General features: G+C 42.5%; 2 protein-coding genes across 2 annotated transcripts; one reads left to right on the forward strand and one right to left on the reverse strand.

Moving 5' to 3' along the window:
• Nucleotides 1-899: 899 nt before the first annotated feature.
• On the forward strand, nucleotides 900-7,308 carry LOC111073815. The gene is made up of 2 exons (XM_022366321.2): nucleotides 900-969; nucleotides 6,407-7,308. The coding sequence occupies exon 2, from the start codon at nucleotides 6,438-6,440 to the stop codon at nucleotides 7,146-7,148; it is 711 nt and encodes a 236-aa protein (XP_022222013.2). The 5' UTR covers nucleotides 900-969; nucleotides 6,407-6,437; the 3' UTR covers nucleotides 7,149-7,308.
• A 25,926-nt stretch (nucleotides 7,309-33,234) lies between these two features.
• LOC121404267 lies at nucleotides 33,235-35,963 on the reverse strand. The gene is made up of 4 exons (XM_041593608.1): nucleotides 35,883-35,963; nucleotides 34,906-35,723; nucleotides 34,246-34,818; nucleotides 33,235-34,084 (listed from the first exon to the last, which is right to left on the reverse strand). The coding sequence occupies exons 1-4, from the start codon at nucleotides 35,961-35,963 to the stop codon at nucleotides 33,235-33,237; spliced, it is 2,322 nt and encodes a 773-aa protein (XP_041449542.1).
• Nucleotides 35,964-72,089: the final 36,126 nt, after the last annotated feature.

The raw sequence follows: 72,089 nt of genomic DNA on the forward strand, positions 1-72,089 counted from the left end.
ATTTCTTCATTCTGGCTATAATTATGATCCGATCTGATTCAGATCCGGAAATCTGGTAGATATGGTCATTCTCTATGATACTGCGTTTTTAGTTTTATCGTATCGTTAAAATTGTGGATGCCACAGATTTTCGTCCTTTGTGGGGGCGGAAGGGGGCGGGGCGAAATTTTGAAATACACTTGTAGCAGTGTGATATCACATGAGTCTGGAAACAAAATTTGGTTCCTCTAGCTTTTATAGTCTCTGAGATCCAGGCGTCAAACAAGACGGACAGACGGACAGACAGACATGGCTCTATCGACTCGGCTATTAATGCTGATCAAGAATATATATACTTTATGGGGTCGGAAACGTTTCCTTCTCTGCGTTACACACATCCACTTTTACCACAAATCTAATATACCCCTTAACTCTTTTTGAGTACGGGTATAAAAATGATCATGGCCCTTGTCGTTACACAATAGAATAAGAGTAAATAAGTAGAAAACCAATGAAGTTATGTATGGAATGTAATGTAGTTCGTAAGGTTACGACATGAAGTCCCGCCACTGTAAATCATAGCAACATGCAACTACACGCCCGCAGCATAGCCGACAAGCGATGCGTGGGAATAAAGCAATCGTAAATTGAACTTCGTCTCGCACGGTTTATTTCTTGATCGCCTTTTATCTCCGCCCACAGCTCTGGTCTCTACTACTAATTCCCGCGTCTCAAGCCTAAGTAAAGGCATCAAAACATAGTTTCGAATTTTCTACATGGCGCCCGAGCAGGGACTTTGGGATTAGTTTTCGTTTTAAATCGTTGTTCGACCAGAACGCTTTTCGCGAGTTAAAGCCGCGAAAAAACCGCCAATCGACAATCCAGAAGGAAGATCACGGAATTGGAGACCGCCATCCACACCTACAACCGAAGCAGAACATGGACATTGAGTTGCCAACGCCCAGGGAAGTGGATTCATCCGACGACCAGGTAACAATGCCAAAGCAATAGTGGCTAAAATAATAGCGTTTAATACCTATTGGCTTGGCATTGAACAGTATTGTACATACATTCACCTACCGTTTAACTATTCGTGAGAGCTGGGTAGTTCGGGAAGAGTATTAGAAGGCGCCAACGACATAGTTTACCGCTCATTTCGCATTTGGTAGCATTATTTCGCATTTCGTTTCGTTCGCTGAGAAAACATTGACCCTTGCAGCGGTAAACTAATTTTCGCGCTCTTTAATGTACAGCATACGGTTCTCTTAAGTTTACGTTCGTGCAGTACCCTCGTCGTAACTTTGCTCCCGCAGCTTCGTGGTTATCCAACTCTCTAACTGGTGTCGCCCAGCTTGTCGTTTGTGACGAGAGCTGATCATCCGCTCTTATATTGTGCCAATCAATTGAAACATCGTTCGCCACTTCGTTTTGGGTCGAACGCTGTTCTAATTTAGGTATTTGTGTGCGCTTTGACATCTAATTTTCTAGCTGGTGTCGCCGAGCTTGTCGTATGCGCGAGAGAGCTGATCATCCGCTCTTATATTGCGCCACTCAATTAAACATCGTTCGCCACTTAGTTTTCGGGTCGAACGCTGTTCTAATTGGGAGTCGAGTGCGTTGCGCGCATTAGAATTGCGTTTGCTTATTGGTTCGAACTTGGTTCGAGCTCAGTGTGTCGAGCCAAACTTGATGTTGGTTGCGTACGCTTAGCTTAGCGTTGCGCGCATTGGAACTCCAGACGTCCGTTTCGTAGGGGATCGAACGTGGGTCGAGTTTGGTTCGCCGTGACAGAGCTCGGTTGCGTTTGTTGCGTTTTTGTCTGTTCTAACTGTTGCAGTCGTTGTCGCATCGAACCTAATACGTTTATACGTGGGTACTTGAATACTTTTGCCGTACTGTCAAACATTGTTCTCATTGAACGCAGTGCATTTCCTCAGGTTATCGTCGCCTTCGCTTAGCAAGTTTGAAGTTTAGAAGTTAGGAACAGCCAACGTTGGTAATTTAATCAACATGTCTAAAGATCATGATGAAGAGAAGGCAACTGGGAGCGGAATGTGTGGAAGCACGAAGCTCACAAAATTGTATGTGAGGTTGGAGAAGATAAGCGAAGATATAAATCGAATGAGGATAGCATTTGAGGAGGGTTCAATTTCGCTGGATCCATTACAAATCCAATGTCGTTTGGAAATATTGAACTCCTATATTGAAAAAGCAATGGCACTGCAGTCCGAGATCGATGTACTAGACCCAGATAATTCAGATAGGGCGGCGTTGGAAGAAACGTGTGTGATCACAAAGGCTCTGTACATGTCGGCAGCGACCAACAGATCCCCTCAACCATACATGAATTCAGCACCCACACACCACCACTCCAATTTGCCAAAATTGAAGTTGCCGAAGTTCAGCGGCAAGCATGCGGATTACAAACAGTTTATTAGTCTGTTTGAAAGTTTGGTAGATTCCGACCCGTCGTTGTCCAATATAGAGAAGTTCAACCATCTCATATCGTGCTTGTCCGATGAAGCCTTGGGAACCGTTAAGGCGTTCCAAATGTCAGATGCCAACTATCCAAAGGCGTTAGAAAGTTTGAAGAGGGTGTACGACAACAAGTGCTTAATATTCTTTGAGACACTTGCCCAGTTGTTTGACATTCCTGCCGTAACCAAGCCGTCAGCGTCTGCATTGCGATCAACTATAGATACAGTGTCAGCCATTCTTGAGTCGCTTTTATCGTTGGGAGACGAGCGAGAGGTTGCTAACGCCATGATAATACATCTGGTGTTATCCAAGGTGGACCCATACACAAAAACAAAGTATGAGGAGCAGCTTAACTACGATGAGCTCCCTTGCTGGTCGGATTGTGCGAAAATGTTGAACCGCCGGTACCAGCACCTTTCAGCAGAGGAGTCATCCAAAGCGAGAGGCAAACCAAAGTTTGACATGCCGTCGACCAGCAAGAAAACCAGCAGATCGTCATTTTCTTGCGCGAGGGCCGAAAAGTCGATCGACCCCAAGTGTTTATATTGCGGCGCCAACCATTCGATCGGAAACTGCCAGGGATTTGGGGCAATACCCGTCTTGGAGCGTTTCGAGTTCGCAAAAGGCAAGCAATTATGCATTAATTGCCTCCAATCTGGACATAGGGTATCTCAGTGCACATCCTCTAAGTGCAGAGTTTGTTCACAGAGGCATCACACCCTCTTGCATAGATACGCAGCTCAGAGCGCAGATTCAGAAAGTCAGGCAATAGGAGTACAAGCATCGTCCCATCCTGCGCAGGTGAAGCAGGCATCCAGTGAGCCCGAGCATGTCATCCTTGCCACAGCAGTGGTAAGAGTTCGGGACAGATTTGGCCAAGTTCACTTAGCAAGAGTGTTGTTGGATTCGGGTTCACAGGTCAATTTCATGACAGAAAGTCTAGCGCAATCGCTAAGGTTGGCAAGGGTCAACCGTTGCCTGACAGTGACATCTGTAGGCAAGTCAAGCTCGGTGTCGAGGAGTGAAGTCTCGACGACAATATACTCCAGGTTAAATAACCATAGTTTCGTAGCAGATTTCTGGGTTCTTAGCAGCATTACCAATCAGCAGCCTGACAGAAGTCTGCCCATTAAGCAGTGGAAAATTCCTGCGAATGTGGAGTTGGCAGATCCAGCATTCCATCGACCTCAAAGGGTAGATATGCTGATTGGAGCAGACTCGTTCTTCGATCTGTTGTGCACAGGCCAAATAAAACTGGGTGAAGGGGCACCATTGTTGCAAAAGACCCTTTTAGGTTGGGTAGCTTCAGGTCGGTGTAGCAAGCTTCTGACTGGAGAAGCCGCTTGCTGCGTCGCAACCTACTCACCGGAAGAAGACTCTCTATCTCAAATGGTCGAAAGACTGTGGGAGATAGATGCAACGCCAGAAGAAAAACATGCTCAAACAAATTCGGCAGAGCAGCTGGCATGCGAAGAGTTTTTCAAAGCCAATGTCTGCAATTTACCGACCGGAAGGTTTCAAATACCGTTGCCTTTCAAGACAGACCCAGTATCGTTGGGGTCGTCCTTCGAGGTCGCAAAACGTCGTTTCTTATCGTTAGAGCGACGAACGTTAAGAGAGAGTGAGCTGAGAGACATGTATCTCAGTTTCATGAAAGAATATATCGAGCTATGTCTCCGACAGACAACGCGATTCCGCCAGGACCACATTATTTTATACCACACCAGTGCGTCCTGAGGCCTGATAGCAGTTCCACCAAGCTTCGAGTCGTTTTTGACGCGTCGAGCAAGACCACAACTGGGTGGTCATTAAACGATTTACTTATGGTGGGACCTACTATTCAGAGGGAATTATTTTTATCACTCGTTCGATTTCGGGTGAATCGGTATGCTTTAACGGCAGACGTTTCGAAAATGTATAGGCAAGTGGATGTGGCCGTAAAAGACCGGAATTTCCAACTCATCGTGTGGCGAGAACATCCCACCGATCAATTGCAAATTTTTCGGTTGAACACAGTTACCTATGGTACTTCCGCAGCACCTTTCCTTGCCATTCGTTGTTTGCACGAGCTCGGTGTACGCCACAGAGACACCCACAAGAAGGGTTCTGAGGTGATCTGCAGTGATTTTTATGTAGACGACATGCTGACAGGAGCCGATGACGTAGACACGCTGAAGTCGATTTGCGATCAGGTGTCTGAGATTCTTGGCTGCGGAGGGTTTCAGCTTTCGAAATGGTTTTCGAACCATCCAGAACTAATGGATGGAAACAATGAGGAGAAATCCCTATCATTCAATGATGCCGATTCGACCAAAACATTGGGGATGAGGTGGAGTCCAAGAACAGATACGTTCCGGTATCACTTGGAAGATAGCTTCACAAACTTGAATCCGACTAAGCGCACCATTCTGTCAATTAGTGCTCGACTGTTTGATCCGCTTGGGCTACTTAGTCCAATCAGCATAACAGCGAAAATTTTCCTCCAGAAGCTGTGGCAGCTTCAACTGGATTGGGATGAAGCCATCCCAATGTCACTGCATACAAGCTGGGAGAGGCTAAAGCTAAACTTGTGTGGTCTTGAAAAAATAGCCGTGCCTCGGTACGTTATGGCTAGTGGGTGCTCGTCGATTCAAGTGCATGGCTTCGCGGACGCGTCTAGTCAAGCGTATGGGTGCTGCATTTATGTGCGAGCGCTTTTCGAAGGTCAAACGTACGTTCGATTGATCGCTGGGAAAGCAAGAGTAGCTCCCCTAAAAACAAAGACCATCCCGAGGCTCGAATTGTGCGCCGCAGCGTTATTGGCGCAATTTTGGGCCTACGTAAAGCAAGTTTTGGAAAAGTGTCGAATCGAGAGCGTATTTTTCTGGACGGATTCAGAAATAACGCTACATTGGATTAAAACCCAACCGTCGTCACTTGCAGTATTTGTCTCAAATAGAGTAGCCATGATTCAGGAGCTATGTCAGGGCATTACGTGGCGTCATGTCCCATCGCTGTCGAATCCAGCGGACTTGGCGTCTCGCGGATGCGAAGTGCCTGAGCTCCTGGAGTCCATATGGCTAGAAGGTCCGAAATTTTTATGTGAGCCTGAGCATTGTTGGCCAGAGAACCCGCATTTTAACATCCCAGATGATGTGAAGAACTCCGAGGCGAAACGGTCCGCCCAGGTTCTAATTGGCGTTGCGAACTCATTTTCAAATGAAATATTTTCTCGTTTTTCGTCGTACCCCAAATTAGTTCGAGTTTTTGCGTATGTATACCGATTTGCTAATATCGGCAAGAACAAGGAACATTACAGGGAGCTAACTGCAAAGGAGTTGCAGCAATCGTCTCTAAAATTGATGGAGCTGGTTCAGCGAAGCGTCTTCTCTGAAGAGTTTAAGAAGCTGAAGAAAGGGAATACGCTGCAACCGAGCCTGCAGATGATGGCCCCTTTTATCCAAAAAAGATCAGAGGAGGGGCGATCGTTTACACTGATCAGGGTCGGAGGAAGGCTGTTGCATGCTCCAGTGCCAATAGAGGCTAAGTTTCCGGTTCTACTTCCCGCCAAGAGTCAATTCGTCGAACTCTATTTAAGGAACCTGCATTTTAAAAATTGTCACGCCAATGCAAAGACATTAGTAAGTTTGCTGAGACAAGAGATTTGGCTAGTAAATGCACGGCGAGAATGCACTCGCATAGTGAGGAGATGCATCCACTGTTTTCGATACAAACCTAAATTGATGGGTCAGATTATGGGGAATCTTCCAGCAGACAGGTTTAGGGAAGGTCGTCCGTTCCTGATTTGCGGGGTAGACTTTTGTGGTCCCATCAACGTCTCGCTTCGGATTCGAGGTCGTCAGCCGCTCAAAATGTACATCGCGGTATTTGTGTGTTTCGCTTCGAAGGCCGTCCATTTAGAGCTTGTCCCAGACCTGTCGACTAATTGTTTTCTTTTATCTCTAAAAAGCTTCATCGCAAGACGTGGCGTTCCGCTGAGGATGTATTCCGACAACGGGACAAATTTCGTCGGAGCCCGGAACGAGCTGCAGAGGCTTCAGGAAGCGTTCGAGGAGCAGCAGTCCAGCCTGAGGACGTTCGCAGCGGAGCAAGGGATGGAGTGGAAATTCATCCCCCCGCGAGCACCGCACTTCGGCGGTTTATGGGAGGCGGCAGTCAAGTCGGCAAAGCTCCTGATCGTGCGGCAGGTCGCGGACGCCGCGCTCACCGAGAGCGAGGTGAGGACCGTGTTGGCCGAGGCCGAGGCCATCATGAACTCCAGGCCGCTCACTCCAGCCAGTACGGATCCGAACGACGGAGAGGTGCTGACGCCAGGCCATTTTTTAATCGGCCAGCCCCTTCGTTCGCTGCCGCAAGAGTGCGAGCCAGACGGACGGAGCAGCGGTACCACCTTTACCAAGAGGTGGCAACTACTCTCAGAGCTCAAACGACGGTTCTGGCAGGCTTGGTCGAAGGACTACGTCCACAACCTGCAAGCACGCAGCAAATGGCAAACCCCAGAGGCCAACATCGAGGTCGGCGCCATGGTGGTGGTCCACAACGACCATACGCCGCCGCAGCGGTGGATCACCGGCAGGGTCACCAGCGTCGTCGTGGGAGCAGACGGCAAGGTCAGGGTGGCAGAGGTGCGAACAGGAGGGGGCGTGATTAGACGCCCGATCCATAAGCTGGCACTTTTGCCGATATGTTGAAGCCCGACGTGCGGTCGTTCAAGGCGGCCGGAATGTCGTTACACAATAGAATAAGAGTAAATAAGTAGAAAACCAATGAAGTTATGTATGGAATGTAATGTAGTTCGTAAGGTTACGACATGAAGTCCCGCCACTGTAAATCATAGCAACATGCAACTACACGCCCGCAGCATAGCCGACAAGCGATGCGTGGGAATAAAGCAATCGTAAATTGAACTTCGTCTCGCACGGTTTATTTCTTGATCGCCTTTTATCTCCGCCCACAGCTCTGGTCTCTACTACTAATTCCCGCGTCTCAAGCCTAAGTAAAGGCATCAAAACATAGTTTCGAATTTTCTACAGCCCTAATCTACCATATATTTTAATAAAACTTTGCCAATCCAAAGAACCACTTCGATTTTTAATAGATACTGGCGCATCTATTTCATTTATTGACCCATCATTAATACCGAACCATGATCATATAGAACTCAATATTCCAGTAACCATAAAAACAATTCTCATCACACATTATATACGTAAGAAAACTTACATTCCACTTTTTAACGAATTTAATGACAGACAACAATTCCAATTAATGCTATTCCACTTTCATGAATATTTTCATGGATTAATTGGAATGGATATTTTAAAACAAGTGGGAGCCATCGTTAATATTCCAAAACAAACTTTACGAACAAAAAATTTCGAAATCACTTCACATCAACAATTTAATTCAGCTACTGAACTACATATAATCGATGAAGAATCAAAGGCTCTTGTTCGATTGTCAGTTAGTATTCCCAATGGTGTGTTTATCTGCGACAGCATAAAAATTAACGAAAATTTAATCATCTGCGGAGGGTTGTATAGAGCACAGAATGGACATAGTCTAATGGAAGTAGTAAACTATTCAGAACAGAAGCAGAAATTATTTCTAGATTCACAATTAAAAGTAGACGAATTCTTTGAATCTGATTACTTTGAATCAAATCCCCTACCAAATATAATAGCACCAAGCAATGGTGACACAAATGATAACTTTAAACTATTAAGGACAGAACACCTTAATGACGAAGAAAGATCAACCTTAAAAAATCTTTGCAAACAATTCCCAAAGTTGTTTTATGAAGAAAACGCTCATCTCTCATTCACAAATCTAGTCAAACATAAGATTAAAACCACAGACGAAATTCCAATATATACAAAACCTTTTAGATATAGTCGAATTGAATCCCAATAAATACAAAATCATATAAATAAACTGTTAGACCAAAATATTATCAAGCATAATCACAGTCATTGGAGCGCTCCCGTGTTTCTAGTATCAAAAAGATGGATGCATCAAACAAAAAGAAGTGGAGATTAGTCGTAGATTATAGAAAATTAAACGAAAAAACTGTTAAAGACAAATACCCAATGCTTAACATTAACGAAGTTTAAGATAAGATCGGTAGAGAAAAATATTTAACGGCACTAGATCTAGCTAGCAGGTACCATCAAGTGGAAATGGAACCTACAGATACGATAAAAACCGCTTTCTCAGCAGAAGGCGGACATTTCGAATTCATTTGTATGCCATTCGGCTTGACTAACGCCCCAGCCACGTTCCAAAGAGTAATGGATAATGTCCTAGCAGATCTAAACGGAAAATGCTGTCTGGTTTATCTAGACGATATAATAGTTTTTTCACCTTCGTTACAGGAACATAATACACACTTAGTGCAGATATTCGAAAAATTATCCAAAGCCGGGTTTAAACTCCAACCAAATGAGTCCGAGTTCTTTACAAAATATATAGAATATCTGGGACACATTGTTTCGAAAGAAGGTGTTAAACCCAATCCAAAAAAAATTGAAACCATAAAAGCATTTCCAATGCCAAAAACAAGAAAGGAAATAAAGTCATTTCTTGGCCTACTGGGTTATTACAGAAAATTTATTCAGGACTTTGCAAAGATAACAAAACCACTGACCCAAAAATTAAAAGGAAAAGCAGCAGTAAAAATCGATGAGGAATATGAAAGAGCTTTCAAAAAATGTAAGACCTTGCTATGCAATGAACCTATCCTGCGTTACCCAGATTTCACTAAACCATTTATTTTGACTACGGATGCTATTAACGTAGCCATTGGTGCCGTATTGTCACAGGGTGGCATAGGATCAGATAGACCGGTGTCATTTGCTAGCAGGACCTTGTCAGATACTGAACTAAATTATTCCACGGTAGAAAAGGAAATGCTAGCTATAATATGGGCTAATAAATACTTCAGACCATATCTTTTTGGGCAAAAGTTTACTATAAGGACGGATCATAGACCATTAACATGGTTAATGAATTTTAAAGAACCAAACTCGAAATTAGTTCGTTGGAAACTAAAACTTCTAGAATATGATTATAAATAGAATATACGAAAGGGTCACAAAACACAGTCGCCGACGCATTAAGTCGTGTATCAATAGACATTAATATGCATAGATCAGATACAGCAAAAAAATTAAACGAAATAAAAGTATCTGATAGCCCATTGAACGAGTTCAACATCCAAATAATTTTTAAGACTGATAAAAATTCAAAAGTAGAATTGGTGACACCTTTTAAAAACAAATACGAAGAATATTTACAGAACAAAATTATACCATAGAAAAATTTGTAAAGATATTAAAAGACATTCTAAAAGCTAACAGAATTTACGCAATATTAGTTTCTGATATGGAATTGAGTAAATTAAAGAAGCATATACAAAATATTTCGCAAGTACAGAGTTGTATAAATTAGTTCGATATAAATATATGCTGAAAGATATAAGTTCAACTGAGGAACAGGAATTAGAAATAAATAAATATCACACAAATTCTAATCACAGAGGCATTGAAGAAACATATAATCATCTTTAAAGAACAATTTATTTCCCCAAATGAAACAAAAAATCTCACAAGTAACACTAGTCAACACTAGAATTAGGCTGTGGCCCAAAATATAGATTCTTATAGATTTCAGGGTTTAAATTTTTTTAACGAATAATGTTTTTTTTTTCGTGTAGTTTTTTTTTTAAGAATTTTTTAAAATCTGGTATTTTTTGTTTGTTTTTTTTCAGAGGTAGTGCCCCTGTTTTCACATAACTTAAGTAGCTTATATCTGCTTGCATAGATTTTTGCAGTTCCGAAAAGCTGACAACTGCAGCTATAAATTGTATCTTTGTATCTGCAGCTTACCGCCTGGAAAATATTAAGCTTTCAAATTCAAATTTCATAATTTTTTTCGGCGTCGTTTAAGGTATTGCTTATAGGAAACTATGGATAAACGGTCAATTTGGAGCCGTTTGACCAAAACAACTCAAAAATAATTTTGTCTGAAATTAATGTTTCTTTTCACATAACTTAAGTATCTTACATCTGGTTGCATAGAACTTTTCAGTTCGTTAACCAAACGTCAAAAGTGAAAAAATAAACAAAAAATACTTTTTGGAAGGTTGCGGGCCCAACTGCCAATTGGAAACAAAGCAAACGAAAAGGGGTTGCAATTTTGGTAAAAAGTATTTTTTGTCTATTTTTTCACTTTTGAGGTTTGGTTAACGAATTTTAGCTCCACCGTTTATCCATAGATTCTAATGAGCAAAACAATAAAACCAGAAATGTTGGCCGAGAATTATTTTTTGTTTGACTTTTCCCGAGTTTTTAAAGTCAAAATTAAAAAAAAAAAAATACCGCAAAAAATGATGAAATTTGAATTTGAAAGCTTAATATCTTCCAGGCGTTAAGCTGCAGATACAAAAGGTCTGGGTCGGATTTATAGCTGCGCCTGTCAGCTTTTCAGAACTGCAAAGTTTAATGCAACAAGATATAAGATACTAAAGTTATGTGAAAAATAGAAGCACTACCTCTGAAAAAAAACAAGAAAAAAAATACCAGATTTTAAAAATTCTTTAAAAAATAATGACACCATAAAAAAAAAACTAAAGTACTACAACAAATTTTAAATCCCGAAATCTATCAGAAAAAGTCATTTTGGTTCACAGCTTAAATCAAAAGTTCAATTTTGTCGAGTAGTGTAATTAATAATTGTGAGCTTTGTCAAACACTCAAATACGACAGAAGACATCAAAAAATCAAATATCAGGAAACTGAATCGCCTCCATACCCGTTAGCAATAGTTCACATTGACCTTTATTTTATTAACGGAAAAATTCTGTTAACAGTAATAGATAAATTTTCAAAGTTTGCTACTGGATACACTATCCCTTCCAGGGACTGTCCAAATGTAACAAGAGCACTTAGGAATTTTCTTACTACACACGGAATTCCAGAAAAACTTGTCTGTGACCAAGGCGCAGAATTTTCTGGAAAAATCTTTAGGGATTTCTGTGACCAATATAATATACAGCTTCATGTTACTTCATTTCAACAATCATCGAGTAATTCTCCAGTAGAGAGACTACATTCCTCATTAACAGAAATTTATAGGATTATTTTAGCCAACAAGAAAAACAAGAAGCTAACTATACTCAGCAACAAAAATGACACCATACGAATTATTTACAGGACGGACACATACATTCAACAGGGAATTAAATTAAATTCAATAACGAACACGAATTCCTTAGCGAACTAAATGAATTTAGGGAAAAACTTTACAACAAGGTCCAGCAGGATAATCAGAAACAAAAAAATATTAGAACATAGTGTTGAGCTAGCGAGCTTTTTCACTAGCGTAGTTTTGCGATATGTTTATTAACGAGACAATGGTTGTTTAGGTTAAATATGGTTTATTGTTGTAAACAGTATGAAGGCGATACAGAATCAAAGAGATAGCGAAAGGTTCGAGTTAGATTGATGACGAGTCGGTTGGAGAGTTAGCTGGATTCAAGACGGGGTCAGATTGTAGAAGCGGGGGTCGGTACAAGACGGTGTCGGATTGAATAGCTCGATTCCAAGACGATGTGCAGTGGTTGCTAGATCCAGACTAATTCAAAGGGCAGGCGGGCCGAATTGCCCGTGCCCTAATGCGAGCGAGAGAGCGACAGATCGAGAGAGTGATAGCGAAAGGCGATAGAAAGAAGAGTGTGAGTTGAAGACGCGAGAGAATGGCGGCATAGGCTGCTGCCGTGCGGGAGCATGAATATGTACATATGTATGCAGATGACAAAGTTAAGCAGTGGGCAGTAGAAATGCTGAACAATAATAGATATTTACTCTACTGCTGCACCACTGACTATGATCTACTGATATTTGGCTGCGTAACCAAACACACAGAAACTAAATAATGAAAGGAATGAACCGATACCGACACAAGAAAATGACATAATTTTCAGGAAAGAAAACCGAAGAAACAAATTGACTCCCAGGTTTACCAAACGCTTAGTATTAGAAGACAAAGGACCGACATTAATAACGAATAACAAACAAAAATTACACAAATAAAAAGTTAAACGATTGAACAAAAAAAAATAATACATAATCATATAAACATACAATACATATACAGAATTATTACACAGAAGATCGATGTAAACATACACTTACTAACCCATATCATATTAGGTTTCCTGAACATTAATGAATTCTTACATTTACCGAAATACACATACATATCTTATATAAACTAACCAAATAAATATTATTAATTAAAAATATATATTTATCTATTTATATATTCATATTGGTCTCGACACTATCACATTGGGAGAATTTCTAATCATAATCTTCAAAAGAAACAACATCGTATTGGAACTAAAGGAAAGTTCATCAAGTTTTCGTTCCGACCAATCGTTCCCTCTGGCCATCTCTTCAATCCAGGGGGGGAGGAGTTACATGCTACACTCTTCCCGAGATGTCTCCAGCCAATACCTTCTAAGCTAATGTCCAACGAGGACACTATAAGAAGACCCCACTGTAAAGTTGTTGGCTAGAGTTGCCTAAACAATTGGTTAGAGTTGCCTAAACAATAGACATACATAAAGCCAAAACGGAGACACCGATGACATAAGAAGGAATGGTGGAAAAGAGAGAGAGAAGAAGAGAAAGGAAGAAGCCCAGGTGTTCAACTTCTGACATTCATTCGATTGTCGACAGCAGAACGGACCAGAGACTAATAAAAGAGTCTCCACAAAAAGTCAAAAATTTAAAATAAAAAAGAAAACCAATTTACAAATTGCTGCTGCTTCTTTGGGAAAAACCATCCAATTACATAACTCAGGCACTTGTTGTTTTATTGCCTGTGTGACAACATCAGTAAGAAGGGTAATCAACTCCTCGCGCTCGGCCATGTTTCTATTCTGTTGATGCTGTTCTTGTCCCTGCATCTGTATCTGTTGCTGTCTTAATTGTCGGTCAGCTTCCTGTTCCTGTTCTAAACTTAGTACTGGTATTTTAATAAGTCCGTTTTGCCAAGCTATTAGCCTTGTTATTTAATACGGAAACAAATGAATACTTATTTTCTTTGGAATAGTTTTATGAAGTTATTAATATAAAGTAATGAGATGGTATAACGTAGTAGAATTATCTTATTATCTTATTCTTATTATCTTATCTTATTATCTTATTATCTTATTCTAGATTTTATTGAATGTGAATGAGTTATGCCAGTTTTGCAAATTTTAGTTAATGGTACAAAGATTTTGAATTTTGTTTTTTTGCAGTTATTATAATGGATTTAAATTTGTATGATACGTCGTTATAACGACATTAATTCTTGTGTTTCTCTTTGTTTCAACAATGTTTCTTCGCGGCGTCTCGTTTTGAATTTGTACGAGCTTAACTTATTGTTTGTTCAGGTGTTAGTATAGCTAGCTTAGGGAAAGTTTGTTGCGATGGCCACTCTTATTGACGATCCGGATGCTCTCCCGTGTATCCTCAGATGATTCTTACTAGGGATCCTGTGATTCGTACGTTTTGCCAAGATTTCCTGCGGACGAACCTTGCAGGATGTGGACAGTTCTTCTAGAACAATTAAGTTCTGGATTGAACAACTTAGTACTTCAGTTTAGGCTGACCGCAACAGTTGGCGGGAGTCGGCACAAAATGGCTCAACTATTTTTGGACCGACGAAAGATCACTACGTATAGGCGTTTTGTTATGTTGTGTAATCGCGCGCTTAGAAAACTTTTTGTTCTTTCGGGCGTCGCCAGGTCCCTGTTCGGGCGCCACTTAAACCTTTTTTGTTTTATTTAACAGTTCTTTTATTATCTCTTTGAGGGATAGCTTAAGACTAAACTCGTGGCCCTAAGCTCGGCTCTTTTATAGAAATGCGAATGGACAACGTGTTCAGGTCGTACGAAATGCACAGCGCACATTTATTTTCGTTTATCCTATATATATATGCGAATTCCCAATATGACCGATAAAATACCGGCCAGGAGAAAAATTCCGTCTGTTCTTAATTCACCGATTTTTCGTTTTGTTTTGGTATAATAAAACATACCTCTGTTATCTACATATACATATACAATGTATATTCTACATCTAACATGTAGATTGTACATGTATTATTTAAATTCTACATCTCCTTCGCTAGGGGTTGCTCGCGCACTGAACGCGGCAGAGTGTGCGAGCGAGAAAGAGAATCAGTAGCGTGTTTCATGCTGGGAGAGACGGGGGAAGCATCTGAAAATAAATTTCTTCATTCTGGCTATAATTATGATCCGATCTGATTCAGATTCGGCAATCTGGTAGATATGGTCATTCTCTATGATACTGCGTTTTCAGTTTTATCGTATCTTTAAAAATGTTCCTGCCACAGATTTTCGTCCTTTGTGTGGGCGGAAGGGGGCGGGGCGAAATTTTGAAATACACTTGTAGCAGTGGGATATCACATGAGTCTGGAAACCAAATTTGGTTGCTCTTATAGTCTCTGATATCTAGGCGCTCAACAAGACGGACAGACAGACAGACGGACAGACAGACATGGCTATATCGACTCGGCTATTGATGCTGATCAAGAATATATACACTTTATGGGGTCGGAAACGTTTCCGTAATTGTAAACTATTATCTGTTTAAAGATTAAACAAATCATAAGCTCACTTATACACTGACTGAGTCCGCATATAAAAGATGAGTCGCGGACACTGCGACTCACAACGTTCCCTCTCGCTTATAAATATCTGACGCTAACATCTAACATCTGACGCAGCCCGATTTGGTTATCGATACATCGGAATAAAATCTGTTACACATAACAGAGGCAACACAACACTAAATTGTGCGCTTACAGGGATATGAGATAATAAAACATATCGAAAAACATTTTTGAAAACGGCAGTACCTTAAAACGAAAACAAACCGTTTTAGTTGAAAACGCAAACATAGGTGAACGCCGCCGGATTTATATGGTATTTAAATTGATGTACAACTTACGCGGAATTTTTTATCGCTTCACATAGGGAAGAAGGCATCGTGAATTCTGAAATATATAAATGAAAATGTTAAAAATTTTCAGAGTTTTAAAATAAATTTGGCATGAGATATATTTGAACTTATGATTAATGTACATGGTTAGGTAAGGTAGAGGCTGTGTCAGGCTTACAAGGAACCTGACCAGTTTCGTCCCGTTGTGGTACCGCTTGGATCTTTTTCAATTCTCCCTTGTGAAACGCGGTGTAAACAGTTATCCAATCTGGATGCTGGATTCAACCGTCCCTCCTCTTCCTCTTCTCTACAGAAACTATGTTGCCTTCAAACCCCTCCTGTCTAATAACAAATTGCTAAACTATCTCAGGAAGAGATTTGCGGCAGTTTTCCACGGTGGCAGAATTGCATGAAATCTCATTTAATGATTTCATCGCATCTTGGGTGTCGCTAAAAATGTTTAATTGAGTTGCTGAAACGGCAACTGCTTGAGTCTGGGATTAGGGCCCCTTCCGAGCCTGATAGTCCTACGTGCCAGTCTTCTCTATGAGAGATCACTATCTGTGTAATCCTTTGGAACGCAGCAATTAGCCAAACACTTGGTTAAGAAAGCGTCACAGCATGAGCTCTTCTTTTGAATGGATGTCCGATGTCTCTTTACTTTACTCTTACCATGTCCGTGTTAAAGTTCATAATATTCTTTGCATCCCTATTACACATAACACTATGAAACAGTGAAAACTCTGGCATCGAACGTGAGGCACGTATCCAACATCAGTACCAAGGTTCTTATTTTATCGAACTTGATAGCCGATAAATTTTTGTATTGAAGTAAATACTTGGATCTCCCGCGCTTAAGCTTGTAGTAGAAGCTTATGCATTTTCTTATGTGGACTTTGATTTTCAATCAAATCCACTTTGTTTATCAACAGCCACTTTAAATTAAATTAATGTTATTAATTAACCTTGCCCGTATTCATATTACTGCATCCTACCACTACCACTGAAATCTCTCCAAATAAAAGGGACTTCAATTAAATTTTATCATGTCAATCCTGGTGGTAAGATTCCTTGAATATTTTTTCAATAACAGACCTGCAGTCTTCGGCTTCGACTACGCTTTGAGTGATAAGGTCACATTACACTGGTCAACACGATTTTTCCTCAAGGAACAAAACCAACTTTTTATTAAAGATTTGGGGCTTAGAAATGGTTTGATGATATTTTTTTTTTCTATGGCAGAACTTTTTTTTGAAAAATTTTTGAAAACTGGTATTTTTTTTAAAGTAGTAGTAGGATGCAGTAATATGAATACGTGCAATTATGGAGCTCGAAGGAACAATACTAAATGCGATCGGTTAGAACGATTGATAACACTACTCGACAAAACCGAACTTTTTTGTTCCTCAAGGATCCAAACCGACTTTTTCTGATAGATATGGGGCTTTAAAATTTTTTAAAGAATTATGGTTTTTTTTCTATGGCAGAACTTTTTTTTGAAGAATTTTTGAAGTCTGGTATTTTTTTTTTAAGCTTTTTTCAGAGGTAGCGATAGTTTTTTTCACATAACTTTAATATCTTACGTCTGGTTGTACAGAACTTTGCTATTTTGAAAAGGTAATTAAAACAGCTAGCAGCTGAGCCCAAATACTTTGTGATTTCAGCTTACCGTCTGGGAAATATAAAGCATTGAAATGCAAAAATGATGATTTTTGTGGGGTATTTTTAACGAAATTTTGACATTAAAAACTCAGGAAAAGTCGAAAAAAAATTATATCTTGTGTCCTCTATTTTTTTGTGTATAGGTGCGTTAATTTGGCGTCGTTTAAGGTATCGCTCATTAAAATCTATGGAGAGACTTTGGAGCTAAAATTCGTTAACCAAACCTAAAATATGGAAAAAATGAACAAAAAATACCTTTTTGAAGGCGGCGGGCCCAACTGCCAATTGGGAACAAAGCAAACGAACAAGGCTTGTACATTTGGTACCTGATCGCGTTCCTTTGTTCTCAATTGGCAGTTGGGCCCGCCGCCTTCAAAAAGGTATTTTTTGTTCATTTTTCCCATATTTTAGGTTTGGTTAACGAATTTTAGCTCGCCCATAGATTTTAATGAGCGATACCTTAAACGACGCCAAATTAACGCACCTATACACAAACAAATAGAGGACACAAGATATAATTTTTTTTCGACTTTTCCTGAGTTTTTAATGTCAAAATTTCGTAAAAAATACCCCACAAAAATCATCATTTTTGCATTTCAATGCTTTATATTTCCCAGACGGTAAGCTGTAATCACAAAGTGTTTGGGCTTAACTTCTAGCTGTTTTAATTATCTTTCCAAAATAGTTCTTTACAACCAGACGTAAGATACTAGAGTTATGTGAAAAAAACAAGCGCTACCTCTGAAAAAAGCTTAAAAAAAAATACCAGTTTTCAAAAATTCTTTAAAAAAAAGTTCTGCCATAGAAAAAAAAAAAAATATCATCAAACCATTTCTAAGCCCCAAATCTTTAAGAAAAAGTTCGTTTTGTTCCTTGAGGAAAAATCGTGTTGACTAGTGTTATCAACCGTTCTAAGCGATCGCATTTAGTATTGTTCCTTAGAGCTCCATATTTTATATTTAGACTTATAGAACCACATGACAATCGACCAAATCGACCTTATTTTTTCCTTAAGTTACCAAACCAACTTTTTCTGATAGATTTGGGGGTTTAAAATTTTTTAAAGACTTAGGTGTTTGGAATCAGAACATGTTGGGCGACTATGTGTGGAATCTCATAATTAAATCTGATTCGAATGACATAGGAAGACAGCCAGAAAACTTAAATTATTTTAAAAATAGTAACAAGCAATAGCAAACAAAATGTATCCTTAATTTTTAAGGACGGTGATGCCTCCCCATGAGTGCAGGACAGTTGCAGAGAAGGTGCTGGATGCTCTCTATTTCCTCCTCGTCCCTGCAGCTGCGGCAGAAGTCATGGTGGGGCAGTCTGTACCTTGTGGCCATGCGGCCGATGACACAGTGCCCCGTTATAACTCCCGTCAGTGTTCGCACCCGACTCTTCCTGAAGCTTAGGAGAGTCTTGGTGCGTTTAAGGTCATAGTGGGGCCAGAGCGAGCGAGAGATCTCACAGTTGGGTGTGGTGTTCCACCTCCTGTCCGATCTCGTTCTGGCTCGGCCCATCATCTGCGAGATGATGTCTCGTAGTGGTCTCCTTATGTCGCTGACTGCGTCCGCCATTGGCTTGGCCGATCCAGTTCTGGCACACTCGTCCGCACTCTCGTTGCCCGCTATGTCGGTGTGACCCGGAACCCACGTGAGTGTGATTGAGTGCGCGCTGATCTGGTTTAGTGCGTCCACCGTATCACGTACGAGTCTGCTTGTGGTGTTGCAGGATACCAGGGCTTTGATGGCAGCTTGACTGTCAACGCAGATTGCTATGTTCCTCGGAGGTATCTCCAAGGTGTATACCAACTTTGCCGCTTGCCATACTGCATATATCTCCGCCTGGAATACACTGCACCAGTCTGGTAGTCTTAGGGATATGTTGGTTGCTAGTACTTCGGAGAAGATTCCAGCTCCTGTCCCTTCGGCCGTCTTTGACCAGTCGGTGAAAATGGAGAGCTCGTTCTGCCCCAGGACAGTGCTACTCTTCCATTTCTCCCTATCCGGTTTGTGTCCTTTAAAGTTTCTTTTCCATGAGAACTCTGAGACACAGTAGTCACTCCACCTGGCTGTTCCACTATCTTCCATACGGAGTATAGTGGCGTGGCCATAAGGCGATGGCTTGAAGAACTGCGCGGCTAATAGCCTAACGGCACTTGTCTCAGCCTTGCACTTAAGATGAAGGTCTATCGGTTCCAGGCCTAACATGGTGTCCAGAGCTGCCTGTGGGGTGGATTTGAGAGATCCGGTGACCCCAAGGCATGCTGTCCGTTGGACTCTACGGAGGTTCTCCAGGTGGGATTTGGTGTTAACCGCTTCCCACCATACCATGCCTCCGTATGTCAGGATGGGTCTTATTACCGCTGTATACATCCAATGGATGATGTGCGGCTGTAAGCCCCATGTTCGTCCAAAAGTCTTCCTACAGATGTAGAAAGCTGCCATTGCCTTTTTCTTCCTATCCTCCTTGTTTCTCTTCCAGGAGAGTTTGGAGTCAAGGATGACACCAAGATACTTGGCTTCGCTCGATAGCTCGAGTGTCGTTCCACCGATTGCTGGTAGTTTGAAACTCGGTATCTTATATCTTCGTGAGAACAGCACCAGTTCTGTTTTTTGAGGATTGACCCCCAAACCGTTCTGGCGTGCCCAGCTGGCGGTAGTGCCCAGTGCAGATTCTAGAAGGTCACTGATTGTGGGCAGAAATTTACCCGTTACCAGTATTACTAGATCGTCTGCATAGGCCGTAACCTTATATCCGCTCCTCCCCAGCTGAAGAAGGAGGTCGTTGGGGACCAGGTTCCACAGGAGAGGGGATATAACTCCCCCTTGCGGAGTACCTCGTGTGACCGTCTTTCTTGACGAGGAGGAGCCTAGATTGGCGCTTATCGTTCTGCTCCTGAGAACGCTGTCTAGCCATCCGGTTACCGTCGGGTGTGTACCAATCTTGGCCAGTGCGGCCGTTATTGACTCGATCCTGACGTTGTTGAAGGCCCCTTCTATATCTAGAAAGGCCGCCAAGGCATATTCCTTATAGCTTAGATTCTTTTCGATATGCCCAACAACTTCGTGTAGTGCGGTCTCAACTGATCTACCTTTGAGGTAGGCGTGCTGAGCTCCACTGAACACTTGTTTGTCTAGCTTGGTTCTTATATATAGATCCATTAGTCGCTCCATCGTTTTAAGCAAAAATGACGACAGACTGATGGGTCTGTAGTCCTTTGGGGAGATGTGGTTATCTTCCCGGCCTTGGGGATGAAGACCACTCTCACCTCCCTCCACCCATGGGGGACGTACCCAGTTAGGAGGCATCCTTCGAATATTTTCTTCAGCCATGGTAGTAGGTGCAGGCAAGTTGCTTGCAGCATGGCTGGTCGGATATCATCCGGTCCCGGTGACTTGTAGGGACTGAATGATTTAATGGCCCAGATAATCTTATCTGGTGCCATTATATTTCGTATGAGATCCTCGATTTCCTCTCCTGGATGATCCTCAGTGTCGTTGGTGGCGTTGGATTCGTCACCGGTGACATCTGAGCAACCCGGGAAGTGAGTACTCATGAGGAGCTCCAGGGATTCTTGGCTGCTCTCTGCGAAGGTACCGTCCTGGCTGCGGAGCAGGCCTGGTGTGGTGGGTGCCTTCGACAGTACGCGTCGAAGCCTTGAGGCCTCAGTGGTACCATCTATGGCATCGCAGAAGGCTGCCCATGATTCCCTTTTCGCCCTCCTACAGGTGTTTTTGTAGGTATTGAAGCTGCGGCGATACTCGTCCCAACTTTCCTATGTGTTTGTCACTTTTGCTTTATTGAAGAGTTTCCTCGACTCCTTTCTGACTTCGCTCAACTCCCGTGTCCACCACGGGTTGTGATTGGACTTTGGGGGTCGGCTGATCGGGCAGGATTTGAGAAACGCCATCTGTAGAGCATTAGTGACGGTCTGCGTAGCTTTCTCTAGTGCTTCCTTTTGAATTATGTCCCCTTCCGGTGGGTTAGGCAGCACCTTCTGTACGGTTGCGGAGAAGCGGTTCCAGTCTGTCCGCTTGGGATTGCGGTAGGCCTTGGGCCTCTCCTTGTTCCATTTGATGCTGTACACTATCCTGTAGTGGTCCGAAAAGGAACACTCACTGGACACGTGCCAGTCATCGATGGTAAGGGAGTCGCTATTCGAGGCCAGTGTTATATCTATAACCTCTGCACGGTTCCTGTTGCGGAAGGTGGGGTGGTCTCCCCGGTTGCACACAACAAGATTTGTGGACAGAATGTACTCGAACAGCGACTCTCCTCTAGAATTTGTGCCCGTACTTCCCCAGAGGGAGTGATGGGCATTCGCGTCACAGCCTAAGACAATATCAAGTCCCTCCCTCCGCGCTTGGTGGATCAGGGCCCTGACATCCTCCGAGGGTGGGTCTTCCTCTTCGTACGGCAGGTATGCAGAGGCTAGGTATAGGTTTTTCCCGTCCTCCCTCTCACATAGTGCCACCGTTAGGTCCGGAGTGCTGTACCTGGAAGAAAACAGAACATTAAGCTCGTTCCTTACCACGATACAGGTTCTTGGCTTACTCGCGGGGTGTGGCGTGAGAAGGCGGTATCCGCGACCGTTCAGTCCCCGAACCCTTTCATTTACGATCCAGGGCTCTTGGATGAAGGCCACGTCCACCGCCTTCTCCTCCATAAACCGCAGCAGGTCCGCCGATGGTACACTTGAGTGATGCAGATAAATCTGCACCACCTTCATGCTATTCCGGACCTGTCTCCAGGATCCGGTTCTGTGCCTTGATCAGAACGAGTGTGTCCTCATCCGCCTTAATCGGGGGAGGAATCCATACCTTCATGATCGTTCTCCTGGGAATCTGATCCGTCGGGACCACGCGGAGTGCCGCTCCTGGCCAAAGTTCACCAAAACCTTTGACCGTGGTTTTGAGAAACTCAAGAGTTTCTGCATTGCCACAGGCCACTGCTTTGGCTCCCTTATACCACTTGATACCCTTGAACTCGCAGACAAACGGGTTATCTGCGCGCACAATGGCATCCTTCATGGCGGTCAGGATCTCCGATTCTGCCTTCAGCCAATTGACGTCCGATATCTTCCCCTCTGGGTGACTTTGGTCGATGATGGCTACCTGCAGCTCGGCCGGCGATCCTAGGCTGGCCAGAATGTCATCTGGTTTCGCCTTCTTCGACTCGGAAGCTTTTGTGGAGTCGTCCGTTCTCTGTCGCTTGAACCTTGGCTCTCGACCAGTCGGTTCCACCGGTGCCTTCTGTACAGAGGGCGTTGGTGGTGCCTTGGCACTCGCCGTGTTCTGCGTCAGAGGTGTGGTCTTCCCCCTCTGCTTCCCGGACAACTTTTTCCCCTTTCTCCATCGCGCGTTCGCAGACGATGACTTTGAGGGTTGGTCCACCTTCGTCTTCGTGCCAGCTGATGCTGACGCTGAAGTCGACGGTTTGGGGTCCTCAGTCACCGCCGCGTGTGCGCTTGGGGGGGCTTTGTAGGTAGGAGCGACTCCGTTAAGCCGCTCGTACCTCCGCACGTTTTGCTCGTGCTTCTTCTTGAGGCTCCTTTCCCTCGCCGTCAGCGTATCGGGGGGTCTTTGGCTAATACCACGGTAGTATTTTGCCGATGCCCTGTATCCCGACAGCCGTTTGCGTAGGGTCTCAGCCTCCGTCTTCTCATCCGTCACAGGTAGTGGACCCGAGTCGACCTGGATGTTGGGAGCCGTGACTTGTGGCTCCGCCTTCTGCGGCTCCTCGTTGTATCCGAGTCGAGAGAAGGCGGTAGCCAACTCTGCCTCCGACACTGAGGGACCAGTGAAGACGAAGCTTCCGTCTGTGGTTCCCGGTTCCAGATCCTCTATCGTCCCTTTCTGTCTGCGGATCCTTCTGTTGCTTGTGGCATTACGCGATTTGGCAGCCAAGCACTCCACTGCCATCTCGGGTTTCCTGCAGTCACAGGATATCGACGCCGGGGGGCCTGCGCTCGCACCCCCAATCACCGCCGGTACTGGGTCTCCGACTCCCTGCACCTTAACTGTTTTTTCGTTATCGGACATTCCCCCATAACGGATGCGTTTTATCCCTACCGCCAGGGTGAACTACTTTTAGCTTCGGCGCTCCCCCATGACCTGCCCGGCTTGGGTGGCCCTTCTGGCAGCATTACGCTACCGCCGGTAAAGCTCTTGGGTTTCTTACGTTTACTAAGCCCCCTCATCGCGGCAAGATGGTAGTTCTCCGAGGGGGATATCCTACTCGATACACATTTTCCAGGGTGCACAACCATCGAGCCGGCAGACCCCCCCAGTGATGGCCCGGCAACATCAATGGCGCACATCCTCACAAAAAGGAACATCAGCTGGGCAATAAATAGCTTTAGTTCCTTCAAATCACCTGGTCCCGACCAGGTCATTCCGGCTCAATTACAATAAGCCGGAGACACAGCCATTAACTGGTTGCAATGCATCTTCAGAAAGATACTGGTAGTGGGAAAAATTCCTCACGCCTGGCTTAAGGCTAAAGTAGTCTTTAATCCCAAAGCTGGGAAAGCCTCACACTCAACCCCAAAGGACTGCAGGCCAATCAGTCTATCGTCCTTTCTTCTCAAAACCTTTGAGAGACTAGTCGGGCTACATCTGAGAACAACCATAAATCCTCAGTGGCTGTCAGGCGCACAACATGCATACCGAAAAGAAAAATCAACGAAAACGGCACGGAAAAGTGTTGGCATACGCGGACGATGTTGCCATCATCTTCTTGGGAAAATTCCCTCAAACACTTTGCGATCTAATGACTGCAAAGCTCACGCGACTGTCTGAATGGACAAAGTCACGAGGACTGGGAGTCAATCCCTCGAAAATGGAACTTGTATTGTTCACAACCAAATACAAAGTTCCTCCTCTCAACCCCCCAATACTAAACGGATGCATGCTCTCCTTCAGCGTCAATGCCATATACTTTGGGTTGGTAATTGACAAGAAGCTGTGTTGGAACCTGTATATCAAAGACAGAGTGAAGCAGGCCACGATAGCCCTCTACACTTGCAAAAAGGCCATTGGCTTGAATTGATGCATGAACCCAAGCATAGTCCAATGGATATACCTAGCAATAGTTAGGCCAATAATACTCTACGGAGTCGCTGTGTGGTGGCCTGCCCTATCAAAAAAGACCATTACTAAACAACTGGCCAAGGTACAACGAACTGCCGCCCTATGCATCAGTGGAGCCCTACGCACCACACCAAATGATGCGCTAAGTGCCATCCTATGCCTCCAGAGCCTAGACCTTGCAGGCAGGGAGCAGGCAGAAATGGCAGCAATTCGTCTGAGAGACTCCGACCAATGGGTGTCAGAGCACACCGGTCACGCATCTATCCTAAACGGAATCGAGATCGTCCCAACAAAAACGGACTACTGTGTTCCGAGGGAGTACATATATACTCCTTTTGAAATAATTATCCCCCACAGAGACAACTGGCTCGAGGGACCACCTGGCCCAAACGGAGCCATGCAAATCTTCACAGATGGCTCAAAACTGGACAATAAGGTCGGAGGGGGAATCTACTCTGAACAGCTAAGCATAAGACACGCTTTCAGGCTCCCAGATCACTGCAGTGTCTTCCAAACGGAAGTCATAGAGATCAATGAAGCTTTGAGTTGGCTTTGTGAAATTGCCAATACGGCAACTCATTTAAACATCCACAGTGACAGCCAAGCTGCGAACAAATCGCTAAATGCGATAACATCGAGCTCGGCTACCGTGGCAAACTGTCGCAAATCTCTCCACGAGATGGCTCACCAGTTTGTTATTAGCCTAATATGGGTACCTGGCCACGAGGACATTGAAGGCAACTGCATAGCAGATGAGCTGGCCAGAACTGGTACTACAATCCCCCTTCTGCAAGATAAGGAGGACATTCGTATGCCAATAGCCACTTGTAAGCACATTATAAAAGAGCACTTCAAGCTACTAACAGACAATAGGTGGCAAACTATACCGCAATGTCGCATAACTCGGCAAACATGGCCTAGTATCACAAAGAAGCGTACCACTGAGCTCTGCAAGCTCAGTAGAAAAAGGTGCAGCTCAGTCATACGCTCCCTCAACGCACACTGGCTAATAGGCACCCATGCTAACACCCATTTTTTTTATGTTGTAGTTTTTTTTAAAAGAATTTTTTTAAATCTTTTATTTTTTTGTTTGTTTTTTTTCAGACGTAGTGCTTCTATTTTTCACATAACTTAAGTATCTTATATCTGGTTGCATAGAACTTTGAAGTTCTGAAAAGCTGACAAACGCAGCTATAAATCCGACCCAAGCCCAAATATCTGCAGCTTAACTCCTGGAAGATATTAAGCTTTCAAATTCAAATTTCATTTTTAGTTTTAGATAGACGCATTAATTAGGAGTCGTTTAAGGTATTGTTCATTTAAATAATGAAATTTGAATTTGAAAGCTTATGGTGCCCCCAGTACAAAGTACACCAGGCCCGTATAGAATCAGTCCAGAAAAACTTTTTACTTTTTGCTCTGCGGGGCCTTAACTGGGATGCAGGTGTGAGACTGCCATCTTACCCTCGTAGATTGCTTTTAATAAACCTTCCAACCTAAGTTAGTCATAGAAAAATGTTTGGGGTGATTTTTATGCACAACCTGATCAAGGCTGAAGGAGATAGCTTTGCCTTGTTGAGCCGCATAAACTTCACGATGCCTATTAGATCTACTAGGAACTTTATTCTTTTGTTCCTTCCGCTTTGTAGATCAAATTATTCCTTGCATGACCCGCTTAGGGTCTTATGGTCGGACTGTAATTCCCTCTACCATAATGCCCTCTACCTCAAACGAAATGGGCCCGTCCCATGCACAAATTGCCAGGAATATGGACATACGAAAACTTATTGCACTCTACGGGCAGTCTGCGTTGCCTGTCGGGATGTCCATCTCACTGAGGCCTGCCCCGTAATTAAGGAGGACCCATCTGCAAATATATCAACTGTGGGGAAAACCATACTGCCAACTATAGAGGTTGTCCTGTCTATAAAGAATTGAAAAATCGCCCAAAACAACAAATAACTGCAACTCGAAACCCGGTCGTCCGACAAAACTTAGCATATATACCATAAACAACGACTCCAGGAGTTTCTTTTGGGACGTACGCCTTAGTCTCTAAGCCGAAATTTTAAATTTAGCTCCTAATCAAGCAGAAATCTATTTAAATGGCTTGTCTAAATATATGTTTCTGGAATGCAAATGGCATTTTACAGCACGCCATGCTCATATCAGAGACTCACCTAGCAAATAAAAACTATTTTTACCTCGATGGCTATAACTTCTATGTGACAAATCATCCCGATAGTAGGGCACATGGAGGTACTGGCGTTCTAATCAAGCATCGCATCAGGCATTATCCATTGCCATGATTATCTACAGTCAACATAAATTTATTTTGAAATTCAGAGCGGCTACCTAACACTACCCACCGCGCTTCTGCATTTCCGACAGAGAATTTTTAAAATTCTTCGACCTACTAGGTGACCGATTTATAGCAGCTGGTGACTACAATGCCAAGCCCACCCATTGGGGATCTCGACTTACCAAGCCGAAAGAAAGACAACTATATAACGCTAGACTTTATCTTTCCGGGTAAGCCTACATATTGGCCCACCGATCCAAACAAGCCACCCGCCTTGATTGATTTTGCAGTAACACGAAGAGTGCTACAAGCTCAGATTCATGTAGATCACTTACAAGATCTATCATCGGATCTCATTCCCATTCTACTTCACCTTTACAAATACAGAAGGCACAAAAGTTCCCATATTGATAGCTGCCCAAACATTTATTGTAAAGATGACATTGATAGGTCAGTCGAAGCATTAGTGTCCTCAATGTCACTGGCGGCAAAACACTCAACACCAATATTATCAGGTAATGAACTTTCCAACAGCAGGCACATTGAAGTGCGGCTACGCGATAAAAGAAGGCTTCGCCGAGAGTGGTAAACACACAGATCACTTGCCTCGAAAGAGCGGCTAAAAATAGCCAGCCACCTACTACGCAGAGCCCTAGAAGATGAAAAAAACCGAGATCAAATATCATATATGGAGCAACTCTCCCCAACTAGCAAACGATTCCCACTGTGGCAAGCTTAATCAGGTGTCCACCTATCGAGAGTGAATCACCTTTGCGTACACAAATAGGAGAGTGGGCTCGCAGCAACAAAGAGAAGGCATATAAAACGTCTTCAAACCACAGCCAGCAACAAATAGCTTTGTGCTCCGATCATAATAATCCAATCGGGAAAAGTCACAAGGGTCATTAAAGACCAAATATCAAAGCAAACAAAAATGTTCCGGGCCACGATTTCATCTCCCCTAAACTGAGCATAGAATTGCCGAGCTGTGCAGTACATTTCCTTACTGTTATATTCAACAGCATGATGAAATGGGGTTATTATCCTCAAGAATGGAGGAAATCAGTCATCACAATGATCCATAAAGCCGGAAAAGACAAGTCCAAGCAAGACAAGTCCACGGAACCATTGAACTAGTAAACCGTATAGCCTCTGAGATACGAAATGCATTTGAAAGACACAACTTCGACATTTGCTGATGATACTGCCACACTAAGTCGCTCGTGGCCTTAGAAAAAGGGCTAGCAGACTGGCCTATGCACGTAAACGAGCAAAGGTGCAAGCATATCACTTTTACCCTAAAGCATAGTATCCAGCACTGCGGAATCGAAAAATTCCTGTCAAACTCCATATAAAAAAAACTGTGACAGGAATGTTTCGTTTAGGTATTCCTGGAGTGTGTATCCAGCAACACGAGCGGAATCCACAGATTTATATCGATAGTTGCCTATCGGGACCGTGTGTGGACTGAGAGAACAGCTGATACCCAGCTCAGGAATATATACTTTACAATTCTTCCTGAAGTGAATGGTGCAAGATGTAGGCAAAAACTGTCCGCGAAACCAAAAAGAGAGATGAAAATAATTTTTTTGTGTATTGCAAAAATATATGCCGTCACCAACACAATCACTTCATCATCAGAGTTTTCCTTTTTTAATTTTAGCAGAATTTTACAGTTGCCTCTGCTTACAAAACACAGCTAATTCATCAACCCTGTTTTAGCTATGTTACACACACTCACGGAATAACTAGCAAATTTCTTGCATCAATTTTCCGCGGTGCTGGAGACAGGCCTTAAACAGACAAACTTGCCCTCCATTATATCTGAACAACATCAACATTCCACAAACAACCGAAGTAACATACCTTGGTGTTCATCTGGATAGAAGGCTTTCTTGGCGTAAACACATCGAAGCGATGAGAAATCTACTTACATTTAAAGCTAGTAATCTACATTGGCTAATAAACACCCGTTCACCACTAAAACTGGAGTACAAAGTACTTTTTTACAATGCAGTTCTCAAACCATCTGGACATACGGCTCCAAGCTAATGGGAAATGCTTGCGTTAGTAATTTAGAAATAATCCAGAGAGCTCAATCGAAGATACTGGGGCACCATGGTACATACGGAATGAAAATATCCTTAGACATAGACATAGATGAAAGCAAAGTATCAGGCAAAGCTTCATGCCCGTCCTAATAGACTTTTGCAGTCTTTAACTTGGCAGACTAGCCATAGACGACTCCGGCGAAGAGACCTCCCCACCCAGCAATAATACTTAGCCAGGGACGTACTCTATATAATTAAGTTTAATTAATTAAGTAAATATGTTAAGTTAAGATTTGCATACTTGTTGCCAGTCTCTAATAGGGAAGATTCAATAAATAAAATGAGTAAAAAAAAAAGTATATATATATAATATAATATAATATCCACCACTAATTACACTACTCGACAAAATTGAACTTTTGATTTAGGCTGTGAACCAAAATGACTTTTTCTGATAGATTTCGGGATTTTAAATGTTTTGTAGAACTATATTATTTTTTTTATGGTGTCATTTTTTTTTAATGAATTTTTAAAATCTGGTATTTTTTATACCCGTACTCAAAAAAGAGTTAAGGGGTATATTAGATTTGTGGTAAAAGTGGATGTGTGCAACGCAGAGAAGGAAGCGTTTCCGACCCCATAAAGTATATATATTCTTGATCAGCATCAATAGCCGAGTCTATATAGCCATGTCCGTCTGTCCGTCCGTCTGTCCATCCGTCCGTCTTGATGAGCGCCTGGATCTCAGAGACTATAAGAGCTAGAGAAACCAAATTTGGTTTCCAGACTCATGTGATATCACACTGCTACAAGTGTATTTCAAAATTTCGCCCCGCCCCCTTCTGCCCACACAAAGGACGAAAATCTGTGGCAGGCACAGTTTTAAAGATACGATAAAACTAAAAACGCAGTATCGTAGAAAATGCCCATATCTACCAGATTGCCGAATCTGAATCAGATCAGATCATAATCATAGCCAGAATGATGAAATTAATTTTCTGTTGCTTTCCCCGCCCCCTCCGGCAAGAAAACTAACAACTGATTCTCTTTCTCGCTCGCACACTCTGCCGCGTTCAGTGCGCGAGCAACCCCTAGCGGAGGAGATGTAGAATCTAAATGGTACATGTATAATATACCTGTTAGATGTAGAATATACATAGTATATGTAGATAACAGATGTAGCAAAAAAATGTAATTTTTTTTTTTTTCTAAAATTCAAAAAAATTATAATCTCAAAAATGTATATACTGACTGAGTACGGGTATAAGTAGAGTCGCGTCCCCAGAAGCGACTCACACGTTCCTTCTCGTTTTCACATAACTTTAGTATCTTATATCTTGTTGCATAGAACTTTGCAGTTCTGAAAAACTGACAAACGCAGCTATAAATCCGACCGGAAGATATTAAGCTTTCAAAAAAAAAAAATTCCATGTTTAGCTCTTTTAGTTGTGTTTTGCTCTAATTTTCCTCTAATATTAGTCTAACCCCTAGTCATTGCATATCAACCTCCAGACATGGACAGTATCAATGGTATCAAATTTTTCTATTCCCTAAGCAATTCGTATTTTATCCTACATTTCAGTATCAATGCAAAATTATGATGTGTAAATAAGTAGCGGTGATCAGAAGAATGTTTGTGTGGGTTGTGTGAGCGAGCCATTCGGTGTTTGGCGGTTGACGACGCGAGTGGATAAAAATCATTTATCTATACTATAAATTTGTAGAAAAATAATGTTTGTGTAAGGGGCTATCTCCGCAACGCTTCACCAAATTGCACGATAGAACGATAAATGAAAACAAGAGTATGGGGAATGGTTTTTAATTTTCTATAAATAGCTTCCTCAAAAATTAAAAATTAGTCAAAAAAATCTCCAATTTGGGCCTGTAAGAACCTATCTCAGGCTGGCTCCTTCAAAATAAGATAATTTATAATTCACGAGGACTTTATTGGGAAAAAGGGGACTTTGACAGCAACTGAAATGAAATGATTAGCGAAATCACAAAACTTTGATTGATTTTTAATGTGTATCTTTATTATCCGTCTTATCCCGCTACAGGGTTATTTTATGTATTAGGTTATTTTTATTTGTTCTACGACGTGTATGGTGGTTCGTGTATGACCGACTGCCGACTTGCGTGTTTTTAATATGCCTGACTGCTATGGCTATGGCTATGGCTATGACACAACATAACGAGCCGTGGATCTCATGGTTCGTCACAAGCACACGATGCAACGCTACTCCCAGGTGAAGATATCCACTCCAACGAATTAGAAGACGCATTACAGTCCGAAAGACAGAAAGACGTCGACCGAACAAAGAAAGAAAAATTATTGATTATTTTATTTATTATTTTCTGAAAAAATTGCAATTCGTGTAAGTAAATTTGTTGCTTTTGAAAATGTGTGCGTGACGCCGATCGACGATGACCGCATAGGAATTGCCTTCAACACTTCAGTATATCGACACCGAAACATGATATAAGCACGTGACGCACTATATGATGTGTGTGATGTGTTTTATTCTGTAGCTACCCCTACATGTAGGGGTGAAATACATTGACTTAGGTCAAATCTCAACTGTTTAGTCGCTACATACCGCAGTCTTTCTTCCTAGTCTCTTGATCTCGCCAATCTGAATAAATCCGAAGCGGGAAGCATGGCTTGTCTTCCTAACTTTAGTGTGACCAAATAGCTAGTCTCTTTTTTTTTTTTTTAATTCATTTATTATCTTAATAGTATGTATGTCCAGAGTTAATAATGGATCTGGCTTGGTGAGTCGTTCATGTGCGGTACGGCCGTGAAGCATTGCTTCGCACATGCGGGGTCCTCGCCTAGGCTATCCGCTCCCTTCTCTCGCGCTCAACAGTTTAGTCATGACAGACGCCGCGAAGTTGCTGGCCGCTTCCCAGTGCTCCGGAGACTGGAGCATCAGCGGCACCAGGTTCTGAGCGGTAATGGCACCACCCAGGGCGACTCCAAGAATGCTTCTAGTTTCGGCAAATCTGCCGCACGAGAAAATTACATGTTCGGCATCCTCCTCAACTCCTCGCCCGCACCATGAGCACTCCGCAGACTGTTCATGCCCAAAACGATGCAAGTATCTGCGAAAGCAACCATGGCCGCTGAGGAGCTGCGCCAGGTGGAAATTTACCTGCCCGTGCCTTCGTTCCACCCACTGCTCAATGGCCGGGATGAGCTGGTGAGTCCACCGTCCCTTGGTGGACGTATCCCAGCGATGTTGCCACTTGGACAAGCTCTGCTGCTTGCATGCCGTGCGCACATATCTCTTCTCCGCGTCGGTGATGCCTCTGCCGTGAGTCTCCCTGTAGTACGTAGCCCGCTCGTCCGCCAGCAGCTCGATGGGAGCCACTCCAGCGATCACGTGGGCTGCCTCGTCGGAGACCGTTCTAAAAGCGCAGATGATCCGTAGCGAGGAGAGGCGGTGCGTGGATACTAATCCTCGGGCGTAGCTCGCCGTTTTGAGGGCGTTGGACCAGACCGGCGCCGCATAGAGCATCACCGATCTCGTCACGCTAGTTAAAAGGAGTCTCCGCCAGTGTTTTGGTCCACGGGTGTTCAGCATTAGTCTTGTCAGTGCCGCATTACTGGACGCTGCCTTCGCACTCGTGTAGGCTAGGTGCTCTCGGAAGCAGAGCCGTGTGTCGATCATGACCACCAGATATTTCACCGCTCTCTTGGACGTCACTGTGGTGTCTGCGACCCTGATGCAGGCCGTCTCCACCCTCTTGCGGCTGGACACCAGCACTGCCTCGGTCTTTTGAGGCGCGAGCTCAAGTCCGACTTGATCCAGCCACTGCACTATGGGGCATTTGACCACTTTTTGTGGCATTAATTAATAACTTCCAAACGAAACAATATTTTTTGATTTAGTTTTTTGATATGAGTTTATAATAGTGAAAGGAAGGTTTGTTGGAAAAATGGGCGTGGCACCGCCTTTTTTTCGTAGAAAAATTTAATTTTTACGCTTTTTCTTCAACATTTAATAAACAAAAATTATGGGAGCATATTAAGCTTGGCACACACTAAAAATAATTAACAACAAGCAAAAATTATTTTTACATGTAGTTTTCTTCAAAATTGTTACTAGGCGACCTGTAATATACTTTCAAAATACTCATAATTGCGCCCTCTTTTGCTCTTTTCTGAGTCTCTCCGCACCACGCGGCAAACAGCTGTGAATTTGCAATTGTTCTTTTGTGACCTAAAAATGAAGATTACGCCGAAGACGCAGAAAAGCGCAAAAAAAAATAACATAAATTGGATTAAGAATTGAATACTCTACAATAACTATGCAGTTTAATGCTTCCGGCGGGAACCGAACACTTTGTAAGTCTATTCAAAGACAAATTTTCGTCACAAAAATGGACTTGTTAAAAAACTAGCCATTAAACATAATATGACGTCAATTTTTTCATTTCAAACTCACAAACACATTTTACATACCTGTTCCAATCGAGCCCATTATAAAAGATTCACTTAAATTGATCAATTCGGCAATTGTTGCACTTTAAACTTCAGGAAAAAAGCAAGATTGCCGATAACTTTCTGTTGATCGTAGCAAACAGCTGACTTTAACAGCTGTTATCTTAACAGTGGTGCGCACTGTTAATTTTTTGGGTACGTTACATTACGGACTGGTGTTATTTCTACGTATACCGGTTAAAAAAATATGACTTTTCCGACTTTTGAAAAATGAGTTTCGGCCAGAGAAAGTGGTCAAATGCCCCATAGTGCACTGCTGGATGAGCAAAATCGTCTGGTTGCAGGTCGACTCCGCCAGGGTCAGCTCTTTCGCAACCACCAGTATGGCCACGTCGTCTGCGAAGCCCACCACGTGCACTCCTCGGGGGAGCCTGAGTCGCAAGATGCCGTCGTACATCACATTCCAGAATAGAGGGCCCAGCACCGAACCCTGGGGGACGCCACCAGTCACCTCGTATTGCTCTGTACCGGTCTGCGTATCGTACAGTAGCAGCCTCCCTTCGAAGTAGGGAGTACGCACCATCCGTAGCAGATAAGCTGGGGTATTGAAGCTCTCGAGGGCCCTTAGAATGCAGCTCCACCTTGCTGTGTTGAACGCATTTCTGATGTCAAGCGTGACCATCAGACAGTACTCCTTCCCTCCCCCTTTCCACCGCGTGCCGGCGATTGCGGTGGAAGCTATGTCCACCACTCGGTTTATGGCGTCGATGGTCGATTTGGCCTTGCGGAATCCATACTGGTGCGGTGAGAGATCGCCCGCCTCCGTAATGGCACGTGTTAAGCGGGAGCACAACACCCTCTCGAGCAGCTTTCCTGCTGTGTCAATCAGGCAGATTGGCCTGTAGGACGATGCTGGTCCTGGTGGTTTGCCCGGCTTGGGAATAAGCACAAGTTTCTGCTTCTTCCACCTCTCAGGAAAGACTCCTTCTCGAAGGCACTGGTTCAGCAGCGCAGCGAAAATTTTTGGGCGCAAGGAGAGGGCGAGAATCAGGGCTCTATTTGGAATAGAGTCAGGCCCTGGTGCCTTGTTCGGGTTTATGCTGCTGGCTGCGATTCTAACCTCCTCCAGCGTCACTTCTTCAAAGGCGGGCTGGTTTGAGGTTTCCTGTGGGCTGGGGGTGTCTGCTTTTTGCCGCCCATTTTGTCTGCCACTAACCGGTATGCCCTTCCCCAGGGGTCGTGCTCAGCAGTGTCGCAGAGCGCCAGGAAGCACTTGCGCTTGCTCTCCTTTATGGCCGTCTTGAGCGCGCGTCTGCAGTCCCTAAAAGCCACCTGCAGTGGCCCGCCTAAAGGGTTTCCGCGTGATCGCTGGCAACGTCGACGTGCATGGTTGCATTCCCGGAGTAGCTGGGCAATATTCTCGCTCCACCAGAACACGGGTCGGTGGTGGCGACCATATTGCCTCCTCTTGGACATAGAGGCGTCGCATGCTGACTCCAGGCCCTCCATGACGTGGTTTGCCATACATTCCGCATTTCCACCCGCCGTAAGGTTCGCCGCCCGCTCTGCGAACAGCGCCGTGTTCATGCTGTCGGCGCGGTAGCATTTCCATCTGGGCTCCGCCGGTACTGTGCTACCTCTCCGCTGTCCGATATGGCATATGATTGCCACATGATCGCTCGCCGTGTATGCGCTGCTGATGCTCCAGCTATTTAGATTGTAGAGCGAGCTGCTGACCAGGGTGAGATCAACTACCGAACCGACTCCTGCTCTAGAGAAGGTGTGCTCCCTTCACTGGTTAAGAAGAGCGATGTCCAATGGAGCGAAAGTCTCCAGCACCGCCCTGCCTCTTGCATTTGTCGCAACGCTTCCCCACTCCTCAGCCCATGCGTTGAAGTCGCCTCCAATAGCCACTGGGTGTCGACCTCTGACATCCGCCGCAAGGTTATCGAGGATACCTGCAAACTCGTAGAGGGATAGGCTTGGGGCAAGGTAGACGCTATAGACCCACGTAGCTCCAACCTTTGCACGAACATACCCACTCGCACGGCTAATGTCGGTGAACTGGTAATCGCCGCACATCCACAGCGCCGCCTTTTTGGTAAAATCTAGAATAAAGTCAGCCGACTCCCTGACCTTGTATGGCTCGCTAAGGACAGCGAGGTCTATCTTTAACTCCGCTACAGTTTGGCTCAAGAGGTCTTGAGCCGCAGCACAGTGGTTTAGGTTTAGCTGCAATAGCTTCATCTTTGGGGCGGCATGCTGGATCCTCCCTTGGCTGCTGGACATCTTGAGCTGCCCGCGTAATGTTGCGTCTCCTTGGCTTTGTTGGCGATGCAGATGAAGCAGCTTGGGTCGCTCTGGCAGGTAGCTGCTTTGTGCCCATCTGCGCCACACCTGAGGCAGCATCCGGTGCGATCCACCGTGCTTTTGCACACGGCTGCAAGATGTCCAAACTCTAGACATCGGTAGCATCGCCTCTGAGATATCCGCTGCCGGAGCTGACAGATCGACCACCCGACTTTGATCTTCCCCGGTGCCAGCAGGGCTTTTGCCTGAGTGGGGGGCAAGCACACAAACGCTATTTGCGTTCCAGCATAAGACGGCCTCAGGCTTTTGACCGCTGCAATGTCCACGCAGGGTACGCCGACATTTGCCGCCACCGCTGCTGCGACATCCTCCTTTGTGACCAGGCTGTCAAGGTCTCATCTAGAGTTTCGGTCACCCGATCAGCCAGTGCCTCGGTACCCCTGCTTCGCCGTGGTGCTCTTGCTCCTTTCAGCCGCCCTTGCCGCGCTGGTTTGTCGCGTCCGGCCTCGGCTCGCGGGGACGAGGTTCCTTTTTCTTTCTCACCTTGGGGCCCACCTGTTGCCATTTGAGCTGCTTTCTCGCGGCTGGGGTGGCAGCATGGTCCACTGCGCCGGAGGGTGTCATCCCGACCTCATCCAGCGCTGGCAGCTCAAGCTGAGTCGTCGGTTGCTTCTGCTTGGTGCCTCTTTGTAGGCCCAAGGGCCGGCTGGGGAGACTCTCGTAGCCTCTTCGTTCCTGCTGGTGGCGGATTCATGGATGTTTGGGTGCTCTTGGTGGCGGTCGCAATCTCCCTTAGGTGCAGCTTGTCGCAGTTTTTGAGAACTAGCGCCTGCAATGCAACGATTCTCAGCGCTAGATCCTTCATGGGGACATCAACGTGGCGCTGGTCGTTCATCCTCTTGACCAAATCGTTCGCGCGCGTGCAGCGAACGTTCAGCCTCCTTGCCATCGGTACCAAGGTGGAACATGCTCGATCCAGTTGCTTTCGCAGGTGCCGAAGGTGGTGGGGATCTGGCAAGTGCGCTGCGCTTACCAAAGACTGCCTCTTCAGTCATGTTGTCAATCGGGGTGTGTGGTGTGGAAGTCATAGTGTGAGGGTCTCAACTCGGGTTCGTTGTTCCTGATCGCAGTGCGTAGTCACCATCGCGATCCCATGGGTGCCTTTCCGTGGAGTGAGGTCCATGCGATGGTTGACTCGGGCCTTATGAGCACCAGGGTTCAGAGCCAGATCGGTGCTAATTGGGATATAAATCAACCAATCCTACGCATCCACCTAAATGGAACGACCAGCAAGCGTTTCCCGAGGCCTGCCAAGGTTTTAACGAGACGGGGGCAGTGAGGACATTAGCCTACGAGCCATTTCAGCAGCGGTTCAGACTGCCTAGTCAGGTCGCAGAATGCCCTCACCGTCAGCCCAGAGTCCAATGCACGTAGGCGGGGTTCCAGTGGGTCGTACGTAACACCTTACTGGTCTCGGTTTTACGGGTAGGATGTGTCTACCGTTGCGCTATCGTCCATCAGCGACTGCGGCCATAATTGGTCCGCCATACTAGGCTCATTTGGGGCGTCCCACGTCGGCTGTGCATTTCTTCCCGGCTTCTGAAGATGGGGGTAATACCGCCCCTTCTCGGTCGCCAGGGCCCCGTTTGCTGGTACGCCGCCAAAGCGGTGGGGTTGGCATGAGGTCAGGTCCGCGACCCGTTTAGTAGCCGCTGACCCCAATGCGCCTTTGTGGATAGTTACGTCCATAGTATCTCCTAGTATAGTATCTCCTAGTCCTAAAAGCAGCACTCGGAGATTAAGGGGTCGTTGCCTACTTTTAGGGTGGATAAGGATAAGGCGCCCTCTGTCGGAGGCTGAGTGCTGTACTCTGTCGGTGGTTAGCGTCCAGTACCTTTCAGTGCTACCTGTCAGCGCCATCTGCCGGTGTACAAATCGCTGTGTAGATACTAAACTTAGTATCGCAGAGAGTGCTGGAGCCCTGGCTAGCAGCTGGTATTCCGCATTTGCTAGGAAGAAAAAGAAAGCGAACGTGGAACGTGCCAGCGTGCTCACCTTGACATAATAGCCACGTTTACAATACCCCAATCGAGTTGGCTTTCAAGGGGCTGTTTTGCGCATACGCACCGTGCTGGCAACACCTCTGCCAGGCACGGCAACTCCGTCGCCCTCCATATTGAGTCGGAGAGAGGAGAAAAACTCACTCTCCCCGGGAGCTTCGTGCGTGCGGCCAAAAGTGTGCGCTTGAGTGTGATTTCGCGCTGCGTTCTCCAAGACCGAATTCCCTGCGAATCCTGCTCAGCGGTCTCCTTGGCCTGCAATCTGAGTTACGTGGATCAGGCAGGGAACTGGGGAGCGCCATCATTGGGTACGTATGTGTGCTTTAACTCTGCCCTTCCATGGGTCCGATTTCTGTCTCTGAGTTGCAGCCATCGACTTCACTCAATGACTGCCGCCGTGGCCGTGGCGACAAACGGCAATAAAAACGCCCAGAACGCGAAATGGAGGCGGCTTCGGCGTGGGAGTCGACCGTCCACGCAGCCAGAGCGGCATCGCGACCGACCAGTCCGCAATGCACCCTTGGTTGACTCCGATGAGCCCCGAGACGCGGTGCAAAAACAGGAGCGACGGGGCGCGCGACCGTTCTGAATAAGCCACTCAAACACTCTCTCTCTCAAACACTCTCTCTCTCAAACACTCTCTCTAGTCTCTTGAGAAATACTTTATGCGAATACAATCGATCATTAGAGCTAATCCGTTCCAGCCCTGTTAAGCAGCTGCATTCACCACATCCAGTACAGCTAACTTGGAGACGGGACGCATCATCACCTTGGATCGATCGTCGCTGGCGACACCACCGCTCGTCGTAGCACACCATCCACTCCAGCGTACACTTCCTCCACGATGCCTCTCCTCCATTTTCTCCGTGGTATGGCCATATCGCGTATGTACACGACATCGCCACGGCGCATAGGTTCGATATGCTCGCACCACTTCTCCCTGCGTACAAGCGCAGGTAGTACAATACGCCACAGTTTCCTTGTGGCGAATTTTTCAGGCGGTTGACCATCGTCTCCTGGAAGATCCGGTACACCAGCTGCTAGTTTCAGCTGGTCGTTCGGTGTCAATAGGGCTTCTTGATGAGCCGTGACTGGCAAGTGGGTTAACGGACGCGAATTGAAAATATTTTCCGCCTCAATCAGGAAGCTTCCCAGCACGTGCTCCACCTCCTTCACCGTATCCGCCAGCACCTTCTTGACGCACATCTCCTTCGCGAACGGCTCACTTTGCGCCCGCCTGATCAGCATGCGCTCTGCTTGGCGCACTCAGTATCTACTCAGTATAAACCTGCGGACCCAAGCAGTGGCCCTGACCAGTCGGTTGTAGCTCGAGAACCTCTGCAAAGATATATAGGTGTTTGCTGTAATCAGCGCAAACTCATATGGCATCTCTTCTTCATCCGCGGTTCGCGGGCAGCCGTGATGGTGGCAGGAAGAAGAAGATTTCGGTCACATCTCAACGGGTTCCCGTAGAAAGGGAGGCCACCTTAGCCAACGTGATCCTTGATCAAGATCAACATGGATTTGCGGCCGCGTTGGATCGTCTGTCACGATTTTGTCAGACGGTATCCATTTCCGTTTTGATACTTCCGTTGACTCCGAAATCTCCGCCACCCGGCTTGCAACGAGCTGCTTGTACCGCCGGTGGGTGCTGCTACCTAGCGCAGAACCGTTTTGGAGTCAGTCCAGAGTACGCAGCTGCTGATCGATAAACCGTGCTCCCTGGCCGGCACGCGTCCTACGCCAAAGTAGTGGCGCGGACTTCGGAACCGTATCACGTGGCTCATCTCTAGCCTTCAGCTCTAAAACGCTGTGGCCAATTCATCTGGCAACGGCTCGTCCCAGTCCACTACTCTCCGCCAAATCTCTCTCATCAGCGTTTTGGCGGTCACCATGTAGCAGCTCATGAATCCGATCGGGTCAAAGGTAGACATTATGAGGCTTAGGAACTCCCTCCTGGTGGTAACATGTTCCCCGGTCTTCACGCTGCTGGGCTGATGGTACTTCACGCTGAATTTGAAGTCATCTGTAGCCGGCTGCCAGTACATGCCCAGTATCTTCTCCTCAGCTTCGGTCCATTCGACATTCATATTGGATCCCAGCACTACTCAAAAAAATTGAACATTTTCTTTAGTCTGTGGACCAAAATGACTTTTTTTTTATAGATTTCAGGATTTAAAAATTTGTGTAGTACTTTATTTTTTTATTTTATAGTGAAATTATTTTTAAACAAATTTTTTAAATCTGGTATTTTTCCATGTTTTTTTTCAGAGGTATTGCTTTTTTTTCACATAACTTAAGTATCTTATATCTGGTTGCATAGAACTTTGCAGTTCTGAAAAGCTGACAAATGCAGCTTAAAATCCAACTCAGACACTTTGTATCTGCAGCTTAATGCCTGGAAGATATTAAGCTTTCAAATTCCAGTATCATCATTTTTTGCGCTGTTTTTTTTTTCGAACTTTCGACTTTAAAAACTCGCGAAAAGTAAAAAAAAAATACATCTTGGCAAACATTTTTAGTTTTAGATATACGCATTAATTAGGCGTCGTTTAAGGTATTGTTCATTAAAATCTATTGGTCAACTTGCAGCCGTTTGACCAAAACGACTCAAAACTAATTTTACCTGAAAAATACCGTTGCTGGTCCAATGCCAAAAGAACACGTTCAGGTACCAAAAATTCAACCCCTTTTCGTTTGCTTTGTTTCCAATTGGCAGTTGGGCCCGCAACCTTCCAAAAAGTATTTTTTGTCTATTTTTTCACTTTTGAGGTTTGGTTAACGAATTTTAGCTCCACTGCTTATCCATAAATTTTAATTAACAATTCATTAAACGACGCTTAATTAATGCGTATATCTAAAACTAAAAATGCATATAATTTTCGAGGTGGGTCGAGGTGGGTCTTCGGATACTTTTCCAGTATATACCGACCTTATTTTTTGTTGATCTGAGTACTGCCTTCCGAAGAGAGCCTAGAAAACAGTTTTTGCCGTAAAAAATTTCTTATCGGTTTCATACGAATATCAACCCTGATTCTGTTCGCGAGGTGTTTGCTAGCAAACAGATGTCATATATTTTTCGAGCGACCAGTGATGTGACCAGAGGTGTGCACTGCATTCCGAACGGTTATACTGCTCAGACCGCTGCTTGGTTTTGTTTAAAGTTAACAAAATGCAGTTCTTCGGCTGGGGCCGCTCTTCCCCAGGCACATCCTGGGCTCCCCAATATTTTATTGGCAAGGTAATGTGTCTGACTATCAGCAGCAGCAGATGGCGACGCCACCCGTGCCGACCACCGTGAAGACAAACTGTTTTGAAAGCAATATTTGTTTTATATATATGAAAATTAATAAAAATAATATATTATAATATACATATAATTGTCATTCATATAATACTGCATTAATAAGATTATATTTGTCTTCATTATAAAAATCTTTCATTTGGTTTTTTGTGCTCTTATTGCAATGTTTGCTTCGTGTTTTCTGGCAAAAGATATCAAATTGATATCTTTTTCGAGGTGGGTCGAAACATAACAAAAAAACAAGCAAATACTTCTGATACTTTTCCAGTATATACCGACCTTTTTGTTTTTTGATCTGAGTACTGCCTTCCGTACAGAGCCTAGAAAACAGTTTTTGCCGTAAAAAATTTCTTATCGGTTTCATACGAATATCAACCCTGATTCTGTTCGCGAGGTGTTTTTTCGATCTGAGTACTATAAAATTATACAATTCTTTTCAAATTTTTAGAGTAATGTTTGGCGTTTGCTACCACGAAAAGAAAATACACTTTCTTGGTTAAATATATGTCGCATATTGACTTTTAAAATTTGAATAAAAACGAATTAAAAATGTTACTCCCGTAATCGTTTTCTCTTTAACCAGAGTACGGTTTGCTTGTTTCTCGGCTACTTTTGTCGGCTGGCAGTTTTTGTCTGACATAGCCTGGCGTAGGCATAAAAGAGAAGGAGAAGTTTGCAAAAGGGCAGATCAAGATGGCAACCTACGTTAGAGGGAACCGCGTCACATTGGCTGTCACAAACATGCTTTGCGGGCATTACATGGACACAGTTCAGAGAATTGTTCCTGAAACATTTTGCTGGTAAGGAGACCTTGGCAACCGTTATAAATCTGCTAAATGGGTGCGCAAATGTTGGAGAGTGCCTTTCGTTGTATGGAAGCAGAATGGTCACATCGCTTATGTCCAGATAGAAGTCATTGACCGTTGAACAAATAGCCGTTTCTGTTGTTTTGGCGCATAAAGAACTAAAGGTGTTTTCATTTGACGTACGACAGTCAGTTTCTACTGATAATTCATCTGCTCCGCCAGGAAAGAGGGTCAAACAATTTCCCTACACCAAGTGTCACAATTGTAGAAAACTGGGTCATAAGATGGCCGACTGTCGTTTTAAAAGAGAAGCAGCTCGGCACCAACGAATTCCCAATCAGCACACTTCCAACACAGGAGGTAAAGATCGGTCAGCTCTGACCTGCTACAAGTGCGGAAAAGTTGGTCATGTGTCTACAGCTTTCCCAGAGCCTGGCAGACTTTTCAACAACAACAACAAAAACGTTGAGCACGTTAACGTGTGTACTGTCGTCGAGCCCATGGGAACGCTAATGCAATTTGATCGCATGGCCGCAAATTTGTAGTTTTCACAGATTGCAATTCGCTTAAGGGATCCCGCACATAGATCGAACTGAGTACATCGGTGGTGGTCTTATATGCAGTCGTTCGAATTCGACATACAATATAGACCTGGTGAGCGAATGGCTCATGACTTCCTTTCTCGAAACCCACTACCAGAAAATCATGCAGTTTCAGCTAGAACATACGAACATCGCATCAATTTAACTGAGATTACAGATAATTTGCTGTTGGCTGAACAGCAGAGAGATAAGGAAACGTCGTCAATTGCTACTAAGTTGCGAGACAATGAGTTATCTGACGATATAGCTAGGGCTTATAAGTTGCGAGCTAGAACACTCTATAGGAAAATTCAGAGAAATGGAAAAACACGTTGTCAGCCCGTTATCCCAAAGCCGTTTAGGTGGTCCGTGGTTAATAATATCCACGAGGCAATTATGCATCTTGGTTGAGAGAAAACAGTCGAGAAAATGTATGAATTTTATTGGTTTGAGAAAATGTCGAATTATGTCCGCAAATTTGTAGATAACTGTATAACCTGCAGATTTTCTAGGCCACCATCTGGCAAAATACATTCGAATTACATCCTATCAAAAAGATTGATATTCCCTGGCATACGTCCATATCGACATTACTGGAAAAACGACCAAAAGGAGTACGTAATTGTTCAAATAGATGGATTTACCAAGTTAGTCCACGTGTGCCATTCAATAAGGCTGTATACTGAAAACTATATCAATGCTGTGATGGCGTCAATAACGTAGTTTGGTGTTCCTTCGCGCTTCATCACATTTCAAGGTCTTAGACTTGCATTTAATTGCAACAGGGGCTAGTCGAGCCAATAGCCAGGTGGAGCGAGTAATAAGTACTCACGATAAAAATAGATTTGATATAAATAAGGCAGCAATTGTAAAGCACAAAGTCGGATATTATGTGATGCTTAAAAATTAAGAAAGGCATCAAACCAAATTAGACCCGAAGCATAGAAGTGCGTTTTTAGTGACCGAAGTTTTAGATGGGGATCGGTATAAGCTTAAGTCGATAAATAATAATCGAACGTATAAGTACGTTAGGAGAGGATAACCACAGAGGTGGATATTGAAAGGGATGAGGAAAATGTAAGCCTTTGAGGGCTGTGATGATGTTTACCTAATGTAAATTGTGTGTTGTTAAGAATATAATGTTGTATGATGGCCAGTTTAATGTGATTTAAACTGTAAGCTGTGGTTGTATGATGGTCACTTAAATTTGATTTGAGCAGTGAACCATTTTTTTTTATGGCCGGTTAAATGTAATGTAAACTGTGAGCTATGGTAACGAAGATAATGTTTATACATTGAAAATATGTTTCAAATAGGGATACAGAGATAATAAGGACGAAAAAGAATTTGTCTTGGTAAGCACACGAAAACGTGTTTAGGTCTTTGACTTTTAAATTTGAAATAAAACAAATTGCAAATATTACTCCCGTAATCGTTTTCTCTTTAACCACGGTACGGTTTGCTTGTTTCTTTGCTACTTTTGTGGGCTGGCAGTTTTTGTCTGACGTAGCCTGGCTTTAGCATAAAACAGAAGGAGAGGTTTGCAAAAAGGCATATCAAAAGAAAGATCAAAGCCGACTTAAAAGAAATACACTCAAGGCTTGAATAAGTGGATTCACACCTGAGTAATCATTTTGTGAATAATATATGAAAGTATAATTCGTGTTATCAAATGTCATCTTTGGCGCCACAAATATCATAAGAGACAACTTTATGCCAACGTTCAAGGCAGTAATTGGTACTAAACATTTTCCATCACTGATTATAACCGTACTCAAAAAAGAGTTAAGGGGTATATTAGATTTGTGGTAAAAGTGGATGTGTGTAACGTTTCCGACCCCATAAAGTATATATATTCTTGATCAGCATCAATAGCCGAGTCGATATAGCCATGTCTGTCTGTCCGTCCGTCCGTCTGTCCGTCTGTCCGTCTGTCCGTCTTGATGAACGCCTAGATCTCAGAGACTATAAGAGCTAGAGCAGCCAAAAACCAACCAAAATTTCAGACTCATGTAATATCACACTGCTACAAGTGTATTTCAAAATTTCGCCATGCCCACTTCCGCCCCCATAAAAGACGAAAATCTGTGGCAGGCACAGTTTTAAAGATACGATAAAACTAAAAACGCAGTATCGTAGAGAATGACTATATCTACCAGATTGCCGAATCTGAATCAGATCGGATCATAATTATAGCCAGAATGAAGAAATGAATTTTCTGTTGGTTCCCTCTCCTTCTCCAGCGCTGCTGACGCTACTGATTCTCTTTCTCGCTCGCACACTCTGCCGCGTTCAGTGCGCGAGCAACCCCTAGCGGAGGAGATGTAGAATATAAATGGTACATGTACAATCTACATGTTAGATGTGGAATATACATTGTAGATGTAGATGTAGATAACAGATGTAGCAAAAAAATGTAAAATGTAAAATTTTTTTTTTTTTTAATTCTAAAAAATCATTAGCTCAAAAATGTATATACAGACTGAGTACGGGTATAAGTAGAGTCGCGTCCCCAGAAGCGACTCACACGTTCCTTCTCGTTTTTCTATGAATCTGTTCCAAAAATGGGTAAAAACGGAAGCATATTTTTCGCCAAAATTAAAAGTATACGGCTTTTTATATAACAAAACTATTTTTAATTGCAAAAGGAAAATAATATACGACAATGTAAATCCATTTACATGAATTTGACACCATTACTAGTGCAATTGAGCTTGTTCCCATTTTATAAAGATTTATCTGAAAAATTGGCCTGTGCTATAACAAATAGCGAATTCGTCCGAACAGCTGTTGCAACCAGATTTTGCTATCGATAAATCTCTGTTAAACATAACAGATGCCTTTTTGTATGAGCTGGCACTAACGCATGGGTATAACAGCAGTAAATTATGCACTTATCGGTACATTTGGAAATCAACCACACTTTTTGGAAGGTTGGAGCGCCTTAAAATGAAAAGTATGACTTTTGGCAGAAAACGTAAAACGCAAAAGTAAGTGAAAACCGGAGCCTGTCTGATTATCATGAATTTCGCCATGAAGAACTACAATCCCTGTGTATAAAACAAACTGCATAAACTCTGTTGCTTTCCATTGGTATATCTCATTTAATGATCTAGGCTTTTGAGCAAACTCTTTGGGTACTGCCAGTACAATTTTTTTTGCTGGTTGTCGGGGTTCGGGAGAGCGGGAGTGCGAGCATGAGAAGCGAGCGTCAAGTCATCTCGTTTACAAGCTAAGGCCGCTCGGGAGCCGTGTAGATGATTAGAGCGCTGTCAGAGAGCGCTAACAGAATTCTAGATGGCTACAGACTGTTAGCTGATAGCGGACATGGGCTGTTACCAAAGACAATATAAGTATAAGATGCGTAACGCTCATACACTTCAATTGCCATATGCAAGCCAATTTTTCGTCATGCGACGAAATTCGCGCCATCTCGCTCGCACAAATTTGAGAGCGTACGAATCTAAAAATGGAATCCGCTTGCATGTGTGAGTACACACAGAACCAGCAAGTGCGTATGTGTGTGTACTTTTGCGAAGAGGACGATTTTCGAGACGAATACCTTTTTATGAGTTGAGAAACGAATTTATTTACCGTCGTTGAATAGGTCGCACGCTGAATACCCTAATGACAATTACTCCAATGTGAAGTCATGCATTAAATATATTATGTATTTTTATACCCGTACTCAAAAAAGAGTTAAGGGGTATATTAGATTTGTGGTAAAAGTGGATGTGTGCAACGCAGAGAAGAAAACGTTTCCGACCCCATAAAGTATATATATTCTTGATCAGCATCAATAGCCGAGTCTATATAGCCATGTCCGTCTGTCCGTCCGTCTGTCCGTCCGTCCGTCTTGATGAGCGTCTGGATCTCAGAGACTATAAGAGCTAGGGCAACCAAATTTGGTTTCCAGACTCATGTGATATCACACTGCTACAAGTGTATTTCAAAATTTCGCCATGCCCACTTCCGCCCCCATAAAAGACGAAAATCTGTGGCAGGCACAGTTTTAAAGATACGATAAAACTAAAAACGCAGTACCGTAGAGAATGACCATATCTACCAGATTGCCGAATCTGAATCAGATCGGATCATAATTATAGCCAGAATGAAGAAATTAATTTTCAGTTGCTTCCCCTCCCCCTCCCGCCGACGACAACGCATCTCATTTTCCTTCTCGCTCGCACACTCTGCCGCGTTCAGTGCGCGAGCAACCCCTAGCGGAGGAGATGTAGAATCTAATTGGAACATCTATAATCTACATGTTAGATGTAGAATATACATTGTATATGTAGATGTAGATATCATATGTAGCAAACAAATGTAAAATGTCAAATTTTTTTTTTTTCTAAAATTCTTAAAAATCATAAGCTCAAAAATGTATATACTGACTGAGTACGGGTATAAGTAGAGTCGCGTCCCCAGAAGCGACTCACACGTTCCTTCTCGTTATATATGTATATCCGATCATTATTATCGAATATACCATCTTAAAATAAATTACACTACTCGACAAAATCGAACTTTTTTTTTCCTCAAGGATGCAAACCGACTTTTTCTGATAGATATGGGGATTTAAATATTTTTAAAGAATTATGGTTTTTTTCTATGGCAGAACTTTTTTTTAAGAATTTTTGAAGTCTGGTATTTTTTTTTTAAGCTTTTTTCAGAGGTAGCGCTTGTTTTTTTCACATAGTTCTAGTATCTTACGTCTGGTTGTAAAGAACTTTGCTATTTTAGAAAGGTAATTAAAGCAGCTAGAAGTTAAGCCCAAATACTTTGTGATTTCAGCTTACCGTCTGGGAAATATAAAGCATTGAAATGCAAAAATGCTGATTTTTGTGCGGTATTTTTTACTAAATTTTGACTAAAAACTCAGGAAAAGTCGAAAAAAAATTATATCCTGTGTCCTCTACACACAGTTCAGAGAATTGTTCCTGAAACATTTTGCTGGTAAGGAGACCTTGGCAACCGTTATAAATCTGCTAAATGGGTGCGCAAATGTTGGAGAGTGCCTTTCGTTGTATGGAAGCAGAATGGTCACATCGCTTATGTCCAGATAGAAGTCATTGACCGTTGAACAAATAGCCGTTTCTGTTGTTTTGGCGCATAAAGAACTAAAGGTGTTTTCATTTGACGTACGACAGTCAGTTTCTACTGATAATTCATCTGCTCCGCCAGGAAAGAGGGTCAAACAATTTCCCTACACCAAGTGTCACAATTGTAGAAAACTGGGTCATAAGATGACCGACTGTCGTTTTAAAAGAGAAGCAGCTCGGCACCAACGAATTCCCAATCAGCACACTTCCAACACAGGAGGTAAAGATCGGTCAGCTCTGACCTGCTACAAGTGCGGAAAAGTTGGTCATGTGTCTACAGCTTTCCCAGAGCCTGGCAGACTTTTCAACAACAACAACAAAAACGTTGAGCACGTTAACGTGTGTACTGTCGTCGAGCCCATGGGAACGCTAATGCAATTTGATCGCATGGCCGCAAATTTGTAGTTTTCACAGATTGCAATTCGCTTAAGGGATCCCGCACATAGATCGAACTGAGTACATCGGTGGTGGTCTTATATGCAGTCGTTCGAATTCGACATACAATATAGACCTGGTGAGCGAATGGCTCATGTAGACTTCCTTTCTCGAAACCCACTACCAGAAAATCATGCAGTTTCAGCTAGAACATACGAACATCGCATCAATTTAACTGAGATTACAGATAATTTGCTGTTGGCTGAACAGCAGAGAGATAAGGAAACGTCGTCAATTGCTACTAAGTTGCGAGACAATGAGTTATCTGACGATATAGCTAGGGCTTATAAGTTGCGAGCTAGAACACTCTATAGGAAAATTCAGAGAAATGGAAAAACACGTTGTTTGCCCGTTATCCCAAAGCCGTTTAGGTGGTCCGTGGTTAATAATATCCACGAGGCAATTATGCATCTTGGTTGAGAGAAAACAGTCGAGAAAATGTATGAATTTTATTGGTTTGAGAAAATGTCGAATTATGTCCGCAAATTTGTAGATAACTGTATAACCTGCAGATTTTCTAGGCCACCATCTGGCAAAATACATTCGAATTACATCCTATCAAAAAGATTGATATTCCCTGGCATACTGTCCATATCGACATTACTGGAAAAACGACCAAAAGGAGTACGTAATTGTTCAAATAGATGGATTTACCAAGTTAGTCCACGTGTGCCATTCAATAAGGCTGTATACTGAAAACTATATCAATGCTGTGATGGCGTCAATATCGTAGTTTGGTGTTCCTTCGCGCTTCATCACATTTCAAGGTCTTAGACTTGCATTTAATTGCAACAGGGGCTAGTCGAGCCAATAGCCAGGTGGAGCGAGTAATAAGTACTCACAATAAAAATAGATTTGATATAAATAAGGCAGCAATTGTAAAGCACAAAGTCGGATATTATGTGATGCTTAAAAATTAAGAAAGGCATCAAACCAAATTAGACCCGAAGCATAGAAGTGCGTTTTTAGTGACCGAAGTTTTAGATGGGGATCGGTATAAGCTTAAGTCGATAAATAATAATCGAACGTATAAGTACGTTAGGAGAGGATAACCAGAGAGGTGGATATTGAAAGGGATGAGGAAAATGTAAGCCTTTGAGGGCTGTGATGATGTTTACCTAATGTAAATTGTGTGTTGTTAAGAATATAATGTTGTATGATGGCCAGTTTAATGTGATTTAAACTGTAAGCTGTGGTTGTATGATGGTCACTTAAATTTGATTTGAGCAGTCAACCATTTTTTTTTATGGCCGGTTAAATATAATGTAAACTGTGAGCTATGGTAACGAAGATAATGTTTATACATTGAAAATATGTTTCAAATAGGGATACAGAGATAATAAGGACGAAAAAGAATTTGTCTTGGTAAGCACACGAAAACGTGTTTAGGTCTTTGACTTTTAAATTTGAAATAAAACAAATTGTAAATATTACTCCCGTAATCGTTTTCTCTTTAACCACGGTACGGTTTGCTTGTTTCTTTGCTACTTTTGTGGGCTGGCAGTTTTTGTCTGACGTAGCCTGGCTTTAGCATAAAACAGAAGGAGAGGTTTGCAAAAAGGCAGATCAAAAGAAAGATCAAAGCCGACTTAAAAGAAATACACTCAAGGCTTGAATAAGTGGATTCACACCTGAGTAATCATTTTGTGAATAATATATGAAAGTATAATTCGTGTTATCAAATGTCATCTTTGGCGCCACAAATATCATAAGAGACAACTTTATGCCAACGTTCAAGGCAGTAATTGGTACTAAACATTTTCCATCACTGATTATAACCGTACTCAAAAAAGAGTTAAGGGGTATATTAGATTTGTGGTAAAAGTGGATGTGTGTAACGTTTCCGACCCCATAAAGTATATATATTCTTGATCAGCATCAATAGCCGAGTCGATATAGCCATGTCTGTCTGTCCGTCCGTCTGTCCGTCTGTCCGTCTTGATGAACGCCTAGATCTCAGAGACTATAAGAGCTAGAGCAACCAAATTTTGTTTTCAGACTCATGTAATATCACACTGCTACAAGTGTATTTCAAAATTTCGCCATGCCCACTTCCGCCCCCATAAAAGACGAAAATCTGTGGCAGGCACAGTTTTAAAGATACGATAAAACTAAAAACGCAGTATCGTAGAGAATGACTATATCTACCAGATTGCCGAATCTGAATCAGATCGGATCATAATTATAGCCAGAATGAAGAAATGAATTTTCTGTTGGTTCCCTCTCCTTCTCCAGCGCTGCTGACGCTACTGATTCTCTTTCTCGCTCGCACACTCTGCCGCGTTCAGTGCGCGAGCAACCCCTAGCGGAGGAGATGTAGAATATAAATGGTACATGTACAATCTACATGTTAGATGTGGAATATACATTGTAGATGTAGATGTAGATAACAGATGTAGCAAAAAAATGTAAAATGTAAAATTTTTTTTTTTTAATTCTAAAAAATCATTAGCTCAAAAATGTATATACAGACTGAGTACGGGTATAAGTAGAGTCGCGTCCCCAGAAGCGACTCACACGTTCCTTCTCGTTTTTCTATGAATCTGTTCCAAAAATGGGTAAAAACGGAAGCATATTTTTCGCCAAAATTAAAAGTATACGGCTTTTTATATAACAAAACTATTTTTAATTGCAAAAGGAAAATAATATACGACAATGTAAATCCATTTACATGAATTTGACACCATTACTAGTGCAATTGAGCTTGTTCCCATTTTATAAAGATTTATCTGAAAAATTGGCCTGTGCTATAACAAATAGCGAATTCGTCCGAACAGCTGTTGCAACCAGATTTTGCTATCGATAAATCTCTGTTAAACATAACAGATGCCTTTTTGTATGAGCTGGCACTAACGCATGGGTATAACAGCAGTAAATTATGCACTTATCGGTACATTTGGAAATCAACCACACTTTTTGGAAGGTTGGAGAGCGCCTTAAAATGAAAAGTATGACTTTTGGCAGAAAACGTAAAACGCAAAAGTAAGTGAAAACCGGAGCCTGTCTGATTATCATGAATTTCGCCATGAAGAACTACAATCCCTGTGTATAAAACAAACTGCATAAACTCTGTTGCTTTCCATTGGTATATCTCATTTAATGATCTAGGCTTTTGAGCAAACTCTTTGGGTACTGCCAGTACAATTTTTTTTGCTGGTTGTCGGGGTTCGGGAGAGCGGGAGTGCGAGCATGAGAAGCGAGCGTCAAGTCATCTCGTTTACAAGCTAAGGCCGCTCGGGAGCCGTGTAGATGATTAGAGCGCTGTCAGAGAGCGCTAACAGAATTCTAGATGGCTACAGACTGTTAGCTGATAGCGGACATGGGCTGTTACCAAAGACAATATAAGTATAAGATGCGTAACGCTCATACACTTCAATTGCCATATGCAAGCCAATTTTTCGTCATGCGACGAAATTCGCGCCATCTCGCTCGCACAAATTTGAGAGCGTACGAATCTAAAAATGGAATCCGCTTGCATGTGTGAGTACACACAGAACCAGCAAGTGCGTATGTGTGTGTACTTTTGCGAAGAGGACGATTTTCGAGACGAATACCTTTTTATGAGTTGAGAAACGAATTTATTTACCGTCGTTGAATAGGTCGCACGCTGAATATCCTAATGACAATTACTCCAATGTGAAGTCATGCATTAAATATATTATGTATTTTTATACCCGTACTCAAAAAAGAGTTAAGGGGTATATTAGATTTGTGGTAAAAGTGGATGTGTGCAACGCAGAGAAGGAAACGTTTCCGACCCCATAAAGTATATATATTCTTGATCAGCATCAATAGCCGAGTCTATATAGCCATGTCCGTCTGTCCGTCCGTCTGTCCGTCTGTCCGTCCGTCCGTCTTGATGAGCGCCTGGATCTCAGAGACTATAAGAGCTAGGGCAACCAAATTTGGTTTCCAGACTCATGTGATATCACACTGCTACAAGTGTATTTCAAAATTTCGCCATGCCCACTTCCGCCCCCATAAAAGACGAAAATCTGTGGCAGGCACAGTTTTAAAGATACGATAAAACTAAAAACGCAGTACCGTAGAGAATGACCATATCTACCAGATTGCCGAATCTGAACTAGATCGGATCATAATTATAGCCAGAATGAAGAAATTAATTTTCTGTTGGTTCCCTCTCCTTCTCCAGCGCTGCTGACGCTACTGATTCTCTTTCTCGCTCGCACACTCTGCCGCGTTCAGTGCGCGAGCAACCCCTAGCGGAGGAGATGTAGAATATAAATGGTACATGTACAATCTACTTGTTAGATGTGGAATATACATTGTAGATGTAGATAACAGATGTAGCAAAAAAATGTAAAATGTAAAATTTTTTTTTTTTTCTAAAATTCTTAAAAATCATAAGCTCAAAAATGTATATACTGACTGAGTACGGGTATAAGTAGAGTCGCGTCCCCAGAAGCGACTCACACGTTCCTTCTCGTTATATATGTATATCCGATCATTATTATCGAATATACCATCTTAAAATAAATTACACTACTCGACAAAATCGAACTTTTTTTTTCCTCAAGGATGCAAACCGACTTTTTCTGATAGATATGGGGATTTAAATTTTTTTAAAGAATTATGGTTTTTTTTCTATGGCAGAACTTTTTTTTTAAGAATTTTTGAAGTCTGGTATTTTTTTTGTAAGCTTTTTTCAGAGGTAGCGCTTGTTTTTTTCACATAGTTCTAGTATCTTACGTCTGGTTGTAAAGAACTTTGCTATTTTAGAAAGGTAATTAAAGCAGCTAGAAGTTAAGCCCAAATACTTTGTGATTTCAGCTTACCGTCTGGGAAATATAAAGCATTGAAATGCAAAAATGATGATTTTTGTGCGGTATTTTTTACTAAATTTTGACTTTAAAAACTCAGGAAAAGTCGAAAAAAAATTATATCCTGTGTCCTTTATTTTTTTGTGTATAGGTGCATTAATTTGGCGTCGTTCAAGGTATCGCTCATTAAAATCTATGGAGAGACTTTGAAGCTAAAATTCGTTAACTAAACCTAAAAAATGAAAAAATGAACAAAAAATACCTTTTCGATGGTTGCGGGCCCAACTGCCAATTGGGAACAGAGCAAACGAAAAAGGGTTGTACATTTGGTACCTGATCGCGATCCCAATTCCCAATGGGCAGTTGAGCCCGCAACCATCGAAAAGGTATTTTTTGTTCATTTTTTCCATTTTTTAGGTTTGGTTAACGAATTTTAGCTCCAAAGTCTCTCCATAGATTTTAATGAGCGATACCTTAAACGACGCCAAATTAATGCACCTATACACAAAAAAATAGAGGACACAAGATATAATTTTTTTTTTACTTTTCCTGAGTTTTTAAAGTCAAAATTTCGTAAAAAATACCGCACAAAAATCATCATTTTTGCATTTCAATGCTTTATATTTCCCAGACGGTAAGCTGTAATCACAAAGTGTTTGGGCTTAACTTCTAGCTGTTTTAATTATCTTTTCAAAATAGCAAAGTTCTTTACAACCAGACGTAAGATACTAGAACTATGTGAAAAAAACTATCGCTACCTCTGAAAAAAGCTTTAAAAAAAATACCAGTTTTCAAAAATTTTTCAAAAAAAAGTTCTGCCATAGAAAAAAAAAAAAATATCATCAAACCATTTCTAAGCCCCAAATCTTTAAGAAAAAGTTCGTTTTGTTCCTTGAGGAAAAATCGTGTTGACTAGTGTTATCGTTGGAGGGATCTATACAATATAACAGTTTTTTAATATTTGGGTGGTAAGGGTCTTGCAAAATTAACTTACACTTATAAAGTGAAGGGTATATTTCGACAGCGCTGTAAAAAACGAATGCATGTGCACACATACAGTCGTCGCGACGACTCGGCTCGGCTGTCGCAGCGGCATAGAACCAACTTCATGTGCCTTTGTATGCTGTAGGCATACAAGAGAGCGGCTGGCTCTAGAGCGCTCCTTCTCTCTACACCAGAGATGGACACGCCGTGGCTCTTTCAGCTCCCGCGGCTCTTTCCAAAATGTTTTTCGGGAGGTGCCAGCAAGTCGGTCAGACGGTCGTCGCTCGCGTTCAGCGATCCGTGAATTTTTACAAAAACAATGCCACAGAAATTTGGCGTCAAAGAGAGGGCAAAAATGCTTCGAAGGCGCGATCTCGAGATTGCCACAACACATCATGAGTCTTGGGCTACGCACATGAAAATCAGAGCAACAACAAAGTGTATTCACTTTGCTCGCCCATTCTGTCTGGCTCATGACTGCGAAGCGTCGCGACGGGGGTTGTTTTTTTTTGTTTTTTCTTCCTGGCTCTTTCCGTTAGTTTTCGTGCCCATCACTGCTCTACACAATTTCAAGAGAGCGTGGAGCTAGCTCTAGAGCCAGCATGAAAAATTCGTGTGCAAAACTTTCGTATGGCGTTATGTATCTTATACTTATATTGTCTTTGCTGTTACCCTGGGCTGTCAACAGCGCTGCTGCCCTGTTAACGTTGCTGCCTAAGCAACTAACTTTGTTGCGCCCAAATTAATGGCCGGAAAGCAATCTAATGGAATCTGACTTATCATATCTATTTTTTAATTTTCTAATGCTAACTTTTCCCTTAAATAGATTAATTCATGATGATTTGAATGATATTTACTATTAACATCATCAGCACTTTTCGTCTTCTACCAAACCATTTTCTAAAATTTCCAAATACTCTGTTAAAAATTTGCATAAGAATTCAACGCAATCGGAAAGGTTTTACTTACATTTTGTACATCCACTGGGGCCCTTTTCTAATATGATTTCTAAATTTGTCTAATACACTCTCTTATTCCTTTTTTTTATATCTTTCAAATGCCGCTTGCTTACCTTTGCCTTAATATAATAAGTTAATAAGTTAAATAGTATTCGGATAAGAAAATCTCTAAAAAAAAAGTAATATGCAACAGCAATAAAAAAATGTCAGCGGACAGATGTCCAGTTATGATAAATAATTTCTAAGTATATATCCCTAAACTCTTCGAGTACAGGGTAAATAAAGGGTCACTATGATACAGAGGTACCTACCGGTATTTAATGGTAAAATGTAATTTTAAGAGTTTGTTCGAATGGCTTCAGATTAGCTGTTTATTAATAGATTTTTATAAGCGATTTCCATCAATATTTTTTATTTATGGTAACCATGGCAGCATTATGATATAGTAATCCGATTTAGATTCCGATCTATATTATGGGACTCTGTTTAATTCTGATGTAAAAATAAAACTCCGAATTTGTTATCTAGTGCAACAATTAAACAAACAGGAGTCTTATAACCAAAATTTTGTTATACCGTTTTAGTTGTAGTTGCATTGTTCTATACATATAATATTTTTTCTTTTCTTTATAGTGAAACAAGCTGCAGTTACTCCGTTTACGATATGAGTACCCCAATACCTTTCGTCGCAACTAAAATCGAAATTTTCAGGAAGCGTCATAATAGGTGGTGGAGGGTTTTCCCAACAATTATGTAAGTATACCAATATTTATCCACTTTTTGTACTGATACTAAAGTAAGAGAAGTCTTCAAAATATACCCGATACTCTTAAAGTTTAAAAGTACCGACATATATTTAATTCGTGCAAAATTTGCACGGAGAATATAAGAACAGTGTTGGAAAAATGTCCCTTTCTTATACCCGATTAGTGGTGGATGTTTGTTACACCTAGAAAGAAGCGTTTCCAATCCCATAAAGTATTGTAACGACTATAGGACTATTATTTGGCTGCCATGCTCTGTTAGCTTAATATAGTTCGTGTGGGCTCAGAACTGTTTGGAACCATACATAAATTCTCTCGAAAATAAAGTCTGACGGAATTGTAAAAAATAACTCTGTCTCCGTTCCTCAACTCGGATTAACGCCTTGTAGAAATTAACAGCTGGTGTCAGAAGTAGGATTTAGAGGGCATTTCGGAGAGTTAAAACTTGAGCAGAATTGGCTGAGCAGGGCTTGACGACGAGCGGCTTGAAAGCCAAACTGCAGATACGGTTACAAGCTGCAATGTAGAGAACAGGCTTTAATGTTGAGAACTAGCTGCTCAAGGTCGACAGTGTATTAGAACCAGCCGGCGACGTCCAATGGATGTTGATTAAATGATGTTGCAATAGCAACAATAGATGTTGCAGATCAAAGATCAAGTATCAAATATGTTGCAGGTGAATCAGGTAACGGGTCAAGGTGACCTCAACCACAGAGACTACAAGCAGCTTAGCGTCTGAATGAAGGGATCAGACAAGCGGAAAGTAGAGGGGATGAAGCAAATGAAAACTCGGAATCGTTTCGAAAATCGCATACGTCAATTGGATGGTAACATCTGGACTAAAAACACGCTTTCATGCTGTAATTGATGTGAGGTCAAGGAACAATTGATAAGGTATATCAATTGAAATATCACTTTGAAATTCCATTAAAAAAAACTATGTCCGATCGGCAAATAGTTTCTGCCAGTAAATTCTTGGTAAGTCGCGGTCCATCATCGGTTCATTTTCGTTTATACCCGTACTCGAAGAGTTGAGGTGTATAATAGATTTATAGTAAAAGTCGGTGTGTGTAACGAGGCGAAAATTTGCGGCATAAATTACAAATTTTTCGGTTTTCAAAGCCGAAATATTTTCCTATTCAAATTTAAAGTAAATGACTTCTTATAAAACGAATCTTAATTATAAAACGAAAAATAGTATATGATTTATATATTTAGCTTGTGCCTTTTTTATAAATTAGCAAAAAAAAGAAAATTAAGCGTTTTGGTTGAAAAATTAAAACGCAAAAGTAGTTGAAAGCCGAAGCCTGCCTGATAACTTCAATAACTTTGCCGCAAAAACATATTCAAATCAGCAAATGTTAATTTTTGGCTCGGTCTTGTTCCCGGTGGACTTTTCCGTGTAAATGTCAGAATGAGAACGGTAATCGTTCGCTCTCTTACGTAGTGACCAGGCGTGTTTTGTTTTGCGCAACGCTTTCTATCCTTTTATTTTGCCTAAACAGCCGGTGTTATTTCAAAATAAACTTCTGAAAACTCCCTCATTACCCCTGTTGAGGAACGCATCCGATATTATTACTTTGTCATCTTTAGATTGAAGTCCATCTCGAAGAAGAAAAGAAATTAGGATAGAATGGAAGAGATGAAAAATATCTGTATTCGCTTGCCGCTGCGCCGGCATTATTCAGTACCGAAAAGACAGCGAAACGAACAAGAAATAAAAATCAGTACAGTCCTCTAAAATCAAGTTACTCAAAAGGGTGTATTCCAGATCATGCTTTGGTCATTCGAGACGGATTCTTGTACAGTTTTGGCTAGCTTCGGTATTCATTTAATAATTGTTAACAATGGAATAATTAAGGGCATTGGTAAAGCAACGCAGTACTCAGTCTGCTACAACAACAACAGCCATTTGAGCAGTAAGCTGGAAACCAGAACACAACGAACATGTCCGTGTATGCTTATGGTGTCGGCGAAGTTAGAGGTACGGCGAATTCGAATTCTGCAGTTGGTGCGGCACCATCAATGTAAAGCGAATTGCCTGAAATTCAAGTCAAGCGGTTCGCTGGCAACTTCACAGAGTGGCCAGCCTATCAGGATATCTATGAAAAAGTTCATAGCAAGCAGCATTTGACGAACACACAGAAGTTCCATTGTTTGAAAACACTATTGATCGATGAAGCTGCCAACTTGGTACGTCATTTGGCGATTACTGATACTGCTTACAACACTGTATGGGTGCGTCTAAAAGAAAGGTACAATCGGCCGAGGCATATTGTAAATACGTTTTAGCAACAATTTATGAGCTTGCAAACAACTACTAAAATTGATGCGGCGGTTTTGCGTAAGGTATCCGACGGTGAAAACGAAATTGTTCGTGGTCTGGATGCTCTAAGCCAAATGGGACGCGACTGTTGGATCATCTTTCTGGCACTGGAGAAACTTGACGCTGACACGAGGCGCAGGTGGATTGAACGCAGTATGGACAAAGACTCACCCACTTACGAGGACTTCTTCAAGTTCTTGGATGATCGTTGCGAGGAATTGGAACTGAGCAAAGGGGAGCTTGTGATCGTCGGCAAAGCAGCTACGCAAGGGGACAAACCAAAACGGTTCACACATTCGATGGAGCGGGTGAAGGCAGCAACTGCACCAAATGCCATGCGACAGAACACATTCTGTATGGCTGCTCGCAATTTTTGGACATGATAGTTGTGCAACGACGATCTTTTGTAAAAGATAAGGCTATATGTTACAACCGTATGAAACCCAGTCATTTGAGCAGCAAGTGTAAATCCAAATACACATGCAAACACTGCAAAGGTCATCGACACACCTTACTCCATTCACAAGGTACTACATCGGTCATTATGGGAGCTTTGCTCAAACTGAAGATGAGTACGGGAGCAATTCAAACGCTCAATACAACACATTGGTGAATTCAAGTCCCGTTGCCCAAGCAGAGGGTACATCTTCGGTTTTATGTGCGCAAGGCACTACAAAATCTACACTAAAAAATGCATTGAGCAGACGCACATTATCCACGGCCATGGATTATGTTTAAACGCAAAGGAAGAATACATAACATGTCGGCTCTTATTGTATCCTATGTATAGGAAAGCTGCATTCACGCTTATAGCTTGACACGTTCACATTCACGCATTCTGGTTTCGGGAATATCGTCAGTAAAATTTGACATCACAAAGAGGTGCAGCAAACTCCACATCGAATCCCGGATTTCTGATGATCATCTGGATATATACGTCCATGTACTTGGCAGTATCTCGTCATCACTGGGAAGGCAAAACATCGACGCATCGGCACTCAAGGTGATCCATGATCTACAATTTTCTGACACAAAATTCTGCACAAACGCATTGATCGACATTTTATTGGGTAGCGAACACGTATGGTCCAAACTTACAGGAAGGAAGATGTATGACAGCAAGGGCAATCTTATCGCCATTTCATCGGTTTTCGGATGGGTTATCACGTCACTCATCACACCCCAAATACGCAACGCAATTACACTTAAAACAACCTTTTATATAGAATCGTCGCTCCAGAAGTCTTGGGACCTGGAAGGCGTCGACTGTACTATTAAACTGGAACCCGAAGATGAACAGGTCGAGAAACATTTTCTCGCCACACACACTCGAGATGAAAATGGGAAGTACATCGTGGAGCTTCCATTCAGCACTGCACATCCTGAATTTGGAGACACTCTACAAGGAGCTCTAAACCGTTTCAAATCGGTGGAACGGCGCTTACAACACAATGAGCCGCTACGAATCCAATAAATCAATTTCATGCGAGAATATCAATCTTTGGGACACATGCGAGAACTGCCGTCAAACCAAATCATTGCTGAGCAGCATTTCTACATGCCACACCACCCTGTGTTGGGTTGAAAACTCCGTTTAGTTTTTGATGGTTCATTTCGCGACGCCAATGGAAAGACCTTGAACGACACTCTCTTTATAGGACCCAGCAGCCAACGCGATTGTTTGCTGTGTGCCACATTGTGTACTTGTCCACATTGGCCAAATCACAATCGGTTAATCCGCTGGAGGAACTAATAGCCCGAGTTTCTTCCTGGCTGAAGCTCGTTCACGTTGTTGGCTATGTTGTTGGCTTCATCCAACGCACAACGCGTCCATCCCGGGACAGAAGCTCAAAATCTCTTACTTTTGAAGAGCTCCAGACGGTACGCATTATGTGTTTGCGAAAAACACAAACTTGCTTCCAAGACGACTACCAACTTCTACTTGCCAAGAAATCATTACGGAGCCGATCTTAACTGGTGAAACCTTCACCAATCATTGAAAAGGACAGGGTTGTCTGACGATTGCATCACTCGCGATTGCCCAAAGAAGCAAAACACCTAGTTTTGCTGCCAAAACATTACTGAGTCAACCTGTACACAGGTGTCTGCACTCTTCGTGATTGTTCGGCGAAGAGTCTCAGATTCTGAGGTTAATTATTTATCGCCAGCTCACTTCTTAATTGGACGTCCATTCATCACTATACCGGAGGTTGACTTGGATCCGATTGGGCTACTGGCAGAGCATCCAATCCATGTACCAAGGTTTCTGGAAATAATGGATTCAGGAGTACCTAACTTCTTTGTAACAGCGTCCAAAATGGACCACGTCAGTCCCTAACATCACGAGCGAGGACGTTGTGCTTTTTAAGGAATCCAACACACCACCATCTTCATGGCACATCGCAAAGGTTATTGAAACATATCTTGAAAAGGACGTCCTGGTTTGAGCAGTCAGGCTCAAGACCCCATCTGGATAAATTACCCGACCAACCACTAAGATTGCTGTATTGCCCCATTCAGAAACTATGTTTCAGGGCGGGCCGGGACGTTGAGGAACGCATCCGATATTATTACTTTGTCATCTTTAGATTCAAGTCCATCTCGAAGAAGAAAGGAAATTACGATAGAATGGAAGAGACAAAAAAACATCTGTATTCGCTTGCCGCTGCGCCGGCAATCTTCCGTACGACAGCGAACCGAACAAGAAATAAAAATCAGTACAGTCCACTAAAATCAAGTTAAAGGGTGTATTCCAGAACAACCCAAAACTCCTAAATCTATCCTTAACCACGCATGCCTGTTAATTGTGAAAAAACATAGTTATCTATTTTTTTTTGTGCGTCAGTTAGTCGAGTATTTGATTTATTGCTGGGCATGTCATTACATTTAGCCCGCTCTCTTTTGCTGTTTTTTCACTATCATCTAAACCTTTTTGACTCTTCTTCCTCTCTGGCTTATGAAAATTCCTCGAATAGCGCTCTCTTTTGGTAGTCATTGCTGTAAACGCTCTCCTCTCCGTTTTTCTTTTATTTATAAGCATTTGGCTGGCACATTGGTCTGAAAAAAAAACTGCAACCTGGCTCTGCGATACCGCAAAATGTACAGGGACCTCGGGCCGTGTTGGTGATGCCATTTCCCAGCTATATGTTGGCGACATTCGATCGTTCATGAGGCAGAAACCTTCAAATAGTTGATCATGGGCTTTAAGAAGTAAACGCACTTAACCTTCTGCTTGATCTGGGTGTCTTTAATCAGCTTTTCAATATCCTCTTATTTTTCATCTATTTATAAAGCTGTAAAAACAGGCTGTTGGAAAATAACCAGCTGCCAGCCGCCGGTTGGAAGTCAACCATCGCATGAGCCCTTGAAAAAACAAATTTTCCTTAACACTTTAACTTTAACACTTTAACGTTACGATTAATATTAACCCGAAGTCAAGAAACCGGCCTTAAGAAGAAAAATGGGTCTCCCATAATGCTCTCTAATCAAAGTCAGACCAATTCTCCATCCTCATCTTCACGCTTTACTAATTCTCCTCCAAAAAACAACTTCCTCTTCTTTAATTACCCATAAGAATGCTTGAGGCTTACTCAGTAATCTCAGCACTCTTTTCACGGATAGTTTCACTATTTCATCCCACGTTATTGTATTTACCGAGTCACTATTTCATCCCACGTTATTGTGCTTACAGAGACACTTGACACTTTTGAAATACACTTGTAGCAGTGTGATATCACATGAGTCTGGAAACCAAATTTGGTTTCTCTAGCTCTTAAAGTCTCTGAGATCCAGGCGCTCATCTAGACGGACAGACGGACGAACAGACGGACATAGCTATATCGACTCGACTATTGATGCTGATCAAGAATATATATACTTTATGGGGTCGGAAACGTTTCCTTCTCTGCGTTGCACACATCCACTCTTACCACAAATCTAATATATCCCTTAACTCTTTTTTGAGTACGGGTATAATTAGACTCTGTAATATTTTCAGATACCTACCTTTGTTCTAGGTCTCAAAAAATTCTCTTCAAAAACTCCTCTTCGCTGGTTAAGGTTACTTCTGGAAAACCATAGTGCATAGTGCCATCTAGGCCCCTAATTTTCACACTCTTTATTAATTACCGGCATTTAGTATTAAAAAACTCTTAAGTAATCATGTATACGGATTAGGTTAGACTCTGTGTCCATTATAACTACATTTAATTTCACTCTCGCTTTCAATCCGATCTCAATAACTTTCAGTCATGGTGTTGTGCAAATATGTTACACCTTAATGCCTCGAAATGCAAAGCAATGACATTTCATCGTTCCTGACCCTTGTTAGCTCCTCTGCGGTGGTTCTCTTGAGAGAATTTCCCTGTTTGATGATCTTGGTGTTACATTAAAACCCAAGTTATTTTTGAACACATATCTACAATGGTAAATAAGTTCATCGGTGTGCTTGGTTTTATAAAGATGTGGTCAAGGTAATTTGATGATCCCTATATAACAAAAACTCTCTACAGTACAAAGGTCGATATTGGACCTACTGTATTGAATCGGTCGGGTAGCCTATCTGAACGTAAAGCCGATTTTACGAAGCTCAATAACCTTATTGGGGATTCTGATTGACCCGACACTAAGAATCAGTCCAGAAAAATTTGTTATTAACAATATAATACCTACCACTAATTTCCTTCCTCTTTTAAATCTCTAATACTAACACCAATTCGACGCTTCGAACCAAAAAAAAACTTTTTTTTATAGATTTGGGAGTTTAAACATTCTTAGTAATAATTTTTTTTTTATGGCAAACCTTTTTCTTAAAGAATTTTTGAAAAGTGGTTTTTGTCTTAAGCTTTTTCCAGAGATAGCGTTTTTTCCCCCCCCAACCGGTCAAACTAAGTCGAACCCCGAGTTAACGCGAGTGTCAAAACACCGCGATAAATAAACCAAAAGTGTAAAAGCAAGAAAAAGTTATAAAAATAGGAGAGAGAATCCCCGTGAAAAATTCCTCCGAAATACTAAAAAGAAAATAAGCCAGAAAAGTGTACAAACAAAAATTCCCGAAAAAATTCCTCCAAACACAAAAGGAAAAATTAACTGAATAATTACAACACAAACGAGTGAGAACGTTCCATAGTGCATCACCCGAATGAAAATCAAAAACTAAAAAAACAAGGAAAGAGCTGAAGGGCATCCCCTCGCTCCAATTGAAGATAAGTGCTGCCGAAAACAAAACACAAACGAGCCGAAGGCAACCCCTCGATCCAATTGAAGATAGATTGCAGCCGAAAACGAAGTCAAAAGAGCTGAAGGGCAATCCCTCGCTCCCATCGAAAGATCTACAAGGAAAAAATAGGCTGAAGGGCCCTCCCTCGCCTCGAAAGAGAAAATATAATAACAAAATCTACACGGCTGTAGGGAATTCCCTCGCCCAACGTTACGGATCCAAAACGCTCAACCGGTGCATAGTTAAACTAAACCAAACTAATCGTCAGAGTAAATATAGGCTGTAACAATGATGTAAGTTAATTGCTTGAATTTCAAATGTTTCCTGTGTCAGCCAACCTTAATCTCTGTTTAAAATAAAAGTTCACCGATAATTGCGTAAATTTTACTAGAATAGCTTAAAAAAAAAAAAAATGGAAAAGAAAATAAAGATAAAATAAGAAGTGAAACATTTGATTCTTTAATACGGTTGTAAAAACCAGTCAAATTCTTCTCCTTGAGATTAATGCTAGGGAGCGCGGTGTTCTAAGTACTTAGGGCAGTGCTACACGCAACAGTTTGCACCATATGAGTAATAGGGAAAGTGCCGACGATAGTGACGATAGTCTGAAATCCTTGATCGAAGGCCTCCAAGCGGCAGACATTGACAAACGTACGACTCGAAGACCGCCCAACGTCATGGATCCCACCATTCTCGCAGCCGTCGAGGCCGCACTGACAAGCCAGGCCACAACATTTGAGGCTAAATTACAACAAATGCAGACCACAATTAATCAGTTACAAGCGGCCGCGCCTGTCGCCGTACCAGAGGTACAAGTGTACAGGAAAATAGAAATCAGGCCTGGGGTCCAGTGTGATCAGCCACTGGACATGGTGAAGTCGGTTCCAGAATTTGATGGGAAACAGGAACATTATGTTGCCTGGCGCCAGGCAGCGCTGGCGGCCTACGAGGTGTTCGAGCCCTATGAGGGTAGCACGAGACACTATATGGCTACGGGCATAATCAGAAATAAGGTGAAAGGAGCCGCGAACAATATTTTGGCATCTTTTGGCATGGTGTTGAACTTTAGAGCCATTATCAATAGGTTAGATAGTTCGTATTCTGACAAAACGCCAGTGAGCGTGATACAACAGAAGCTAGCAACCATGCGGCAGGGAAATATGTCCCTCACCGATTACTATGATGACATCGAGAGGCACCTCTCTCTCATGACTAATAAAAACATCATGAAACATACGGCGGACGCAGCGAGCATCTTAAATGACAGAGCCAGGGAGGATGCCTTAGAGGCATTCATTTCAGGCTTGAGAAGAACCTTAAAAACTCCGGTTTTCTCAGCAAGGCCTAAAGACCTTCCGACCGCGCTGGCTCTGGCCCAATCAGCTGAATCCAGCGAAGACCACTGCGTTCTGGCAGCAAATTACGCCAGGGCAATGGAGGAGAAAGCCGATAGATTTAGTGAGCGCAAACCCCAGGCGCCACATCTAAGCAATGCCAAGCAATATAGGGCCCAGGACCCTTCTTCTTACAAGAGCCCTCATTATTTCAAGAGTCCGGGCACATCCAACGCCCAGCAAAGTGGCCCCAACCAACAAGCCAGAGCTCAGGGCCAAGCGGCACCTGAGCCTATGGAGGTGGACCCTTCATCCTCGAAATTTAGACAGCCCACGGCTCACCAAAAGCCATTTGGGGCGGGTAAGCGCGACAATAGTTTTGGGAAAAAAAAGAACGCGTCGGAGCGCACGTCGGGAAACTGGCGGCAGAGGGTGGAGCACATTGCTACCGGGAACAACTGGTCCTCGGCGTCATACGACGATGCGGCCACTGAGGCAGTCGCCGAAATAGAAGCCGACGCCGAAAATGAATACGAGTCCGACTCAATCAATTTTTTAGGGGAGGGTCCCTGCTGCCTGCTGGCGAAGAGTAGCGGGGGTGAAGATAAAACTCCTTTTCGACACGGGTGCGACAAAAAATTTCATCAAGCCATTCAGGTGGCTTCCCGGCGTCACCCCCGTCGAATCACCGTTCCCCGTTCACTCAATTAACGGCTCTAACAACATAAGGGAAAAATGTCCCTTTTCAATGTTCGCCAAAATTACCCCGTTTTTTCTCTTAAAAACGCTAACAGGCTTTGATGGCATCATTGGCCTTGACCTGCTAACGCAGGTAGGGGCCACGCTATCTCTGAAGAATGGGACACTCAAGGTTGGTAACACAACTGAGATGATCCAATTCCATAAATGCGCAGATGTCAACCACAGCGTTGTTGATATCGACGCACCGCCAGCCGTAAAGGCAAACTTCATGCAGATGCTGAAGAAAAGAAGTAAGGCATTTGCCGACCCTAACGGGTCGCTGCCCTATAATACTTCGGTCGTGGCCACCATTCGCACGGTGGATGACGAACCAATTTATTCAAAGCTATACCCCTACCCGATGGGGGTAGCTGATTTTGTTGATTCCGAGGTTAAGAGCCTCCTGAAAGACAACATCATACAAAAATCAAGATCGCCGTATAACAATCCTATATGGGTGGTGGATAAGAAGGGCATTGATGAAAAGGGCAATAGGAAGAAACGTCTCGTAATGGACTTTCGGAAGCTCAATCAGAAAACAGTGCCCGACAAATACCCAATGCCGAGCATTTCAATGATCTTGGCAAATCTGGGCACTGCAAAGTATTTTACAATTAATTTTCTGTTGGTTCCCTCTCCTTCTCCAGCGGAATGCTGAGGAATGCGGGCAGCATTTTTCAGAGGGCAATCGACGATGTTTTGCGCGAACAAATTGGCAAAACATGCTACGTCTACGTCGATGACGTAATCATTTTTTCAAAGTCTCAGGACGACCATGTGAAACACGTCGACTCGGTATTAAAAAGCCTCTATGAAGCCAACATGAGGGTGGCTCAAGAGAAGTCGCAGTTCTTTAAAACGAGCGTAGAATACCTCGGAATTATCGTAACCAGCGAAGGCACAAGAACGGACCCTGAGAAAGTGAAAGCTATCCAGGAATACGTCGAGCCATCAACGCTTTTCGGGCTAAGATCATTCTTAGGCCTGGCAAGCTATTACAGATGTTTCGTGAAAGATTTCGCGGCAATCGCCCGCCCGCTCTCCGACATCCTGAAAGGGGAGAATGGGTCAATTAGCAAATATAACCTCACTACAGACGCTTCTGCCTATGGCATAGGAGCGGTACTGTCACAGGGTGGCCGACCAATAACAATGATCTCAAGAACCCTTAAAGACAATGAGCTCAACTACGCTACTAACGAGCGGGAGCTTTTAGCAATTGTGTGGGCCTTGGGGAAATTTCGCCATTATATTTATGGCGTCAGGGACATAAATGTGTTCACTGACCACCAGCCGCTCACGTTCGCGGTGTCGGAGGGAAACCCGAACGCAAAAATTAAGCGATGGAAGGCACGCATCGATGAGATGGGCGCCAGGCTATTCTATAAGCCGGGGAAAGAAAACTTCGTCGCAGACGCACTGTCTCGACAGAACATTTGCGCGCTGGAAAGCGGCGCACCGCGGTCAGACGCACCGACGATTCACAGTGAAGTTTCAATGACTTACACGATAGTATCATCAGACAAGCCCGTCAATTGCTTTAGGAACCAGATCATCCTAGAGGAGGCGCGCTTCCCTCTGAAACAGATTTTCGTACTTTTTGGGGAAAAAACACGCCACGTAATTCAGTTCCACGACAAGGAAGCTCTCACTGAAATGGTCAAGTCCGTGGTGAACCCACAAGTAGTAAACGCAATCCATTGCGACTTACCAACCTTAGCATGCGTACAGCATGAGATGGTAAGAGCCTTTCCTTCGCCGACGTGTTCGATGAGAACGAAAAAAAAGAGATCATCACAGCAGAACACAATCGGGCCCATAGGGCGGCCCAGGAAAACGTTAAACAGGTGTTAACTGATTACTATTTTTCCAAGATGTCCAAACTTGCAAGCGAGGTAGTAGTAAATTGTAAAGTGTGCTCCCGAGTAAAGTAAGACAGGCACCCAAAAAAACAGGAGCTAGGCCCGACGCCGGTCCCTACATACACTGGGGAAATGCTACATGTTGATATTTTCTCAACAGATAGGAAATACTTCCTCACGTGTGTGGACAAATTTTCGAAATTCGCCATCACGCAACCGATTCCCGCACCATTGCGGATCTAAAAACTCCACTGTTGCAAATAATGAACGTGTTCCCGCATGCTAAACAGATTTATTGCAACAACGAACCGTCGCTTAATTCTGAGACGATCAGATCGCTTTTGCAAAATAACTTTGGGGTCTACATCGCAAACGCGCCCCCACTACACAGTACCTCTAACGGACAGGAAGAGAGGTTCCACAGTACGTTGGTGGAAATTGCCAGATGCCTTAAAATGGCTAAGGGCATCGGCGACACAGTCGACCTATTCTTGCAGGCAACGGTGGAATACAACAAATCAATACATTCGGTCACGAACAAAAGACCCGTAGACGTTTTTCACGCCGCTGCGGCAGACTCTCACAGAGAAATAAAAAATAACGTCCAAAAAGCTCAGGTCATGCAAAACAATCGAATGAAGCAATCCAGACAAAATAGAACTTTTAGGGTAGGAGAAAAATTATTAGTAAAGTCTAACAGGCGCCTCGGAAACAAGTTAACCCCGCTATATGTGGAAGAAGCTGTGGAAGCGGACTTGGGGACAACAGTCCTGATTAAAGGGAGGGTGGTCCATAAGGACAACCTTAAGTAATTACTCCCGATAGGTTTAAGAACATAAATGGTGGTGGTCCTTACCAGTTGATTTTATTTGTATTCATGTATTTTATATTAATTTTTATCCGCAGGGTTTTCTGGGTACTTCATCTCTTGACAATAGTTGTGGCCCGCGTCACTGACTATTCCCATTCCCACTACATCCCCATTACAGATGGAACTGTACTAGTTTGGGAAGAATTAGATTATATTAGACACATAGCCAACCTAACGGAATACAGCCGCATTGCCGACGAAACCCTAAGAATGACAGACCTCTTCCCAAGATCTCACATGAGACAACTGCTGGAAGTTGACTCCAACCACGTCAAGGACATGTTGGCCGAAATTGGTATTCACCATAGGCTGGCAAGGAGTCTAGACTTCCTAGGGACTGCCCTCAAAGTAGTGGCCGGTACGCCAGACGCCTCCGACCTGGAGAGCATTAGGGTTGCGGAAACGCAGCTGACACAGTCAAACAATAGACAGATAGCAATCTATACAAAGGTGCAGAGCCAGTTAAACGCTCTCATAAAACGAACATCATAGCCGAATGCGGAAGCCAGGTGTGGGCCGTTACGGGCTGCGTATCAACCTTTACCACCACCTTCTGCAAGAAGGATTTAAGTGGCTCCTGTGCGCAGGGGCTACACTCGGGAGCACGGCCCATTGCCGCTCTCAACCCAGCCACCTGGGACCCGTCACCTTAGTGGACGACGGGATCATAATCGTCAACGACAGGCCTGCCACGATCAGCTGCGAATCCGACACGCTGGTAAAAGCTACCGGCACGCAACTGGTTGCTTTCTCCAAATTCGCCACCATTAACGGCTCCCGGTTCCGGAATCGAGACAACGTTAAGCGGCGAGTACCCGGCATCGCTTCGGTGCCTGCCTTGAACATCACGGAGCACCACAAGGTCTTGAGCCTGCCATTCCTACATCAGCTCAGTGAGGCCAACCTCAACTACATCAAAGAAGTTGAGCGAACCACCGCAAGCAAGGCGGATCCCCTCCTCGCCCTTGGAGTGGGAATAATCTTGTGCGGAGCAATTGGCAGAGTCGTCTACTGCAAATCCCTACTCAAGAAGAAAAGGGATTTGGCCCAGGTCAGCACGATGCTGGAGAACCTGAGAGGGTCGAGGGCGACCACTCTTGAAGAGGTGGAGTAGTTAACACTCCCCACCAGCCATAGGGTATCGGCAATGTTCTTAGTTATAAGAATGCTGACCCAGCGCTGGCATGGAAAGGGGCGGCAACATATTACTATGTTGCATAAACATCCGCTCGACCAACGGGGTCCGCACGAGGCGCTGACGCAGCGAAACTGGAGACCGCTGCTCGCGCAGCGCTGCCCAGGCTGGGGGGACTTATGCATAATTATATCATTTTGTACTTTTAGTCTTTTACTCACTTTGAACCGTGCCAGTAGGCCGGAATAAAATTACATAAAACATATCCGATCTTTCTTTGCCGATGGCTAATGCCGCGTCTTAAGTAACGGTAATATCGAATAATTAATTTATATATCGCCGCTAAAAAGTTCATGTCTAAAAATAAAGTCCTAACCACCGAAAAAGTTTTTTTTTAAATGTCCAAAGCTTCAGAAACTGTAAAAATGTTAGAAAACATCAACTTTGATTCGCTATATCTTCATGTTAGGTTGAGCCAAACAAAATATTTTTTTGAAATTTAAACGGGACACCCCTTAATTTTGTTATCTTCGGTTTAATAACATTAAAGTTTTCATTTTTATATAAACAACATTTTTGGGGTTGCTTATGAATTTTACAAAAAATTGTAAGCAAGAAAATTTAAAAAAAAATTTGTTTCTGAATGAATTGGATAATTTTCTGAAATCTATTGCATATACATATATTGATACCATTAATATCGTCATTAATCAGTTATTGGCAGTAAAAAACCTGCACAAGTTTTTGCGAACTAGTTAAGTAAATATACATTTTTTTAAACAGTAATTTAAAAAAAAATACCTTAATTTAATTAATGAATTAATTAATTAATTTTTTTTAAATGTATATGTGTGAAAAAAAAATCGCTACCTCTGAAAAAACGTTAAAAAAAAAACCAGTTTTCAAAAATTCTTTAAAAAAAAGTTGTGCCATATAAAAAAAAAAATATCATCAAACCATTTCTAAGCCCCAAATCTTTAAGAAAAAGTTTGTTTTGTTCCCTGAGGAAAAATCGTGTTGACTAGTGTAATTGGTGAAATCTATTGCATATATATTCATACCATTAATAACTTCATTAATCAGTTATTGGCAGTAAAAAACCTGCACAAGTTTTTGCGAACAAGTTAACTAAATATATCAACCTCAGCTGAACTTCTTGATTTTCACCAATCGTTAATTTTTTAACAGTAACTAAAAAAAAAAAATAAAAATACCTTATTACACTACTCGACAAAATCGAACTTTTTTTTCCTCAAGGATCCAAACCGAGTTTTTCTGATAGATATGGGGATTTAAAATTTTGTAAAGAATTATGGTTTTTTTCTATGGCAGAACTTTTTTTTGAAGAATTTTTGAAGTCTGGTATTTTTTTTAAAGCTTTTTTCAGAGGTAGCACTTGTTTTTTTCACATAAAATTTGTTAACCAAACCTAAAATATGGAAAAAATTAACAAAAAATACCTTTTGGAAGGTTGCGAGCCCAACTGCTCATTGGGAACAAAGGAACGCGGATCAGGTACCAAATGTACAACCCTTGTTCGTTTGCTTTGTTCCCAATTGGCAGTTGGGCCCGCCGCCTTCCAAAAGGTGTTTTTTGTTCAATTTTTCCATATTTTAGGTTTGGTTAACGAATTTTAGCTCCAAAGTCTCTCCATAGATTTTAATGAGCGATACCTGGAACGACGCCAAATTAACGCACCTATACACAAAAAAATAGAGGACACAAGATATAATTTTTTTTCGACTTTTCCTGGGTTTTTAAAGTCAAAATTTCGTAAAAAATACCGCACAAAAATCATCATTTTTGCATTTCAATGCTTTATATTTCCCAGACGGTAAGCTGTAATCACAAAGTGTTTAGGCTTAACTTCTAGCTATTTGAATTATCTTTTCAAAATAGCAAAGTTCTTTACAACCAGACGTAAGATACTAGAGCTATGTGAAAAAAACAAGCGCTACCTCTGAAAAAAGCTTTAAAAAAAATACCAGTTTTCAAAAATTCTTCCAAAAATAGTTCTGCCATAGAAAAAAAAAAAAATATCATCAAACCATTTCTAAGCCCCAAATCTTTAAGAAAAAGTTCGTTTTGTTCCTTGAGGAAAAATCGTGTTGACTAGTGTTATCAATATGAACTAGTTTCTAAGTTTAAATATTATTTGAGAAAACCGACGAATTAAATTTTTTTTTAATGTATATTTACCCAACAATTTGTATTTTCTTTTCGTGGTAGCAACCCCCAAACATTAAACTAAAAATTTGAGAAAAATTGTATATTTTTATTGAATAAGAAAGAACAGAATTGGGGGTGTCCCCTTGGACAAATTTTGGCCCAGCCTAGTATATATGTACATTCTATCACCAAGAATCACAAATCTTGTGAAAGGTGATAGGATTTTCTTGTCCACGTTATGTTTTTTGTTTATATGAACTTCAGATTTTAAGTTAAAATTATAAAAGGCCCAAAACGTTGGGCCAGCAACGTTTTAAGTGGTGAGATGTGATTTCGAATGTTTCGTCAACCAATTTTAGATCCACCGTCTCTCCATAGATTTTAATAAGCAATGCCTTAAACGATGTAGAAACCTATACACACAAAAAAAGAACCCAGGATAAATTTTTTTCGACTTTTCCTAAGTTTTGAATTTTAAAATCAAAATTTCGTAAAAAACCGGACAAAAAACATAATTTTTGCATTTGAAAGCTTAATATTTCTTAAACGGTAAGCTGAAATCAGTATCAGTAATCAGTAAAAGTACCTTAAGTAATGTGAGAAAAAGTAACGCTACCACAGAAAAAAGCTTTAAGAAGAATACAAGTTTTTAAAAATTCTTAAAAAAGTTCTGCCAAAGAAAGAAAAACGATATTTCTTAAAAAAAAAAATTAAAGCTCCCAGTCTATCAGAAAAAGTCGGTTTGGTTCAGAGCGGAACAAATTTGCAGTTTTGTCGAGTAGTGTAATTAGCAATATTTCTTAGGTATCTTTGCATGTTTAGCTTTTTTAGTTGTTTTTAGCTCTAGTTTTCCAGCACGTACACGACAGCACGTCACACGTCATTTGGCAAGCCCCTCGGTTGGTTTTTTGGGCGGGAAGAAGGCTGCGTCTCTGCCCGGTATCCGGTCTTCGGGTTGCTTAGTGGGCCACTAAATGATACAGTCATTGCATTGCAACGATGAACAAAACTATTTCCAGTGGTTTACTCATTTGCCTTTGTTTCTTCTTCTTTATAAAATCGGCAGATTAAATAGTCTAACTGGAATATTTGCAAACGGAAATCTTTCAATTCTATTTACGACAAATATAGATGTCCTACAGATGGAAAAATCAATATGGCTCCAAAATCAAAAACTTTTTATTCCAAAAACCAAATTAATAAATAAAACAGATGCGGAAAGAGGAAACGTATCTACTCAAAAAGATTGTATAAATAATTTCAGAAATGCTGTAATCTTTGATTGTTCCAAAAATGTTGTACCTAAACATGAACTAAA

Source organism: Drosophila obscura, unplaced genomic scaffold (assembly GCF_018151105.1).
Source record: "Drosophila obscura isolate BZ-5 IFL unplaced genomic scaffold, ASM1815110v1 contig_192, whole genome shotgun sequence".
NCBI classification, from domain to species: Eukaryota; Metazoa; Arthropoda; class Insecta; order Diptera; family Drosophilidae; genus Drosophila; species Drosophila obscura.

Coding starts and splice junctions, on each gene's coding strand:
- LOC111073815 (XM_022366321.2), top strand. CDS start 6,438: ATGTATTCCGACAACGGGACAAATTTCGTCGGAGCCCGGAACGAGCTG.
- LOC121404267 (XM_041593608.1), bottom strand. CDS start 35,963: ATGACACCCTCCGGCGCAGTGGACCATGCTGCCACCCCAGCCGCGAGA. Junction 35,724..35,882: donor GGCAACAGGTGGGCCCCAAG/GTGAGAAAGAAA, acceptor AGACCTTGACAG/CCTGGTCACAAAGGAGGATG. Junction 34,819..34,905: donor TTCAACGCATGGGCTGAGGA/GTGGGGAAGCGT, acceptor TAACCAGTGAAG/GGAGCACACCTTCTCTAGAG.